Source organism: Nicotiana attenuata, chromosome 10, assembly GCF_001879085.1.
Source record: "Nicotiana attenuata strain UT chromosome 10, NIATTr2, whole genome shotgun sequence".
NCBI lineage: Eukaryota > Viridiplantae > Streptophyta > Magnoliopsida > Solanales > Solanaceae > Nicotiana > Nicotiana attenuata.
Window position 1 is genome coordinate 24590552 of NC_031998.1, and position 57525 is coordinate 24648076.

General features: G+C 39.4%; 2 protein-coding genes across 3 annotated transcripts; both read right to left on the reverse strand.

Annotated features, from left to right (window-relative positions):
* LOC109233880 (probable serine/threonine-protein kinase RLCKVII) lies at positions 29094-37217 on the reverse strand. Of its 2 annotated transcripts, none has more exons than XM_019399731.1 (8): positions 37105-37217; positions 32939-33036; positions 31948-32156; positions 31161-31820; positions 30870-31018; positions 30212-30433; positions 29838-29987; positions 29094-29536 (listed from the first exon to the last, which is right to left on the reverse strand). In XM_019399731.1, exons 1-8 carry the CDS (start codon positions 37165-37167, stop codon positions 29240-29242), a joined length of 1848 nt encoding a protein of 615 aa, XP_019255276.1. In that variant the 5' UTR covers positions 37168-37217; the 3' UTR covers positions 29094-29239. The 2 variants fall into 2 exon arrangements, with proteins under 2 accessions (XP_019255276.1, XP_019255277.1); XM_019399732.1 differs by lacking the exon at positions 37105-37217 and adding an exon at positions 33134-33259.
* Positions 39742-44100, reverse strand: LOC109233164 (dnaJ homolog subfamily C member 2). Its single transcript, XM_019398944.1, has 2 exons — positions 43939-44100; positions 39742-42053 (listed from the first exon to the last, which is right to left on the reverse strand). The coding sequence occupies exon 2, from the start codon at positions 41950-41952 to the stop codon at positions 40000-40002; it is 1953 nt and encodes a 650-aa protein (XP_019254489.1). The 5' UTR covers positions 41953-42053; positions 43939-44100; the 3' UTR covers positions 39742-39999.

Consider the following 57525-nt stretch of genomic DNA (forward strand, 5'->3'; position numbering starts at 1 on the left):
TATATATATATATATTGGTAATTATGCCAAAAAAGTTTACTAAGTTTGGCATTTTTACTAAAAAAAGAAACTTTTTGCTTAAGTATTGTGCAAAAAATATTCCTCTTTATTTAACTGTCAAAGCTTCAGGAATATTTTTGCATCCGATATATTTTGATTCCGGGCATAAACATTTCCAAAATCTACGCATTACTATGAGGGTTTCATAAGAGAGGGCCCTTATATTTACGGTGCTCTTAAAGTGGACGTCTCATGTTCATTCTGGAACAAGCATTTGAAGTTTTTGTTAACTTTCAAATGATAAAATAAATTAACATATCATTCGCACAATAAATAAGATAAGAATAAAAGAATTTTGATTTATTCCCTCTATATTTAAAAGTACATTTACATAAACATTTATTTTCTTAAGTAAATAAAGCTTCCAATACATGTAGCTAACTTGTACAACTTATTTCTACGGGGGTGATCATGCAGTGCCTGGTCCTGATAGGAATATAATCTCGTTCTAACATTCCCCGGTCTTCGTGGCACTTTTGGTGCCATATCATGTATTACTCCCCCCAGTGTTTGAATGCTAAGTGTTTCAAACACTAGAAGTCTTGCATTTATCGATGGATTTTCCATCGCGTTATACTTTACATTGCTGCTTCATCGGTGGAGACAACTTGTGGATTGTTAAATAATTTGTTTGAGTTTTGGGAGACGAGATTTTCCGTTGCGCAAAAGATTATTTAACCGTTCCCAATATGTTTTCCACATGAGCTTATGGTCGTTGATCAATCAGTAGAGTAACTTTAGTGCCTTGATATTGCAGGTCTTGCCTTTGCCGATGATCCTCCCTTCGTAGTATGTTTTACATTGCTGCCTCATTAAAAATCTTGCCAGAAAAATCTGACTGGGACAAATATTGGTCGAAGGGAAAAGGAGTACAGCACATACTTTCAGTACCATCAAGGATCTTCAGCAATAATACCTTTTGAGGTGAGTCACATTCCAATTGCTTGGCAACTTGACCCTATTTTGATTTTTCAATCCAAATGAACCTTTACCGGTTACAGCTGAAACTCGGTGAGGTCCTTCCCATGTTGGTCCCACCTTTCCAGCATTGACTTCCAGAGTTCTTTAAGTAACCTTCCTTAGAGACAAATCTCTAACTTTCAAATACCGGAGGTTTGCCCTGCGATTGTAATACCTCTCAATCCTTTGCTTTTGGGCCACATTCCTCACGTATGCTAGATCCCAGTGATCCTCAAGCAAATCTAACTTGACCAGTAATGCTTCATTTTTGTTTCCTCGTTTTCCCGAAAAAAACTTAAGTTCGGTTCCCCTACTTCCATCGATATCAAAGGCTCCGAACCGTATATGAGCAAAAAGGGTATTTCCCCCGTGCTCAACTTCGATGTGGTCACAATATTCCCATAGCACACCCTGAAGCTCATCTGGCCACTTGCCCTTGGCATCTTCTAAATTCTTTTTAAGGTTTTGAATAATTACCTTGTTGGTTGACTATGCCTGTCCATTAGCACTCGGGTGGTATGGTGAAGACGTAATTTGTTTGATCTTTAATCCTTCCAAAAACTTTGTGACTTTTGAACCTATGAATTGTGGCCCGTTTTCACAAGCAATCTCCTTTGGTATTCCAAATCGGTAGACGATGTGGTCCCATATAAAATCAACCACTTCTCGTTCTCTGTTTTTTTGGTAAGCACCTGCTTCAACCCATTGGTAAAATAGTTAGTTAAAACCAAAAGAAATCTTGTCTTACCGGGCCCTTATGGTAAAGGACCAACTATGTTCACTCCCCATTTAATGAATGGCCACGGAGACACCACCAAATGAAGAAGTTCCGCCGTCTGATGCACTAATTGTGCATGGCGTTGACATTTGTCGCACTTTCGTGCAAATGCCATAACGACTTATTCCATCTAGGACCAATTGTAACCAGCCCTGACTAACATGAGAACCAATGAGTATGCACCTGAATGATTCCCGCATGTACCTTCATAAACTTCCTTCATCACATAGACACACTCCGAGGCCCCAAGACACCGAGCCAATGGTCCTTGGAATGACCTCCTGTATAACTGCCCATCAACAAGACAGTAACATGCCGCCTTGGTCCGTAGTGCCCGGGATGCTTTTGGATCTTCAGGAAATTTTTGTGTCTAAGATATTCAATGAACTCGTTCCTCAAGTCCAACATTAAGTTGGTTGAATTAACTTCACAGTAGTCATCCATATCCAACACCGAATGCAACAATTGAACGACAGCATTGAAATCGGGTCCTTTTACTTCTGTGGATGAACCCAAATTAGCCAACGCATCTGCCTCCACATTTTCCTTCCTCGGAATGTGGATGATTGACCACTCCAGAATCATGCAAGTAATGCTTGAACCTTGATCAAGTGATGTTGCATACGGTCCTCCTTGGTGTCAAAAATTCTATACCCTTGATTTACCACCCAGCTAAGAGTCACATTTGATCTCGATGACCTCGAAACCTAGTCCCCGAGCTTGTTCAAGTCTTGTAACCAAAGCCTCGTACTCAGCTTCATTATTAGTTAATGGTACAGTTATAATGGCATGTCTTAGGGTTTCCCCGAAGGAGTGATTAAAACAACCCCGAGACCGAACCCTTTTACGTTGGAGGCTCCATCCATAACTAAGGTCCAAACTCCCGATACCGTTCTTGATACCAATGCTGTCTCTTTGCAGCTAAAGGCATTAATCCCGGACTGAAATCGGCCATGAAGTCGGCCAAAACTTGTGACTTAATTGCAGTCCTTGGTTTTTATTGTCGAATTTGCTAACTTCAACTACCCATTTAGCCAAATGGCCCGACAACTCAGGCTTATGAAGGAAATTCCTTAAGGGAAAGGTTTTCACAATGTCTATTAGGTGAGACTAAAAGTAAGGCCTAAGCTTTCGAGAGGAAACTACGAGAGCTAAGGAGAACTTTTCAAGGTGTGGATAACGTGTCTCTGCACCTGGTAATATTTTATTAACGTAATAAAATATAAACTGTGTACCTTCTTATTCCTAGACCAAAACAGCACTTACGGCTACTTTCGAGACCGCCAGTTAAATCAACAACTACTCACCTTCCCCCAATTTTGACAACAAAGGTGGGATAGATAGATATCATTTTAGGTCTTTCAGTGCCTGTTGGCATTCCGGAGTCCATACAAAGTCGTTCTTCTTTTTCAAAAGTGAAAAGAAAGAATGGCACTTTTCCGAAGACCTAGAGATGAACCTGCTTAGAGCCGCCAACCTACCGGTCAATCTCTGTACTTCTGTAACACTTGTCAGCTGGCCCAGGATATCCTCAATGGATTTGATTTTATCGGGGTTTACCTCGATTCATCTTTGAGAGACCAAAAATCCCGGGAACTTATCGGGACCCACCCCGAAGGCACACTTCTCTAGGTTAAGCTTCATGTTGCACTTTCTAAGAATGTCAGATGTCTCTTGGAGATGTTTCAGATGATCTACAGCATTCAAAGACTTAACTAACATGTCGTTTATATATACTTCCAATGTCTTACCTATCTGTTTTTCTAACAACTTATTAACGAACCTCTTATAAGTGGCTCCGGCATTTTTAAGCCCAAAAGGAATCATGTTATAGCAATACGTGCCAAAGTTAGTGATGAAAGAAGTATTCTCTTGATCTTCCGAGTTCGTCCTAATTTGATTATACCCGAAATAAGCATAAAAAAACTCATTAACTCGTTCCCGACTGTAGCATCAATCATTTGATCACTGTTTGGCAATGGGAAAGTGTCTTTCGGGAACGCCTTATTCAAATCCTTATAGTTACACACGTCCTAAATTTGTTATTCTTTTTAGGCACTACAACTATGTTAGCTAGCCAATCTGGGTACTTTATCTCTCGAATTGAACTGATGTTAAGTAATCGGGTTACCTCGTCCTTAACAAACATGTTTCTGACCTCTGCTATCGGTCATTTCTTCTACGTTACTGGAAGGAAATTTGGATCCACACTCAGTTTGTGGACCGCCACCTCCAATGGAATACCTGTCATATCTGAATGCGACCAAGTAAAAAAAATCAACGTTAGATTTAAGAAACTCTATAATTTTTAACTTGAGTTCGGGACTCCATCTCATTCCTAAAGGAAATTTTCATTCCAAAAACTTTTCGACAAAGCCACTTGTTCGAGCTCTTCTGTGGTTGACTTGGTTGCATTCGTCTCCTCTGCTACCTCAAAAAACTTCGGTACGTGATATATTTGATGACTCCTCGTCTTTATCATCTTGAATTACGAAGGGAGAAGGCACTGGTTCCTATAATTACTATTTGCCGATTTCTTTTCCCTTGCTGCTGGAAACGGTTATTGCGTTCATCTCCCTTGCAGCTGCTTGATCTCCCCTTATTTGATTGATCCCCTCTGGGTTGGAAACTTTAACAATTGATGGTAGGTTGACGGTATGACCTCCATTTCATGTGTCCACGGCCTTCTGAGGATTACATTATAGCCCATCTTGCCATCTACCACTTTGAACAAGGTAGTCTTCATTACACCTTCAGCATGGGTGGGCAGCAGAATTTCTCCTCGTGTTGTCACGCTTGTTAGATGGAAGCCAGCTGAAGCTTTGTCTTCAGAATGATGTTCCCGGTTGACTTCACTTACTCTAGAACTCTCCATTGTATGTTGTTGGCTGAATTTACAGGATCAATAAAAACACGCTTAATTTTGACATCTAAAACATTAAAAGAAATTACTTAAGCATCATTGTGTGGTAGAAGATGCCCATCAACATCTTCCTCCTTGAAGGTGATATCGTCTTCTAAAACATCTCAGATCCTCTTACCATGAGTCACAGCTATATTTGTCTTCTTTGCTGCCGAGAATGTCACCCCATTGACTTCATCTCCTCTGAATATCATGTTGATTGTCATCCTAGGTGACCCTGCTACTGATTCTGATGGCTCTACATTATCCCAGTTTCTCCCATAGTTGTTTTTGGTGCGGTTGCTTAAGAATTATCTAAGGTGACCATTCTTCAGAATGTTGCCATCTCTTCTTGAAGATGTCGGCAGTCCCCAGTCCTATGGCCGTGAGTCCCAGGGAATTCACACCATAGATTAGGATCCTTTGGCTAGGATTCGATCAAATCGATTTTGGGAACCTAGTTTCTTTAATATTTCTCATGGCCGACAACAACTCTATCAGGCAGATATTAAAATTATAATCAGATAACTGAGGATACGCTGAATCTTGGGATGCTGGCACCTATTTCTCCTACAACGATCTATTACTCGAGCCGCGATTCGTCCTTCTATCAGAAGTGAACCTATTTGATGACTAGATTCCATTATTACCACGCCTATCGGACCACTCGTAAGGTTGGAAACCATTTCTGGAGGGTTCGATCTGTATCAAAATCCTTTTTGAATCTATCTTGATTGCGGTTACGATTCCGTCATTTAGAAGACACCGAAGAACCAAGTTGGTCATCCTCCATTCTGATCTTCGACTCGTACTAAATGTAAACGTCTGCCCATGTGGTTGCCTCATAATTCAAGCAATCATTCCTTCAATTTTTGGGAGGCATTGAAACTCAGCAGATTGAGACACTTTATAAATTCCTCTACTGCCCACTCGTCCAGAACCGTTGCTAGCAGCATCCTTTCTTTCTGGAACTGGATCACGAATTCTCGCAACAGCTCGCATTCTCCTTGTAAAAATCTAAATATATCCGCCTTTCTCGCTCTAGCATGAGCTTTTATGAAAGAAGCTACAAGCATTTCAAAAGAATCAATAGAATGCTCAGGCAAGAGGGAGTACCAAGTTAAGGCACCCTTTGTGAGGGTCTATCCAAACTTCTTCAATTAAACCGATTCGATCTCATGTTAGGCCAGGCCGTTTCTCTTTACCGTCATAGTGTAGGTCATGATGTGCTCTTGTGGATCCGAAGTCCTATCATACTTTGGTATATCTGGCATCTTGAACCTCTTCGGGATCAACTCAGGTGCCGCATTTGGTTTAAACTGCAATTGCGTATACTTTTTTAAATCTGGACCCTTTATCACGGTGATGCGCCCGGGATCTGATCCTTTCATGCATGAAACTCTTTTGCTTTCTGATCCATTCATTCATTCATTCATATCTCTCATGAACCTCATGAGCTCGGTTTTGAAAGGGTCATTTAAATTGTTATTCCCTTATCCGCTATCGGTATCTCCGACTTCATCGAAACCGACCTCCTTCCTTGGAGTGTTGTTCCTGGTTCTTTAAGTCGTTCGATTAACGGGAACCTTGGGAGGAATCGAATCCCTTCCATTAGCATTATTGGAAGCACCCGATAACTCCTGCTTCAATTCCATTATTGGGATCCATAATTGCCATTTGTTGTTCTCTCAAATTTTGACTGTTTCAACAACATGCTCATCCTCCGCATCATCGGGAGTTTTTCCCCGCACATGCCGAGGATAATGACCTCCGCGAACTGGGTTTGTTTCATCCCGTTTGTTGCGAGTCTCGCTGATTAAATCATCACGCTGGAACACTTCTTCCCGTTCATCGTGCGTTCCAACATTGTAAACATTGTTGACACCATTGGCTGCCATACCTGATATTTCTTTTGCTAAGAAAGGAATCAAAATTCGTTAGTAACCGATGAATAAATCAAAGCAATTACACAATTGTGCCCCACGGTGGGCTCCAAACTGCTTACCCGAAAAGTGGTATAGTTGAATTTGTAACGTGTTTTATAGACAAGTGAATCGATTCAATCCAAAGGATATTAAGTAAGTAAGAACCAAAGGATTATGAAATGAAATTAAAACAAATACAAGCCTGGTTATGAGCTTAATATTTCTAGCAGCACAAGTACGAGCAATAATAAGAGCAGAAGAAAGAAATGACTTTATGATTTAGAGAGCCAAATATAGCTTTTGTGTACAGAGTGTTTCGTCCCTACAAAATGATGCTAATCTTCCTATTTATAGCCTTATTTAGGGAGACAAGATCCCTAAATCAAGCTTTTCTTGAATGTGAATAAAACCGTCATTGATGACTGCATAACGTTTGGTTATAAATGTTGATATTCTCTGTAACAGCTGCCTATTGAATGCTAACCGATATCAAATCTTTGACTCTTTACTGTCGACTACTCTGTCTTCGAGATTCACCCAGCACCAGTCACATACTTTCATCTAGTGCTAGTTATTCGCTGACTCACGTCTTACTTGCCTTCAGTTCCATGTGGCATCCCTTCATTCGTCCAACTGCCGCTATCCAATTTTATTGTATACAATATGTAAGTGTATATGCCAAAATTATATTATATGAGATGCAACCTCAGGTAGATAACATTAGATCGATTCGAATTAACTCCAAAGATATTAAAATTTATTGTGGTCTCCAATTAAGATTGTTACTACAGGTCAGGAATAAACTTTGTCACAAACCGATAGGGTCGCTAGCAAGATATTCTCGAGTTTCAACAAGCTAATTAGATACCACATAAGTAGATACAAAATTCTTTACATTGATAGACACTAATAACTTAAGATATTAATTTTGAAGAAATTAAAAAATTTGCGGACCCCAATTAAATTGATGCAAGTCAGGTATAGTCTTTACTGCAGATTTCATCACCGACAAAATCGCTAACAATGTATACCGGAGTTGTACCAAGCTAATTAGTGATGTCTTATACTTCAATACCACACAAGAGGAGGGTAATTTTTGTGGTGCCCAATTTTTGCGTGCACTAGATAATCGAAGGACCCAGTTGTTCTATGTGCTCCCTACACTACAGTTGTTGACTAAATAATGCAAAAAGTAAAGAACACAAGGATTTTTACGTGGAAAACACCCAGTTCAAAAGGTGAAAAAACCACGACCTGCTACCCAGTAGGATTTTTCTCAAACACTTCACTACAACTTTGAGCCAACAACAAAGTCTACAGACTCGTGCAAACCTAAGGATTACCTCTAACCTTTGTGCAATCAGCTATAGGCTGTTGCAACTGCTTCAAGTTAACTCTAACTTGAACAGTACCACTCAAGTTTACAACCTCTAAGGATTAACTCTAACCCTTGTAGCAACAGGCTACAGGCTGTTGCGACTACTTCAAGTTAACTCTTAGTTTAATAATACAACTCAAGTACCTAGTACAGTTTGCTACTCAGAAAGTTGAAAGGTACAACTCAAAATGCCTACTACACTTTGAACTAGAAATAAAGAAAGACACATAAAACTCTTCTTGGAACTAGTTTTTCAATCTGGTTCGTGTAGCTTCAGGATCACACTCTTGAATCTCACAGGAATTGCTCACAAAATGCCTTGCAATTTTGCTCTCAATTCATGCGCTCGGTTCTGTATATGTGTGTCCCTTGTAAAAGAGAACAAAATTGATATTTATAGAGTTAGCAGAATAAGGAATAACTAGAGTTATAATGCTATACTCTTCCTTGGTGAAAGAGTTATAGTTAACTTCAACTTCTAACTATTTCCTTATCTTGGATAGAGTTCTATTCAAGTAAGGAGTCTTGCTCCTTATCAAATATGCAACCTTTTCGTTAAGAAATTATCGGAAATAACCACTTACTTATCTCTTTCACGTGTATGCCTTTTGCTTGATTTTGCCCGTCATCTGTGTACACTGTCCATGGACCTGGTTCATGCATGTGTTCCTTTGTCAATCATCAAAACTAAAATCGCTCGGGTTAACAAATTTCCCCTTTTTGATGATCACAAACTCTGTACTTTTCAAAAGTATGGAACCTATTTCACCTCATCTCAACATCAAACACAATGTCAGAACACTTTCCATTTAAAGTCACGAATCATCAAGGACCAGGTTCATTAGGTTATAAATATCACAGTCCAAAGCAAAAGCAAACCTTATCTTCCCCCTTTTAGCATCATCGAAAAGTTGCAAAATTAAGTTATAACAAATATCACTCAGGGCTACTTCAATTGCAATCATGGATTCAATTTTCTCTTTTTCAATCTAAGGATGTTAACCATCGAAGAAATATCAACAAACAATTTGAGCAAAAGCAGTTAATTTCATTGATTAATAAGATCTTACCACAAGGCATAAAAAGAAATAAAAATGTTAAACCATGAGAAAAACAAGAGAAATCCGACTTGGGCACTGGTTACAACTGGGCTAGGAAGGATTAGGACTTGGAAGGACCAGGTTCTTGGTTCTTGGCTTCATGCAGCTTCAGTGTTTCTTGAAGAATACCATCATTTTTCTCCTTTTACTTATCAAGCTCACACTTGAGAGAGTCTTTCTCGGCCTCTACTTCAGCCAATCGTTTCTCCAGCCTCTCAATCTCAGCATCCTTAGCTATTTTCTTCCACTATTTGAGCCTTCTTGCTCCTTTTGGCAGACCTAGTTATTTTAGACCCAATTGAGCCCTCAGCCTCAGCCTTTGTTTCTCGAGAATTCTTTTGAGAAGTCTTTCTCTTTTCGGCACTAGGTGTGGATACTTCCACATCCTCATATTCATCTTTAAGAACCAGGTTCATCTCCTCAATCTGGACTAATCCACTTGGCTTACCAGCCTTTTTTTTTTTTCAAGCGACTTTCTTGGCATTCTCAGTTAAGGAACATCTTAGATTGGCCTCACTCTGCTTCTTCTGGCTCCTTGTAGTTCTTCCTCTTGTGGGATGAGTTGCTACAGGGATAGAAGGAGAACTCTTTCACTTAATGCCACCCATGTCCTTTCCTACAGTCTTTCCAACTTTGCTCTTCTTCTTTTAATTATAATTCTCCGATACCTTTTGCAGAAGATCGGCACTCTAGTCTATTTTAGCAAGATACGGAACTGGTTCATGAAATCATTTCCTTAACCTAATCAGCACATCTGTTGCACTTCTATCACCAGAACCATCACCTGTATCCCGTGATTCTTTCCCCCGTACTTTCATTCATAGTCTACTCATTATCACTAATCTGTTCACTTAATACAATCATCACTCCAGCTTTTTCAATCAAACCAATAAGAATGGGTGAAGGAGATCCAGCCACTCTTTCTTGTCCCTTTCCCCTCACATCTACTTCAACACCCTCTCTCCTTTTTTTATTTTTATTTTTCATTTTTACCACCAATGTCTTCAATAACAACATTTCCCTTTTCAATACCAGCCATAGACCCAACCAAAACAACCCGATTCTCAAGATTTTCTGCAATTTCAGAACCAAACTCAGAGGTGAGAAACTTAGAGGTTACTTGTTCAGTTTCTGAAGAAACTGGTTCTTCCCCCTCAGTCGCAGACCAGATCATCAGAATTTTGTGGTTCTTCTGCTTGACTGGCTTGTAGCTTCTCATTCAATTTCTTGGCTTGTTTTGCTTGCTACTATTTTTTGTTCAATCATTTTGATATGTCTTTTCTTGGGGTTTGGGTGGTTGGAAGTGTGGGTGAACGTTCTTTGGATGGTGAGGAAGGGTTTTGAGAGTTTTTGGATTTTCATGGGTGTTTGCCATTTGATTAGTTCAGAAACTTGAAAGAAATGGAGAGAGTTTTGATCTTTCAAAAAGATTTGAGATAAAAGGGTAAGGTCAGATCAATTTAAAGAGGGAGAAACTGAACGTATAACGGCACCTTTTGAAGTCTAGAAGGCTAATCACATTGAAAGTTTCAGTTTGAAAAGACATTGGACTCTTCCCTAAATATTTCGGCAATTATGGCGCGTGGGACTCTTGGTGAAACTGGTTCATTTGTAACTAATTAGTTCAAAAGTAGTTTGATATAAAGTGGGACTCTTTTCAGTTCATAATCTACATACAGTTATTTCAAATTATGTGGAGTGTAGAATAATTACTTTATAAGCTCGATGAATCGGGTTCTTCACTAAAAGTTCTCTTGTGTAAGAATGATTTTTTCCAAGAAAATAAGAGTAATATAATTAGACATCAGTGAGCATTTTAGCACATGGCGCAAGAGTATACTAATAAAAGTATGAGACTGAGCAATACCTAATCTAATTATTTATAAAATTCACAAATTATCTAACCAATCATTGAGTTAGAACCTGTTTCTTTTTTGTGGTCTTAATCATAGCCAATTCTAACCTCTTCCTTTTAAAGTGATCTCTGTCGCGCCCCCTTTTTCCCTTTCCTCGCGGAGGGAATCGGTTTTATGACATTTTTGGTATGGGACAAATCTTTCCAAGGGGTTTGCATTTTTGAAGAGTCGCCACCTAACAATTTAAGGTGTGTTAGGGCACCTATAAGGTTCATTTGGTAAACAGAGATAGGGTAAGGGCTTGAAATTATCCTAAGAGGAAGGTGTTAGGCACCCCTCAGGATCCACTAGTGTGGTTCTCGGCCAGACAGTTTTTGTGAATTTGTACAGTTAGCAAATAAGCAAGTGTGGCTCAAATAGTAGGGGATTTAAGTTTAAACACACAAGTGTAAGAAAACGACTGATGAAGAAGATAGGCTTTGAAAAAGATTACAAGTTAAGCATATTTGCGAGTATAAAGGGGTGTCCTACGTTTGTTTATAATATGGATCACATCAGTACAATGCCCAGTAATCACTCCTTAAAAAGGGGCTACGCATGGCATTAGCGCACCAGTCATCATATCCATATCTACCCTTTCCCGCCCCGTGAAGGTAAGTAAGGGAGGATTGGTCTCGACCCTTATTGCATGCTGTTACCCGTCCCTTCCTATCAGTCCCGGAGGAATTTAGGACTCCTATCCTATAAGAAGGAGGTTGTAGACAGACCCTCAGGTTTAAAGGCAAAATACTAAGGCGACATGCAAAACAAGTAGGACTGCAATTAAAAGGGAAAACACAGAAGCAAGTAGAAAGGCTCAAGTATACCTCCACAAATAATGCACATAGACAGCATGACTCATGCACAACTAAGGTCCACATTCAGATCTTAACAAAGATTTAAGTGATAACAGTGAATCAGATTTGCCACATAACTCAGAAAAGAAGTCTGAATCAGGTTTGCCTACTGATTTTAATAGTTTCTAATTAAACACTGATCGCAGAGACGGTTCTGGTTTTATTTAAAATTAGTTACCTAAGGCTTACCTAGGCGTAAAATAGCATGCAGCAGTTATTCAGAATTATTAAAAGACAGTTTGGAAATTATTTCACCCTAAGAGCATGCTTTTCTAGGTGTTATAAAATGCCAGGATTGCTACCAGTTATTTTAAACAGGATAATCAAGTGTGAAGCTGTGTTTACCTCTTTTATAACCAGCAGTTTACACTAAGTGTGAATGCGAGTACGGATGAAATCCTAAAACATGGTATCTAAGATACATGTATAAAACTCATGACGCAGAATTCCTAGAGCAGGATTTCTAAATGCATATGGCAGGATTGAACATAATAGTAATGTGCTAATTATTAGCATATTTTAACACATGATTTGGTAAGAGTGCACATGCTGAAACAATAAACATGAGACCTAAAGGCATGATTTCTAGTGCATGTATGAACCCTAAGCATAGTTTCTATTGCGCAATTAGGAACATAAACCTAATAACATGTTTTCTACCCTTAACAACTATAGCATGCATATTCAACCCATCCCTTTTCACTATCCAACCCCAATATTTGTTTACAGCAACTTATCACGGACCAACAATGAAATGAATTATATAAATAGCAATAAAAAACAAGAAGTTACACTATAGGAAGCCTGATTAGGACTTCCTCCCTGAGTTATGTAATAAATCACAACAAGTGCCAAGATTTGCTCCATAGTCTTTCTCATATCCGGGTGTGTCAGAGTTCCCTAAGGATCTCAAGGGATCCCGGGCAGTACTCACACCTAGACATCATAGCCAAGACAGAGTAAGTGCAGTGTGGAAAGGCCAGGTTTCATGTGTCCAAGTTCAGAGGGAGCTCAAGGGTCCCAAGGCAAGGCTCACACAAAAGGGGCAGAACCTAGTGGTCTAAGAGTATATGTGAAACTGCTTGACAAAGAGTTGAGTTGGAAACAGTTTTGAAAGGGGAAGAAGATGGGAGCAATATCAACAAGCACACCCACAGAACTAGTTTAAAGAATAGTACAGTTTCAGAAGTTACAAGTAGGGAAGTAGGGGTTGGGGACATAGAGGACCCAAAACACATAAACATGGATGAGAAGAGGGGCATATAGACCAGCAAGTGCAAAGAACAAGTAGGGACTGATTGATCTCCAGAACACAGACAATTACTTCAAGGAGTTAACAAGGGGCATCTAGAACGAAACCTTAAGAACGAATTAGAACAGGAAGCACAAGAGCATATAGAACACATATAAAGCCTAGAATGTTCATGATAGTCATGCAAACACATCGCAAACAAATTCAAACTACGAATCGAACCCAGAAGCATTAGTGTTTCTTGACAAAACTGAGCAAAAAGGAAAGACTCGGGTAATGTTTAAACATGCTAAAAATCAAAGTAATTACTAAAATCAGAAAGAAATCATTTTTGTAAAAAGGGTTCTGAAACCCTAGTCTGGGAATGAACAAATCGTTTGAAATCGGAGAAACATTTTGAGGAAAACAGGTGAAAACCTTAAGAAACCCATAGATCCATCACAGGTCTAAAAGGATCGGAGGATTTATAGCTAGGTTTTTTTTCCAGAAAAATAGTAGAGACGAAGAAAAAAATCAGTTAAAAACTCATGGATACACCTAGATATAAGACAGATCTAAAGGGAAGTGGAAAATCTCAAGAGTGAGGGTTTCAGAGAACCCAAAGAAGATGAGAAAACATTACATCGTTACCGGTCTTAGCCGGAAAAGCCATGGATCTGACTCGAACAGCCATGGATGGAAGTTGAGCAAGATCTTGACTAGATCTCTCCGAGATCTTTCCACGAAATCACAAAAACAGGCAACCAGGAGACGTAGGAGACGTGTATACGTCTCAAATAGCCATGGGAACCCATAGATTGAGTGAGGATCGAAGGGGATTAACGCTGGTTTGGGTGGCGACGGCTAGGGTTAGATTTTAGGTCTCAGAGAGAATTGGAGAGGAAAGGGGATTCTAGGGTGGCGGTTTGATAAAAAATGAATTAGGTTAGGGGGTCGTTCAGGTTTAAAAAAGGTAAGAGGGAATAGGGGCCGTTGATCTTGGAGATCAACGGCCAGGATGAGAAGGGTAGGTGGGGATCCGGGTATGGGTATGGGTTAAAAGGGTGTTGATCGGGTTTCAATTGAAATTGGGTTGGGAAATTGGGGTTTGATTTGGGCTACAATTGAAAGCCAATCTGGCTATATTTTAAATAGCCACTTTTCCCCTTTTTAATTTATAAAAAAAATAGTAAATAGTTTCTGAAAAAATAATTTAAAGTACTAAAAATGATTTTGAATAAATAATTAACAATTAAAAATACAGGATCCGATTTTATGCGTATAAAACATAATTGAATATAAAAAGGCTATTATTGCAATTATCTGCAATTTAGCTTAAAAAATACTAAATAAAATTATAAAAATATGTAAAAAATTAGTTTAGCCATATTTTGGCATAAGTATAGAAATACAATAGGTGAATTATCAAAATAATAATTTTGGAAATAATTATTGGGGATTTTACGGATAAAGAGGGAGAAAAATAAATCAATTTAAACCCTTAAAATTATGGGAAAATAGTAAAAACCGTGAGCATGCTTATATATGCATATTTAAAATATATAGGGAAAAATTGGGTATCAACAGCTGCCCCTCTTTACCCGGGAAGGATGAAAGAGTTTTCGGGTAAAGAAATGATGGCCAATTTTGACCGAGCGAAACGATTTGGGAAGATTTAGGCCGCACCCCGGCTTCCGAGCTGCCTACATATCCCTGGTTTTACAGGAATCTGGCCGTATGTAGTTCAGGATTCACCGGCGAAGTATACCGATGAGGCGATTTCAAGAACGGACGCAACATCTAGGGTTGTGTGAGTGGATGGTTTACGGGAATGGTTAGGTTTGATATGGCTGAGGGAACTGGAGCGGGATCGCTCCTACCGGGATAGCTGTTGTTCGCCAGTTCACCTGCAAATAAGCAATACAAGCATATATTGTGCGTAAATTTAAACATGATGCAAGTTCCCGTTGGACGATGAATGTTGTCTTTGGACGATGAGGATGATGTCCTTAGACCATGATGTCCCGGGCCATGGGTTGTATGATAAAGGATTTGCAGGCCATGAAATGATGTTCTCGGGCTATGAGGATGGTGCCTCCGAACCATGACGTCTTTGAATAATGATATACAAAAGAATGAAAGAGATCATCAGGCCATGACATGGTGTTCTCGGGCTATGAAGATGGTGCCTCCGAACGATGACGTCTTTGGATGAGTTGGCGATATTTTAGCCCATGAAGGATGCAGTATGTGGCAATCTTTCAGCCTATGAAATACAGCATAAGGCAATCTTTCAGCCATGCAGATGTAGTATGTGGCGATCTTTCAGCCATGCAGATGCAGTATGTGGCGATCTTTCAGCCATGCAGATGCAGTATGTGGCGATCTTTCAGCCATGCAGATGTAGTATGTGGCGATGTTTTAGCCGTGCAATGTGGCATATGGCGATCTTTCAGCCATGCAGGTGCAGTATGTGGCGTTCTTTCAGCCATGCAGATGCAGTATGAGGCGATCTTTCAGCCATGCAGATGCAAATGGAGACAGCGTTTAGTCTCGGGAGGCAGAATGGTAGCCTTATGCAGATTGGAAGGCAGAATAGTAGCCTTATGCAATGCAGATGCAGTTGGAGGTAGAGCTTAACCTCGGAAGGCAGAATAGTAGCCTTATGCAAATTGGAAGGCAGAATGGTAGCCTTATGCAATGCAGATGCAGTTGGAGGTAGAGCTTAACCTTGGAAGGCAAAATAGTAGCCTTATGCAAATTGGAAGGCAGAATGGTAGCCTTATGCAATGCAGATGCAGTTGGAGGTAGAGCTTAACCTCGGAAGGCAGAATAGTAGCCTTATGCAAGAAATAAAATAGCAAATGACAATAGAGTTTTCTTAGCTGATAGCAGATTGCGGCGTTGTGACTACTGGGAGCATTGTGACATACAGAGCATTACGGGTGCAAGCTGATAGCAAATGTTGGCAAGTGCAACGGTTCTGAGAATCATATTCTTGAACAATGTTTGTTCCATGGGCGTACAATATGTTTAATGATTTCGCAGTCCTAGTGCCTGCATCCAAAGAAAAATCATGAGTTTTGTAAAGGGGGAAGGTTAGTTCGCATCCCCGATGGCTTTGCTTGACTCGTTCGGCTTTGATCTGGCGATACTGTTTGTATCATTGGGGTAGCATTGCTAAACGAAGCAGTTTCATGCATGATTTTGTAAAAGTATGGCATAAATGTATAATAAAAATAAAATAGTTTTTAGATGAACCGATGACTGTGACGCGGTTCGGGACATTGCAACCTTTCTTGCTACGGAATTTTGAGGGTCCTCCTCAAAATTCTGCCCCAGTTTGATGGGTTGACACTTCTGACTGTTGCTCGTGCGGCGATCGGCTGAAATTACTTCGGAATTTTGAGGGTCCTCCTCAAAATTTTGCCCAATTTCCGATTTTGGGGGGAAATGAAAATTTTATTGAACTGTGACCGAACCCATAGGGCTGCATACGTATCCCCTCTTAAACGGGAATCAGGTCAGGCGTAGTTCAATTTACATCATATGAGGAAAGCATAAAGATTACACATAGTAACGCTTGACTGCATCTGAATTAATCGGCTTTGGCCGGACTTCTCCGTCCATTTATGCAAGTATGAGGGCTCCTCCTGTCAGAACCCAATGAACCATGTATGGGCCCTGCCAGTTGGGAGAGAACTTCCCTTTGGCTTCGTCTTGATGCGGAAAAATTTTCTTTAACACCAACTGCCCCGGTGTGAACTATCTTGGCTTGACTCTTTTATTGAAGGCTCTGGATATTCTGTTCTGATAGAGTTGACCATGGCAAACTGCATTCATTCTCTTTCCGTCTATAAGAGTTAGTTGCTCATAACGACTCTTCACCCACTTTGCGTCGTCGAGCTCAGCTTCCTGTATGATCCTTAGGGAAGGAATTTCTACTTTAGCGGGAATGACAACCTCTGTACCATAAACCAGCATATAGGGGGTTGCCCCGGTTGATGTGCGGACTGTGGTGCGATATCCCAATAGAGAAAATGATAACTTCTCATGCCACTGTTTATGCTTTTATATCATTTTCCTCAATATCTTCTTGATATTCTTGTTGGCAGCTTCTACGGCTCCATTCATTTGAGGCCTGTAGGCTGTGGAATTCTTATGTCTGATCTTGAAAGTTTCACACATAGCTTTCATCAAGTCGTTGTTGAGGTTGGAGCCGTTATCAGTAATGATTGACTCTGGAATTCCGAATCGACAAACAATGCGGTCGCGGACAATGTCTGCCACGACTTTCTTAGTTACTTTTCTGTAAGATGCTGCTTCGACCCTTTTGGTGAAATAGTCGATTTCTACTAGGATAAACCTGTGTCTGTTGGAAGCGGCAGGCTTGATTGGTCCAATAACGTCCATTCCCCAGGCGGCGAACGGCCACGGTGAGCTTGTTGTATTGAGCTTGCTTGGAGGTACCTTTATCATGTCTGCATGTATCTGACAGCGGTGGCATTTCCGGTACCTTTATCATGTCTGCATGTATCTGACAGCGGTGGCATTTCCGGACATACTGGATGCAGTCCGTTTCTATAGTCATCCAAAAGTAACCAGCCCGGAGTATCTTCTTTGCTAAGACAAAACCGTTTATATGTGGACCACAGGTCCCATCATGAATTTCCTCTAATATCCGGGATGCTTTCTTTGCGCTGACACATCTTAGTAATCCTAAATCGGGAGGTCCTAGGTTTGTTTGTAATATGGATCACATCAATGCAATACCTCGTATGACACTCCTCAAAAGAGGGGATACACGTGGTATTAGCGCACCGGTCATCATATCCATATCTACCCTTTCCCGCCCTGTAAAGGTAATTAAGCGAAGATTAGTCTCGACTCTTATTGCATGCTGTTGCCCGTCCCTTCCTATCAGTCCCGGAGGAATTTTAGGACTCCTATCCTATACGGAGGTTCTAGGCAGACCCTCAGGTTTAAAGGCAAAATACTAAGGCGACATACAAAAAAAGTAGGACTGCATTTGGGGGGGGGGGATGCAGAGAACTGGCAGAAGGCTCAGTTATACCTCCACAAGTAATGCACATAGACAGCATGACTTATACACAGTTAAGGTCTGAATTTAAAATGCTAAGCAGGGTGTTTAAGTGATAACATCAGAACCAGATTTATCACATGACTCAGAAAAGAAGTCCGAATCAGGTTTGCCCGCTGATTTTAACAGTTGATAATTAAACAAAGGCAATTCCAATTTTTATTTAAGTTATTACCTAAGGCTTGCCTAGGCGCAAAGCGAGATGCGGCAGTTGTTCCAAGTCATTAAGACAGTTGGAGATTATTCTTATTACCTATAACACGTTGTTCTAGTTGTAGAGATTGGCGCCGATTTTATTCAGAAAAAAACATCATAATGTGAAAATTATTACTTTACTACCCTTTTCATGAATAAGTGGGTAACTAGGCATTTTAAAGCAAAATGCAAACAAGATCCTAGAACATGGTATCTAATATGCAAATTGCAAGGTTGTTGAAAACAGAATCCCTAAAGCATGATTTCTAAATGTACACAAGAGTTGCAGGATTTTTGAAATAACAGCTTTTTATACCAGTGTTGTTATTGCCCTAGGAGCAGGATTTCTAAGTGATAGACATAAAGCATGGACTAATGAACGAAGTGTTGAAGCAAGAAACAAGGGTCCTAAGAGCATGATTTCTAATGCATAATGAATCCTAAACATGGTTTCTATTGCACAATTAGGAATATAAACCTAGTAACATGCTTTCTACCCTTTAACAACTATAGCATGCATATTTTCCCATCCCTTTTCACTAGCGACCCCAATACTTGTTTACAAATTATTACAGGGCATGTGATTGAATTACATAAGTAGAAAAAAAGAAGAAGTTACAACTATAGGAAGACTGATTCTGACTTCCTCTCTGAGTTATGTAATAAACCACCTCGAATGCCAATAGTGTTCCAAAGCCTTTCTCATACCTGGGTGTGTCAGAGTTCCCCAAGGACCTCAAGGGATCCCGGGCAAATCTCACACCATTATTGCATAACCAAGAGTAAGTGCAGTGTGGAAGGGCCAGCTCTTATATGTCCGGGTTCAGAGGGAGCTCAAGGGTCCCAAAGCAAGACTCACATAAGAGGGGAAGACCTAGTATTCTAAGAGTACATGTGAGAGTGTTTTAAATAGTTTTAAAAACAACATGTTTGAAATAAGTTTGTAGAACAGCAAAAGAGTTTTGAAAGGGAGCAAGGGATAGGAGCAATAAAACCACAGAACAAGTTCAGAGAGGAGTACATGATTCAGCAGTTACAAATAGGGGAGTAGGGGTTGGGGACATAGAGGACCCAAAACAGAAACACATAATTAGTCATGAATCAAGTACATTAGAAGACATGCTAGTTGAGGGACATAAGCAGGAACAAGTAAATATACTAATTACATTTGAACAAAAGAGGGCAGAATTTTAAGCATGCTGAGTAAAGCAGTAAACAAAAGGTGCAGCAACATGAGCCATTAAGTCAGTGCAGAAAGAGACAGTGATTGACAACAAGGGAACACATAGGTTTGAGTTTCAGAATTTAAACTAGGGACATACCAGTTGAAGAAGCAAAGTGCAGGAAAAGAAAAGTAAAGCAATTAGAATTCCACAGTCTAGCCTTGGCTTTCAGCCGACTAGACAAGGCACTAGCACAAGTTCTAGAGAAAGAAAGAGAGTTTGAATGTGTAAGTGTGTGTTTTGAACTCAGTTGTTCGTCTGTTTAGAGAAGAGAGGGTAGAATATTTATGGCTTTGAAAACGAGTAGAAAATAAGGTAACAAGTAAAGTTTTAACACAAATATGGAAATAATCACAATCAGAATCCCCCATTAATACAAGTACTTCCCTTTAATCAAGGAATTACTGCTCAACGGATACTAACAGGGATAATTAAGGAAAAAAATCAATTTGAGGAAGATTGATTTCTGACCATATAAGGGATAGTAAGAATACAGAGTATACAATTGAGTCTAAGTACATAATATACTTAATTTGGGGAAAGGATTCAGCAGGGGTGAAACATCACAGCAAATAAAGGAATGGGAATCAATCAACTTAATCAAACAGGTAAAATTAGGGGTTTATTGGAAAACCTTTGCAATAAATTGTAACTTGAGGAAATCAAGATCAATCAAGAAGGAATCATGATTCTGCAATTCAACATATAAATAGAAAAGAATGAACAGGCGTATCAGACATGCAGGGTCAAACATATTGATAAAAAAGGAGCAAACTAGATGAACATAAACGTAAAGAAGTGACATGAATAGGCTAAGGACTACTCAAAGCATGGTAATCAACAAGGTCAAGCAGTCATGGCTCACACATAGAACCAAAATGAAGAAACCAGTCTAACACATAGCAACAGGTAAAGGAGATTTGACCAACACATAGAAATAAGTAAATGAAGTCTTTAAAAACTCACAGTAACAAGTGAGAAAAGTTTTAGGAAATTAGGGTTTTAACAAAAACGGTAAGAACTCATACTCAGTCAAGACAAACAAAGGATAGGATTTAAACATGAAGAACTCAATCGAAACAGGCATATATACAAAAAGACAGTTTCAGAACCCCGGATAAAACCAAAGATGCTTAGTGTTTTAACACGATGATGGAGGTAGAAGAAAAACAATTTGTTTAAACATAGTAAAATCATAAAACAACACTGAAAATCGGAGAAGAGATCTTTTAAAAGAGGTTAAGAAAACCCTAATCGTTGAAGACGAAGAGTCGCTTTGAAAAATCGGAAAACCTTTAAGGAAAACACTTAAGAGGTTCATAACATACACAGATCTAAGACGGATCTGAAAGAAAATCGGAAAACCTTTAAAGTTAGGGTTTCGGAGAACCCAGAAAAAATGAGAAAGACTTCGAAAAGTTACCGATCTAGCCGAAAAAGCCATGGATGGCCGGGAAAAGACCATAGATAGAAGTTGAGCAAAGACTGGACTAGATCACTTTGAGATCTTTCCATGAAATCACAAAAACAGGCAACCAGGAGACATAGGAGATCGGTACACGTCTCAAACAGCCATGGGAGTCCATGGATTGAGTGAGAATCGAAGGGGATTAGGGTCGGCTTGGGTGCGGTGGTTAGGGTTTGGGTGAGGTTGCAAAGGGAATTGGAGAGGAAGGGGATTCAAGGGCGGCGGGTTGGTGGAAATGAATTAGGTTAAGGGGGGTCGTTTGGGTTTATTTTAGGCAGGTGGAATGGTGGCCGTAGATCTGAATGATCAATGGTCCAGATTAAATTGGGTAGGTGGGGATCCGGGTTTGGGTAGGGTTTAAAAGGGTTAGGGTCGGGTTTAATTAGAAATTGGGCCGGGGAATTGGGGGTTTGATTTGGGCTAGATTTGAAATACAAAAGGGGCTGTTATTTAAATGGTTAGAAAAATAAATTGAAAGTAACAAAGTGATTTGTAGCATATAATTAACAATTTAAAAATACAGGATCTAATTTTATGCGTCTAAAATATAATTAAACTTTAAAATGGCTAATATTGCAATTATGTGCAATTTAGCTTTAAAAATACTGAATAAAATTGTAAAAAATTTGTAAAAATTACTTTGGCCATATTTGGCAATTAGCATAAATATAGAAATACAATAGATGAATTATCAAAAATAATAATTTTGGAAATAATTATTGGGATTTTATGGATAAAAAAAGGGGAAATAAATCAATTAAAAACCTTTAAAAATATGGATAAATAATAAAACCCTTGGACATTCTCATATATGTTATTTTGAAGGTGTTTTGCATATTAAATATATATAGGAAAAAATTGGGTATCAACAGCTGCGTATCGATAAGTTTTGACATTTACCGAAGGTACTCCTTCCTTCAAAGTTATCTTGTGATCATGGCTTTTATGGGGTGGCAGCTCAGTAGGAGTAGCAAACAATGTCGAGTATTGGTCCAACAGGCCCTGCAAATCACAAGGTATCTCTACTTGTTGTAAGTTGAGGAAGGCACTTGATGTGTCCATTGATTGCACGTGTGCTATAACCATCATACTAAGTCCTGCTGATTTGTGCAATAACCTTTCCATTCTACTGTTATCAATCATTCTTAACCCCGCAGGTTGATTGCCCCTTAATGATACCTTCCTGCCTCCTATCTGGAATTCCATTTTAAGAAGTTTGAAATTCCATCTTATGTCTCCTAATGTAATAATCATTTAATCCCTAAAACTACATCTGCCCCTCCCAAGGCATCACTAACATATCTGCCTTGAACTCTACACCTTGAATTTTCCATGAAACTCCCCTACTCATGTAAGAACTATGCACTCTGGTACCATTTTTCAACAGCCACTAAAAAGGTGGGGATAGTTTCCAACCCACACCTAACTTCTTGGCTATGGCTAAGTCCATGAAGTTGTGTGTTGACCCCGAATCAATAAAGACATGCACCATTTTACCTTTAACCCCTCCTCTTACCCTCATAGTTCTATAATCTACTATACCATCCAAAGCATGGACAAACATTTGAGGTTGTAAGGCAGATTCTTCAAAATTCTCTTCCTCCACATTATCCTCCAGTTGCCACTCTTCGACTTCCTCCTCTACTTCTAAGAGGTGCAATTGCTTTCTCTTCTTGCATACATGGTTATGAGAGTATTTCTCATCACACCAGTAACATAAGCCCTGTGCTCTCCTCTCATCAATCAATGCAGTTGACAGTTTCGTAGAGTATTTGACTGCAGGTTGATTAGGAACCATGCTTCCCCCTCCTCATTTATGGCTATCATTATTCGAGTTATGAGAATAGTTCCTCGATTGCCATGAAGAATTGGAGCTAGGAAGCAATGATCTGGAACTCCTAATGGCCACTTGGTTCTGTTACCTTTGCAACTTCAAGGATTGTTTTGCTAATCTGGCCAAGTTGTAAGCCCTCATAAGAGTTCTTGGTGTTAGCATACGTATTTGTACTTCAATGTCTAGCCTCAACCCATTCAAGAAGCAACTGATCGAGTATTCCTCAGTCAATTCCACTTTATTTATCATCCCATCAAATTTGTCCAAGAATTCCTCCAATGTTCCTGTCTTTTTCAATGCCACTAGCTCCGCCATCGGATCAACATACAAATTGTCACCAAACCTTAGTTGTAGACCTCGCACATAGTCATTCCAGTTGGGCATCCTGCCAATCCTTTCATTCATCAATGCTTTGTGCCACTGTAACGCCCGACCTTCCAAATTAATGGTGGCTAAGCGTACCCTAAATTCCTCCATTGTTCCGTCAGCCTCAAAGAATTGTTCACACCTGTAAATCCATCCATCCAAATCATCACCCCCAAACTTAGGAAATTCCACCATAGAATATCTCATTCCAAATGGATTATTGTTACCATGAGATTTCCCTCATTTTCTACCGGAGCTCCGGCAACCACCCTAGGGTTGGCTGTCATCGCTGCAATCAATTGACGAATTTCCCCCAACGCATCCTCCTGCTTTTCCCCCTTCGCCCGAACCTGCTCATCATGTTTCTCCGCCATGGGATGAATTTGCTCACGGAGCTCATCCAATTCACGTCGGACTTTGCCGTTTCTGGTCATCATCTCCGGAATAGTTTCGCCCAAGACCGTCGCTCTGATACCAATATTATGTACTTAATCGAATTAAGTATAACTGTAAACCTAAAGAGCCAATTGAGAAAATAGCTCTTGAACAATCTACAGTTTAAACTATTCATGGAAGAGAACTAAGAATACAAAGATTAGAGAGAGAGAGAGAGAGAGAGAGAGAGAGAGAGAGAGAGAGAGAGAGAGAGAGAGAGAGAGAGAGANATGCCCTTATTCTATTAACAGACTCGTAACATCTTCCTATCAAGGGTCATGTCTTCGGTCAACTGAAGATGCGTCATGTCTTGCCTAATCACATCTCCCTCATTCATCTTCGGCCTACCTCTACCTCTCCTTAATCCCTCCAATGTCAACCTCTCACACCTCTTGACCGGAGCGTCAATGCTCCGCCTCCTCACATGTCCAAACCATCTAAGTCTTGCTTCATGATCTTGTCCTCAATAGGAGCCATATCGACCTTGTCCCGAATAACTTCATCCTAATCCTATCTAACCTTGTGTGTCCGCACATCCATCTCAACATCTTCATGTTTGCTACCTTTATCTTCTAGACATGGGAGCTCTTAACTGGTCAACATTCAACCCCATACAACATAGTCGACCTAGCTACCACTCGGTAGAACTTACCTTTAAGTATCGTTGGCACCTTCTATCACACAAAACTATGGGTGTCCAACGGGACGGGACGGCCCGTCCCGTACCGCGTCCCGTCTCGGTCCCGTCCCGTCCCATCCAGCTTCAAGTTAAACGGGATGGGGCCAATGTTAAACGGAACACGGGATGGGACGGGACGACCATTTCGTCCCGTTTGTCCCGTCCCGTTTTGTCCCATCTCGTCCCGTCCCGTCCTGCGTCCCGCCAGATTTTTTAAAAAAAAAACTAGCCAGTGGGCAACGACTTAAATTGCAAAAATAGCCGTTGCCAACGGTCCAAACAGCCCCTACCCCCCAGGGGTGGGCATCGGTCGGTTCGGTTCGGTTATGAATATTATCGGGTTTGCCTATCGGTTATCGATTTACAAATATCATAACCCGATAACAAAACCGATAAGATATTATTTATCGGTTATCGATTAATCGGTTATCGATCATTATCTGTTCGGTTATCGGTTTACCCGATAAGATAAAACAACTAAAACAGTTTCGCAATGTATAAAACAGTTTCGGTAAAATAGTTCTATAAGATTTTAAGAACTGTTTTGCTAAAACTCTTTTCAGAATTGTTCTATTTCACAAGAATTTAAATTTACTGCAACATCCAATAAAATAAACACTAACCAAAGTTTCTATCTTTCATTCTTCAACCCAAAAAATATAAACAAAAATCCCAAACTAAGAAAAATCCAGAGGCAGAATGCTTATAAACAAACTAAGAAAACGATGAAGATGAAGCAACTAAAAACTTACACGAAGAATCAAGATGAAGCTGAAGAATGCGGCTGAGAAATGCGACTGAAGAGTGAAGAAGATGCGACTGAAGAATCTGATGGATCTAAGAAATGAAGTGAAGATGTGACTGAAGAGTGAAAGAAAGAAGCTGAGAAATGCGACTGACGCCGGCCTGAGTCTTGACGGGATGACTGGTGAGGGCGTGATGCAAGTGACGCCGGCCTGAGTCTTGACGGGCTGACTGGTGAGGGCGTGAGGTGGAGAAACTGAGAAAGAATAGGGAAATCAAAGAGTGAACTATGAAGTATGAATTATGAAACCCTAGTATGTACATACTTAAGGGTAAACTAGTAAATTAGTTAATCCTTATTGGGTTATTGATTTTACCCAATAATAGAATTGCCAAACCGATAACCCAATAAAAATATTTTTTTAACCCGTTACCGAACCGTTAACCCAATAACCCAATACCGATAATCCAATAAATAATTAACGGTTCAGGTTATCGGTTTTACCCGATATATGCCCACCCCTACTACCTCCCCCCCCTCCCCCCGAAAACACCCCTTACCCCCCAAACTTTTAATATAACCCCTAAGTTTATTAATCTCAGTCTGGAGCTTTACCCCCTGTACCCCCTATAAAGGGTAAGCCTAAGGTTGAACGTCCCAAAACATCACTTGTATGGAAATTTTTTAAACATGATAAAGTCAATCATCGTGCTATCTGTGAAAAATGTAAGCAACAATTTGCACACTCAATAAGTGGTGGGACGGAGGGTTTAACTAGACACTTAAGAAGTGCTCACAAATCTTATGGATACAAGCTAACATAGAAGCCGGAAAATTATAGATCCTACCATCAGTACTGGCACTCCTAGTGGATCTTGTTCTAATCAAATTCAACAACAACTTGACCCTGCTTCTGGTCATGTTTTACGCCCCTATAACAAAGATAGAGATCGTGAGAACTTAGCAAAAATGGTGGCTGTCTGTGGCTTACCTTTTACTTTTCATTCTCACCCTGCTTTTGTGCATTATATACAAGAAACTTATAACCCTGCTTTTCAAGTACCTAAGACCACGGTTAGAAATGATGTTTTTAAATTTCAAACCGAATATCTTCAATATATTCGTTATTATTTTTTCACTTAGATTGTAAAGTGTCTATCACATCTGATATAGGTCGTAGTCCTAATGGTTGTGATTATTAACTGTTACATGTCATTAGGTTGATCATCACCGGAACTTGCAACAACGTATTATTGGTTATAAATTTGTTGATTCAAAACACACTGGAGCATATATTGCAACTATTGTTCTACAAATACTTGATTTTTATGGACTCATTAATAAAGTTTTAACTATCACCTTAGATAATGCTTCTGCTAACACAACCGTAGCAAATAGCTTAAAATCTAGACTTTGTCCAATTAATCCAAAAATTTTTCATGTTAGATGTGCATGCCATATTTTTAACTTGGTTGTAAAAGATGGTCTTAATTTATTTTCTAATGCTTGTAGTAAAATACAACATGCTTGTGACTATATTTTTCGTGCTCATAAACAAAGTAGAATTCGTGAATTTGCTCAACAATGTGCTAGTGCTAACCTTCCATTTAGAAAAGTTCCAAAAGATGTTTGTACTAGGTGGAATTCTACTTATGAAATGCTTAAAGTTGCTTATGATTAACGGGTGCCTATCCAAAAGGTATTTAATATGCATAATGCTCACCCTGTTGATCAAATTGTTGATTCTGATTGGGATGAGATCAAAGAGCTTACTAAATTTTTAGAAAAAATTTATTATGCTACAAAACAATATTCTGGTATAATTTATCCTACTGTTTCACAAATATTATGGTATATTTGTGGAATTTCTATTGTATTTGGTAAGTATAAAACAAATCCAACTTATGCACCGGCCATTACAGAAATGATTTTAAACATTAAAAAGTATTTTTTCCCTATTCCCGAAGTTTATTTAATTTCTACTCTACTTAACCCATCTTTAAAACTAAGAGGTGCAAAGGGACTTGTTCGTAAAATTTATGAGAATTTAGAAATTCAAGAAAATGAACAACCATCTCTCGAAAACTGCCAAGCTAGCATATATTCTTATGCTAGATCAATGTTTGATAAATATAAATCTATGGATACAACTGGTTGTGAAACTGCTCCTTCTACTTCTATGTCTAGAGCAACAGTTTTATGGGAAAATATGAATGATATAACAGGTTTTGATTCCTCTATTGATGATGAACTTGATTCTTATCTTAATCAAGGATTGGAAAATATTAAAGACGAAGAAGGCAAGTAACAACTTTTGTCATGGTGGAGGGAGCGTGGCAAGGCTTTTCCAACACTTTCAATAATGGCCCGAGATATCTTGGCTATTCAAGCATCATCAGTAGCATCAGAGAGTGCTTTTAGCGCGGCAAGATTTCAAATTGGAGATCATAGACATGCATTAGTGGAGGACACTCTAGAGATTTTCGTATTATTCAGAGATTGGATTAATTCAGAAAGAAGAAATCTTGGTTTTGAAAAATTAACCACTACGGAAGAAGAAGAATACAATGAGATACTTACCACTGGGAGCGATGACGGCATGGAGCTCATGCAACATCAATCAACATTGCCAATTCCAGTAGAATGTCCGAGAGATATTATTGATAAGTTACAAAGAAGATATATAGGAGCTTACAGATATTAGTATGATAATTTGAAATTGGCTACTAAGAGGCCTAGTTCAAACAGAACCCTTCCTAGAAGGTGACTGCCTAAATTAGGTGATCTTCAAAAGAATTATATTTGTATTTGAGATTTGAAAGTTCTATTAATAAAACAAAAGGCTCTAAGCGTTGAAGTTTTTTTATGAATTGTCTTAGTTACTTAATAGTTAATACTTTGAAATTATATTAAATAAATTATAATTGTATTACAAGTTTATAATTAGTAGAATATTTCATTACAAGTCTTTTGTTTTAATATTTTATAATTCTTTACTTAGTTTTCTAATTTTCATTTTAACATAGTAACATTTAAGTTTATTAAATAAGTCAAAAATCTAGCCGTTACAAACTTTAAAAACATAGTAATTTTCAAAAAACTAGACGTTTTTTTAATAAATAAAAAATACACTTAAGGCCCACGAACCCGTCCCGTTCTGTTCCGTCCCATCCCGTTTGTTAGCGGGACGGGATGGGACGAACGTTTCGTCCCGTTTGTCCCGTCCCGCCACCGTCCCGCTTAAATGTCGTCCCGTCCCGTCCCGTCCCTTTAATTTCGTCCCGTCCCGTTGGACAGCCCTACACAAAACATCGGAACCAAGTTTCCATTTAATCCATCCTCCCCCCAATACGATGCGTGACATCTTCGTCGATCTCCCCATCCCTGTATAGCAAACCCAAGGTACTTAAAACTTCCTCTCCTACGGATGACTTGTGAATCCAGCCTAACCTCCCCTTCCACTCCCTGAGTCGTTCCATTGAACTTACATTTTAAGTATTCTGTCTTATTCTGACTCATCTTGAAACATTTGGTCTCCAGAGTCTGCCCCCACATCTCTAACCTCGCATTAACGCCGCTTAGCGTCTCGTTAATCAATACAATATCATTTGCAAATAATATACACCACGACACTTCCCTTGGATGTGTCACGTCAATACGTCCATCACCAGGGTAAACAAAAAAGGGCTGAGTGCCGACGCTTGGTGCAACCCTATCATGACCGGGAAGTGATCCAAGTCCCCTCTTACTGTCCTCGCCCGGGTCTTAGCTCCATCATGCATGTCCTTAATCGCCCTAATGTAAGCAACATGTATGCCTCTAGCCTCCAAACATCTCCACAGGACCTCCCTCAGGACATTTCGCAACATCAGTAAAATCCTTATTTCGTTTCTTCCTCACTGTTGTACTAACTATGCAATAAAAGGAAATCATTGTCGACTTTTCTTTATTCCTCCTTAAATGTAAAAAAAAAGAAGGTGTAGTATGTATCAACCATTCAGCCAGACAACAGATATAGAACTGGTGTCACGGGAGCCAATAACTAATCAGAAAATAATAGTAAAAGTAAACAACTTTACACATGTAATAAAACACATCAAAACAAATTTAATGAATCATCTCTTCATAAAGTAGTTTCCCTTTGCTTCGAGATGGTCCTTTATGTTTGAGATGAATCTTCCTTCTTTCATATCTTTTTGATGAACATTTTCTGTAAGTTGAACATAAAGATGCTGCTTCTGTTTCAAGGGTTTTATCATCTTCCTTGCCTTTGACATCCCCTTGTTTACTACTATTGTTAATATTATTATCACCTCTGTGAACATATGGACTAGATTCTATCGGGTTGAAGTCTATAGAATTATCAGTACTTCCTTCCATTATATGGTTCAAAGTTTTAGCCACCTGCATTAATAAACTGATGAGTCAACAGTGTGGGAAAATCCATAAAGAGTGTCATATATGATGGACGAAGGGAGTACCTTGCAACAACAACATACCAAGTATAACCCGCAAGCGGGGTCTGGGGAGGGTTGTGTGTCATTATGATACTCAAATCAAATGTTGGGATTTTAAGATCATGTTGATGAAGATTATAATAGTTTAAGGGGAAAAAAAATGGATTCTACTAATCATATCTCATAGAATCAGAAAATTCAAGAGAAAAATAAGTCTCATTTAGTCTGACGTTACAAGCAAAACTTACCCATTCCATTGTATGCCTTTTATTAGGATCCTTTTTGAGACATTTTTCTGCTATTTCAACCATCCAAAATAGCTGATGGAAATCATGGGAATCCACAATTCTCTTGTCGACTAGACGAGGATAATTCCTTTGCTCCAACAGAGGCATTGCCTGCACTTAAAAGGGATGTCCTATTATGTAATACATTTTACATCTTAGTAGGTAATATGACCTTTGGGATTCTCTTTTCACACACCTAGCTACTTTATATATTCCTCGTAATTTTGCTTAATAGAAAAGGAATGAGAGAAGAGAAAGCTATATAGTATCATTATTCAGAACGAAACAAGCATGCGTTATATGGTGAAATGTAAGAAACGGTCTATTTAATTTACCCATTCAACAAGACTTTTATCTTCAGGATAATTGTCTGTGGTCTTCAGCCCAGTGATCAGCTGCAGCAGGACAACCCCAAAAGCATAAACATCTGTTTTAGTTGAGAACTTTCCACTTGCTGCATATTCTGGTGCCATATATCCAAGAGTGCCAACCACATTGTTACCAGAAGAATTTTGTGATTCATCATACCCAGCTTTTGCAAGTCCAAAATCTCCTAGCTAAGTGGTCGATGTTACATAGTTAGACAAAAATAAATGTCTCAGTCTAACTAACACCTAAGTTAAATGGATGTCAATTATCTATGCATTTTATGATCACGTCCATTTTAATCTCTCTGCATTTCACCTTAGTTTGCTTGGACCAACCTAAGGTTATAACTAAACTTACTAATTAGAGCATCCTACAAAACCACGATAGCAGTGTATGTTAAGATTGTGAGGTAACATTTTATTTCTTTTTCCCTCCCTTTCCTGGCAAATTTTTTGTTAATGTATTATGGATATAATTAATCATGGACAACATATCAGTGATTCATGATCAAGAATAGCAGTGTATGTTAAGATTCTGAGGTAATATTTTATTTCTTTTTCCCTCCCTTTTTGGTAAATTTTTTGTTAATATACTATGGATATAACTAATCCATGGACAACATACCAGTGACTCATGATCATGTGTGATGAGGATGTTGTTAGGTCTGATATCTCTGTGGATGATGTTATGTTTATGAAGATATTCTAATCCTCTGGCAGCACCCAAAGCTATTTTCATCCTTCTCTCCCAATCGCGAGGCATTCTTATATCTCCTGCAAAGTATAAAACAATTATGCGTCGGCATAAATAGATGTTCCAACGTGGACGGATTAGGTTGGATATATATGTGTGTATTGGCGGGTCATTCGACCCTCCGAGTTTTACGATTCTGAAACTAATGCATTGCCATTTTACCTGACAAGAATTGGTCTAGTGAACCATTGCAAACATACTCATAGACAAGCAACCTTTGGTTTCGCTCAGAGCAAGACCCTAACAACATAACCAAATTTGGATGCCGATCCTTGCTAAGAACCTCAACTTCACACTTGAATTCTTTATCCCCTTGAAGGCTCATATCATTGCGCTGCTTCACAGCAACTCTTAGCCCATTCTTTAAAACCCCTCTATAAACAGAACCAAATCCACCTTCCGATAGAAAATTCTCATTGGAAAACCATTCTGTTGCTTCTTCAAGCTCCTTATAGCTGAAGGCTTTATGCCATCCCATCTTTGGCCTTTTGTTCCCACAAATTGAACATTCAGGTTTTTTGAATATTGCACCAGAAAAATATTGATCAATAATCATCTCCACTTTTTCTTTGTCTTTAACAGTTTGATGCTCTTCGGTTTGGTCATTGGAGACGTGGGAAGGTGACTTTTCAGTTGTTTTTGCTTTCTGTTGAGAAGAACTTGAGGAACTACTAGGATTTTCCAAGCTCGAAGTTGAATTTACTAGGTCACTTGCTGAAGAATTTTTTACCAGGTTTTCACAAAACTCTGAGGAAAGCTTTCCCAGAATACTGCTTGCTTGTTCTTTGCTTGAGGTTGTCACATGAGAAATAACTTCCGAGTCTACAATTCATCAACAAAGAAATGGCATTAGAGCACTGTCAAACATAAGCAAAAATGTATTGACAGAAGAATATATTACTTTGATAGAAATTTCAGTTATGTAGAGGTAATTGTACATATTCCTTACCTTGCTGAGGAGAAGTAAGTTCATCTGATGAATCATCGTCGCCTGGAATCATTTCATCATAAGAAAATTTATTTCTGGTAAGGGAGACATTGGTGTTCTCCATTAATGTTAGTGACCCTCTTACATCTTCTATGGAGTTGTCACTTTTCAGTTTTGATATTCCACATGATAGCTTCTCCATAAAGTACCTCTTCTCCTTTTTCATTTCCCTACAAACATAAAATACCAAGTTATGAGATCTAAAGTTAGTTAACAAAGAAAGAAAGCCTCAAAGCACTATTGTTTTATACTACGAACTTCGCGTAGGTTCAAGCAGTGGTGAAAACAAGAATTTCGTCAAAGGGATTCAAACAAATGGGCTTTTGTGTCTACAGGATTCAACAATTTATACATATACAAACATTAAAAAAAACTACCTATATGCATAGAACAATTTTTCGATGAAGATGATTTAGTTGAACCACTTTGGCAAGCGTGGCTCCGCCACTAGGTTCAAGCTGACGATACCTTAGCCATTAACCCAACAATACGTATAGTAATACTCCTTCCGCCATTTACACAACCCTTTTTTCTATTTTCGGACGTTTTAAAATATTTGACTCATTTTGACAGATACTATTAGTTTGTACAACTTTCAGTAAATTCAATAATTCAAGATTATTTAACTATTCAAATTCTACTTTGCAGTTGTTTCTCATCAAACTAACTTTTCAATTATTACTTTACATTCCATTCTACTCCCACTAACGCTTGCGTTAGGGTAGACTGGCGCAGCTCTTTTCCGGACCTTGCGTGGACGCGAGATGCTTTGTGCTCCTGGCTGCTCATTAAATTTCAGGTCCAGTCAAACACAGTTATATAAAACGGGATATAGTACTAATAAATATCAAATTCTGTAAAACTCTAAATGGTAGTACTTATTAGAATCGTGTATTTCAGCTACCTAATTTGAGTTTCGGAATTTTGTAAACTTTCTGATGTTATCACTAACCTATCTAGAATGATCCAAGTTGCGTCCAACCTCTTGATTGCAATCACAGCTACCACCTTTCGTGAATTTCCAGCTTGAACTTCTATGTGAAACTTCACCTGCAACACCAAATATTGAAAGAATTAACACTTGAAATTATTACGAGACTATCAATTCCAGATTTAAGATTCTGTATGTGAAACTTTCTTAGTTTACTTATTCTTAGATACAGTTTCCTGTGCAGAAATTCTGGCTTCGATTGATCGGAGAGAAGAGGAATTTTGACCGATTGCTGATGATTCACAGTGCAAAAACCTAGTGAAATCCCACAAACAAAATGCATTCTCCTCTTTTCCCGCCATAAAAACAGATTGGGTTTGTCAAAAAGACGTATAGCATTCCATTTGACTCGATAGTATGTGTAGGGAATTCTCTAATTGGGTGAGAGTGAAGCAATGTTTTAAAAGGCGCGTGAGGCGAGGCTTTTTACCTCTGACGAGGCGAGGCGTAAGCCGTGAGACATGGGGCGTAAGTCCCATGGATCTTTAAATTTTACTAATTTCAAGAATTTTAAGATAGTGTAAAATATAAAATAATTATAAAAATTACATTAAAATCACAAAATTATAACAAATAATCTATTTAAAATATTTATAAATTATAATTCAACTATGAATAATAAGAAAAGTACGACAAATATCATAATATGCAAATTAGTTGCAACGTCGTTACTACTCAAACATCAAAAGTAATGTATTCGATACGAAATCTTATATGTATCTCTTAAGGAGTAATGAATCTTGAAAGAATTTCGATATTAAAATTTGATATTTTTCTTAAAATACTCCTTTTATTTAATATGCTTTCTATTTGTAAGAGAATTTATATAAAAACATAATTCACAATTTAAATATGATTCTCTAGCATCATTTATTTTTAAGTTTCAACAAGTTAATAAAGTGACACATAATTCACCATACAATATCATGATAACTAATTATTTGTAAATAGTTACTAGCTAATACTGCACTATTAAATTAATAAGTATTGTATCTCATAAACATGAAAAAAGAATATTTAGAAAAATAATTATAAAAAAATTATGGACTATTATATAGTAAAGACATGACAAAAGTTAATAATAAATAATTTTTTAGATGAAAGATTTATTTAAAATTAACTATCATATCAGTCTTAGTGGATAAAGTGCAATAATTTTATTTTAATTATGACATAAATTTAATGATTTATGATTAAGAAAAAAGTAATTTTGAATAGTAAACGATTTATTAATAAAATTTGAGGATTTACAAGGTTAGTTACATGCAATTGCATAAAGTTCTATTAGGCGAGCCTAGTACGCTGGGCGTTAGGCGTGTTCGGGGCGTAAGCCCCGATGGCCGAGGCGTAAGTCTCACGGTAAGCCCCACACATAAGCCCAGGAGCATTTTACGAGTGATCCGTCCCGGGGCGAGCCCCGGGCGAGTCCCAATTCTGCCTTTTAAAACAGAGGAGTGAAGAGGCTCTACTCTATCATTGAACCTCATCTTCGATATCTATGGATCAAATTTACAGCTTTTTTGTATAGTATTGTATCACAATTCTCACATACTATATCACAGGGGAAAAGGTTTAAATACGTGGATGTATTATCCCGCAATTGCTCCATTTTGTGCTTTCTTACATTTTTTTTTTTTTTTTTTGAACAAATTGATCCAAATTCACCCATCAATTTTATTATAGTTTATTGGTATTCCGTCAGGTATTGATTATATAGCCGTCTGTAAAAAGGCCATAACTTCTACGGATATTCATATGACAAACGGTTTAAATCGTTCAAAACTAAACTTGTAAACATTCATCTGATAGGTAGTACACGACATAACCAGTCATATCTTTAGAGATATTATTGTTGTTGTATTGAGATTCCTTTAGGTGCCATTTTTTTTTAACGGCAGAAATAATTTTGGATCATAAGTTTAACAAAAGACAAAAATTATTTAATTTCAATAATAAAAGAGCAAAACTATGATTATGGTTAGGTTGATCTCTGCATTCATATTTTCATTTAGAAATCATAATTAATGAAAGAGTGAATAATGGAAAATGGACACTGAAAAAGTATGGACTATTCTTGCCATAGTGATTATTTGCCGTATGACCTTTTTGAGGGATTTTGACACAGTTACCCACAAAAACAAAACTATTTATCCTTGTCTACCCATTTGTTTTCCTACCCATAAACTAATTACATTTCCGACCTATAGTAGGTTTTGTGGGGAATTTTTTCTTTATTCTCCAACTCTTTTTTATTTCTATGCTTATTTTCTCCTTTTCTTTTTTCTTTTTTTTTTTCTTTTCTCCTTTTCTTTTTTCTCGTTTTCTTCTTTTTTTTCTTTTTTCCTTTTCTAATTTCATTTAACTTCTTTTTTTTTATATTCTTTTTCTCTTCATAATCTAATTTCATTTACTGTTTTTACTATTTTTTTATTATTCTTTTTTTATATTATTACTAAAGAAAAATCAAATTGTGTACCAATTAAATGTAGCTAATACAACCATAAAAAATATTAACTAACATATGATACCAGTATAGTATATAGCTATACCAACAGAGTATACAATTGTACGCAATGAGTTAAAAAAAATAATTTAATTATTAAACTAAAATAATATCAGTTGTCAATAAAAAATTTAAAAAATTCTAAAAGGATCTAATTGTAAGAGTATACCGTTACATCATATAGCATACTATAATTTTTTTTTTTGCATTTTCAATTTGCCCCTCACGCTGGGTAAAAGCTTAAAACAAATTAAAAGGGAAAAGGCAAGTGAATTTACAGGTAATAAGTATACTATTATTGTATATTGTTACATTATCTTGCATATTGTTACAGTATACCATAACAATATATTGTATACTATAATAGTATACTGTTGCAGTATAACTATATACTCCTATAGTATATTAGTATACTGTAGCGGTATACTGTTTTGTAAATTATAATAGTGTACTGTTGCAGTATAGCTATATACTCCTACAGCATATTGTATACCATAGTGGTATACTGTAGCTGTTTCTTCTTTCGATTTTCAACTGAAAATTTCGATCTCAATCACCTCAAATCAGGTCCAAATGCTATCAAATTTCAGTATGAACTTCTAGAAGGTACTATAAGCAATATTTAACAACACCCACTTTGAATCAAACAAAAAATCTTCAAAAATAAAATTGAGCTTCAAGACCAACAATGGTGGATATTCAAATACACACAAAAATTTAGATTTGAGATGTAATCTGCTCTTGTACTTAATGAAGTATCCAAACCATGGCTTTGTAAGTTTTGTCCACATGTAATTCTGAATGCATGGTTCATGGAAACAACTCAATTAGAGAAAGGAGGAAGGGGCCAGAGCCTAGTTCAATTTTTTCAAATAACCTCGATTGCGGTTATCAGTTGGTCACCTTCGTATGCTAAAATTCTCTTGTACATAACAGTGATTATTCAGAGAGAATCTGTATCCAATCTTTATTTTAGTAAAGCTAAGCTTTTTGTGATTGAAGCCTTGACTCTGGGAACAACTAGCGGGTAAATAGTTTGGGGAGTATAGGTAGGAGTAGTAAATAGTTTGAGTCTGGGCATTAAAGGATAAATAGTTTGGAATTAATAGGTATAAAGTGAGATTTTCTCACCTTTTAAGCCACTCTTTAAGTAACATATCCATGTTACTTTAGTGGGCTAAATTCTGCTTTTAAAAGTAGTTGGACGAATCCTTTTTTTCTTTTTGCAAACAAAAATTGAGCTCATTGAGCTAATGGGATCGGAATTTAGATAATGGCTTAAAAAGGACCATTCGTGCAAATGCCCCCTTACAAGAGTGACTAAAATATGAAGTGCGTGATTGCCTATCCTATATCAGTAAGGTAATATCTTGTTCTCCTTATTTGAATATTAATACACGTGTAGAGCTCCATGCTAAATTCCGTACCGGAGGTGAAAGCTTGGATGGATGGATACAACAACAAGCCTCAGTAAAATCCCACAAAGTGGGGTTTGGGAAGGGTAGTGTGTACGCAGACCTTACTTCCACCTCGATGGAGCAGAGAGATTGTTTTCGATAGACCCTCGGCTCAGAAAGACGGAAAGAAAACATGAAGAAACTAATGAAAGTTTTTAGAGGCTAACCTTTTGAACTTCACATTGTTTCAACAGCATTAGCATCTCCAAACTCTTATTATACTCCTCCATCCTTTTAACTAATTCTTCTTCCACCAGTTTATGGTCTACTCTACTCCGTTGCCCCACTAGAATAATAAACAAGTTGAAGAAATAATGAGATATATTATTCTATCATTTTTTGTATAAAGAAAATATGAACCCTTTAAATATTACTACTAACTATTTTTATTGCTATAAAACGTACTTATGAATTAATTTGGTATATAATTAGTTCTAATCAGGGGGCAGAGGGAGAGTAGAATCTATGGGTTCAGCCGAACACAGTAGCTTTGATTCAAATTATATATTTGTATTAAAAAATTCATTAAACATGTATAAACTATTAATTTAGAACCTAGTAACTTAAAATTTTAGAATCTCGAACCCATAAATTTCAAATCCTGGCTCCGCCTCTGTACTTCTAATAGAAAGTATAGAAGACTTACGAAGTTTTACAGTGCCCAGGAAAGCTGATGTAGTAGTTGAGTTATTAAATTGGTGAACAACTCCAAGTAATATGAGCTCATCTCCAGCCTTCAGACATAAATTATGAAGTACCCCTCTAATGGCAGCCCAGTTTACCTCTTTTGATGTATCATGGACCACCACCACTCTCTTGCTTCCCATGAAAAAAAAAAATCCTTTCTTTTTACGTTTTTAAGGGAATTTGGATAGATTATAGGGTGAATGGTTGCAATGTGGGTGGTTTATTCGGGGATGATATCTCCAAAAAAGAAAGTACGATCTAAGGTAAAATTCTGCTCGTAAGCTTAACGGTATAAATAGAGACAAAAGTCAGCCCTAAAGAAAAAGGAAAGTATATTGCTGGTATAAGAAGGTTGTAGATTGGTAATTCCAATGCTAAGATGTACGAAAGAAAACACAAGAGCTGATGTAGTAATTCTGATCATTACAAGGTATCTAATTTGTTGCAAATGAATTGTTTATTTTTAGGGAAAGATTCATTTCCATGCGGTGATAAAGACCTGGGCTATTATAATTTATTATGCTACTTATAGGGGTTGTACTATTTCTACTTTGGTAATATAAAAGTATGTTTTATATCTTCTTTTGTAAAATCAAAGTTCATTAGCTTCTCGCTTGTATATTATGGCGTATTTTATTTTTTAAAAACGAATACTGTATTCAGAATTATTTGTTCTTTATTATACTTAAATATTCTTCTTGAGAAACGCAATTTTCATATATGAAACCGAGTTCATCTTGCATTTAACCGAGGGTCTATAAGAAATAGTCTTTCTGCCTTCCGGGGTAGAGGTAAGGTTTGCGTACACACTACCCTCTCCAGACCCCCTTGTGGGCCTCATTGGGGTTTTTTGTTGTTGAATGTATAACTTCCAGCAGTACTACTCTCTATTCCAGTCGGGACATTGACAGATTTCTAATTTTCTATAAAATAAGGAGCCGATGAATTCCATACCTTATAACATTTCAAGATATAGAATCTCTAACGTAGGCAGATTCCTGTTATTGTCGTTTATTTTTAGAGTTTGGACAAGTTATGCTTCATATCAATTGACTTTCCACATTCTCTCCTTGGGGCGCATCGCAGACATGCCGAATACAAATACAATTAGAGTAATGAAAATTCAATGTAATGAAAAGAAATACATCATCGAGATTGTTTTCTTTAGAAGTTCACTGTTCTTTCAGATCATCTATTTCTGCGGAAAGTATCGTATCTCGTAGCTGAGGTGCGTGGTCATAAATTAGATGAAAGAAATAGATCTTTGGAATGAAGAGGACTAGAGGGTGACCGATCCCAGTGGATAATTTGGGAGCAAAAATGAAAATAGAAGCTATGTAGGAGAAGATCGATCACATAAAAAGTGCTTAACAAGATCAAAGAGGGCTTATTGTCCTGAAATCAAGTGGTGATCCAAAATTAGTTGGCCAAGTCTTCTCTGCTTCAGAGACTAGGAAAGACCCTTTATTGGCCAAGTCTCGTGTTGTTCTTTTGAAGAGAATTAAAAGAATAAGGAAGAGCAGCAGTATCTGCTAGAAGTGGAAAACTTACCAGAAAACTTAGGGATGTTCTCTGTTAAGTGAAATATTAGGAGGATGTAATTAAAGTTCAGGAGCGGGGTGATTTGGCAAAAACTCAATTAATATACAAGGACACAGGCATCAATGAAGTACATATTAACCTGATACAATGAAAAAGAGGGGAACAGCGTGAATCTTAACATCAAGGTTTTTGTCCTTAAAAGAGGCCATTTCCACCCAATGGAGTCCCCTTCTGTAGAAAGAGATGTTCCATTTCTATATCTACTCAACAAGTTCCATGGGACTCGTTCTTACTCATTTTCATCACATTTTATAGTTAATTCTATTTCTAGAAGAAATTTTTTACATATGAATCAACATATTCGCTAACAATTACTGGATAACTCATAATCCATCTTGTATGATGCGGGAAGAGTAAATCCACAAGGGTCAGTTCCAAAGCAATTACTAAACACGCCCAGATATATAAAAGCCCCCAATGCAAGGTCAAAGAAACTCGACCCAAACAGGAGGGGGAATGAAAACAAGCAATTTTTTTAATGAAGGAAAGAGGAATCTAAATTACGAGGCCAACCATCAAAATAAATAGAAAGATGCATAACTTTAGGTATCATCGGTATTTCCCATCAAAGATTAATGTATTCCAGTATAGTAACTTCACAATGCCGTACTGATAGTAAGATAAGTAAATGCTACTGCTTAATGACAAAAATGGCCGCGAAAGTGGATGGTATGTTGTCACATTTCACGTGTGAGCTTGTTGCGGCTGCTCCTGAACAATAAAATGATAGAAATCGGAAAAACTAGACTCAGAAGTTTCAACCACCACTAACCTCACACTGCACCTTTCTTGTTCCTGAAGTTCTCTTTGAGTAATGCAAACTTCTTTTTACACTGGTTCATGGTCTTTCCAGGGACTGCAGTTGCAACTCGTTCCCACCGCTGGCTGGTTTCCTTGGGGAAGGTTTTCAGAGCTTGAACTAAAGCTTTTTCTTGAACAGCAGACCATATGTCTGAATCGGAACTTGAGGAGACCCCGTTTGCAGTAGGTGCATCCTCAGTGTTCTGGCTGTTTGTGTTTTGACTGGGGGACTCCTGAGAATCAGCTAACTTAGCACTTTCACTTTCAGGCTTGCTACTGTTTTCTACCCCCTCTACTTCTGCTCTTGTGGAAAGAGGAGATGCAATAGTCGGTGCGGGTTTTCTCTTCTCGAGGAAGGAGTCAAAGGCTTTAGCAGAGTCAGGCTTCTGGAGCAGAACTGTTTTTGTAGCCTTCAAGATCTCTTCAACTGTCCTTCCGGTACCAATATACTCGGAAATAACTTCCCATCTTCGAGATGTTCCTTTAGGATATTTCAGCATTCCCTTTCTCAGAAGATCAATTTCTTCCTTGCTCCAAGGTTTCTCCCTTTTCTCACTGCTCATCAGAGGAACTTGTCTTTTACCCTCCAGAGAACCATTTTGATGTGACTTACTTTTTTCGCCCTTATTCTCATATTTCAAGTTGTGGTCATGTCCAAGTGCCTCCCTGAGAAGTTCAGCTATCATAAGCTCATCCTTTCCATCGGCTTTATCACACAAGTTCCTCAGTTGCTCAATGTCAAGTGACATGCATAAACCTTCTATATCATCATCAGCTAGCCCAAGCAAATGTTGGGACAAAACAGGAGCTGCAAGGGCTCTTAAACGGCTCCGCTCTTTTCGCAACAATTTCTTTTCTTTCTCCTTCAACTTCTTCTGCTGCAAAGCCACTTCGGCAGCTCTTTTTCCCTCCTCCTCCTTCTTACGCTTTTCCTCCTCAGCAATCCTAGCTGCTTCTTCCTCCTGTAATTTCTTTGCCAGTAGTTTAGCTTCCTTCTTTTTCTGCTTCTCTGCTTTCTCTGCTTCTTTTCTTCCCAGGATTCTAGGGTCTCTCTTATAGGCATTGTCAACAAGTGTGCGTATCCTAGCTATTTCTTCTTTTCTAGCCTTCTCTGACAGTTTCGCATTCTGCCTCTCCATCCACCTCTTATGATCACGAGATTCAGCTTGTTCAAGGTCAAACTCATCAGCATGTGGGAACTCTCTCCAGCTTTTGAAGCTGTACCAGAAATTATAAAAGCTATCCACTTCTTTAATTGGAGTATTCTCATCACCCAATGAAGGGACAGGTTGGGTGACAGACCAACGTCCATTCCTCAAAAATGCAGGTCCAAAGACCTTAAAAAAATCTTGTGGAGCACATTCAGTTGGGATTTCATCATCAAATTCATCTGTGGAATCATAAATCCTTCTTCTAACAGGGTCAATAAGAACCTCATATGCTTCCTGAATAGCTTTGAAGTGGTTTTCTATTTCCTCCTTCTTAGCTTGTTTTGCAGCTTCAGTTTCCTCAGCTAGAAGAAGAGAAGCCAGCTTGTCAGGATGATGCCTCAATGCAGCATCACGATAGCTCTTCCTTATCTGATCCTCAGAAGCAAGATATCTTAAATGGCTCAACCCTAACAATGCATAATGATCTTGTACCTTTTCCCCAGTTGAAGATTTCTTTTTACCCTTAGAGCTGTATGATTCTGATGAATATGTAAATGACTGTTCCTTTTCAGTAGGAACATCTTCTTTACTGTCTTTGGAGACTTCTTTCTCAACATGCCCACTCAGTCTAAGAGCAGCAGAGTGAAAAGAAAGCCCAGCAGGCTCATATTTGAGAGCTTTAATAGGAAAGCAGTTTGAGGAAATATAGATGGGTTCACCATTTATAAGCTCTTCTGAGTATGAAATAAGACGGATGCTACTCCTGGAAGCCATAGAGAAAGTTTAGCCCTCAAGTTTAGAAGATGAATATGAACACATCTACCAACTACTACACTTGGGGCAGGAGATGAGAGCAGCCTTTTACAGTCTCCAGCCTGCATTAATGAGGAAAAATAATTACAACACATCAAATAATAAGTCAAAGACAGTGTGGAGACTGGGAAATAATAGTTACCGATCATCACAAAAGAAGTGCATGTCTTACTGCATGCAGCAGCTTGAAAAAATCACTAAGAAAAGAATACTTTATGGCTATACCAGGTATTTGGCATTCAGGCTTAGTTGGGTTGTTACATACATTTTTTTTTGATAAGGTAAATTGTATTAATCAAAAGGGAGAAAACTCCCATATACAAGAGGTTGTTACATACATTAGATGCATGAGTCTTTTTATTCTTCTGGTTAAAACTTGCATGGGCCAGCAGTTGTCACATCTACGGTCAACCTCCAATTTTTTACTTACTGGCCTCTATTTACACAACATTATATGCTTGTGTGGATAGCTACCGAAAGGTTGTTGGCTGTCCATGTAGGCATAAGTCTGAGATTTAAAGAACCTCCAGTTGTAAAAAGCTCCTAATTTGCCTAGTAGTATTGAATTGAAATGACCATAAATAGAACAAAAAGACACAGGATGGGATTCAGGCGTAGTTGATTGATATATTTCATGAAAGTGTTAAGGCACAAAAACAAAGTGGAGTCAGATTACTACAACAGCTTCAGAGGCAAAAAGTTGGAATACGAAAATAGAGGGTATGTTGGCATCAGGGTAGGCTGCCTACATCACAACCCTAGGGGCAAGGTCCTAGCCCAGACCCTGCGTGAATATGGGATGCATGAGATGTGCCCTTTTTTAAGAAAACAGAGGGGGGACCATGTTGCTTTGATATCTTGATATACTTTATCACAGTTTGAAAGCAGCAAGAAAATAAAATGATTACAACGACCAACACTTTCCATCAACAAACAATCTGGGCAATCAAAAACTTATCACATGTCAAATGATTCAAGACTGCCAAACTCACACAGCTTTGCTTAAATAAATAAGCTTCAAAACCTGAGTTGAATAGGTTCCAAAATTTGGTCTGGGACCAAATTGCATGCATTGAAACTGAAGCTTATAATTAACTCCAAGGAAAATATGAAAACGCCAATCTTTCTCCACGGAAAAATGCAGCTGATAAAGCTATTGAAACTTTAGAGCATCAATAAATCATTTTGCCAAGCTACAATCAAAAGAATTCATCATAATACTTATTCCATGACCTTGATCATATCCTCAGATACATGCAAGGCCACTGTGTACATTCAGTACCAATGAAATCAGTTTTACTTATATAAACACACAAAATTACTTCGTCCAAACAGTATCACTTTCCATTCAACTTTATTAAAACATATACAAGATTACTCCCACCCCAAAATTAGACTCTTTTTGCTTTTCAATGATCAATTTAACCAATATATGGTATAAAAGAGGACATGTACTATTCCGCTTGGAAATAAAATTTAGAAATTCAGAAACTTCCCGAGCAGTACTGAGTAACCTTTTCTCCAAAATCTTAGTCAAAATTTTCTTCATCTTAATAAAATGAGAATAACACATAAACGTACATAGACACAGATATAAGTTTCAGAATAAGCTAACAAATAGAACCAAAAAAAGCAGCATTAAACATTTATTAAACATTTGATTCCCTTTCCATAACAACGCGACCAAATAGGGAGAAAAACACCGACACAGACGCAAATAGAAGAAATTACAAGTATCTATTAAACAGGAACAAAAATCAGCAGTATTAAAAAGGTAAAAATAAAAATAAAAATAACGTTGTATAGATTCGAGAGAAGCTATATTGAGCACATCGCATTACATCGTTTCTTCTTTGTTCAAATAAGCGCATAACTTTAGAAATGATAAAAAGCAAAAGCAAAAGCAAAAGCAAAAAAAATAAAATAAAACAGAGGGACAGATATTACCTTTTCTGATAACCTAATTTTGATGCTGATCTTAAAAATGGATTAAGTTGTGGTGTTAATGGAGAGAGAAGAGAAAGTGGAAGAAGGAGGAGGGCAGAGGAGCTAGGGTTTAGTTTGCGGAGCTCAGCTGCCTCAACCAGCTGAAGAGAAAAAGGAAGATGCATGTGATGGATTGTTGAGATTTATACCTAATTGTGTCTGCGGAAACAGTCTATGGGCTGGGTTAGTAAGAACCTACACATTTATACCGTGGGCCTGGACCAGTAAAAAGTAGAGAAATGGGCTCTATCAATTCCTACAAGTGATTTGAATACCGTCATCTTTTTGTCATCGAATAACTAAGCTTTGGTCATGCATTTCAAAAAATAAAATTAAAAACCATTAAGGGTCTGATTTGCCCTTTTACTATCATAAATAAGCCTTATGCGTTTGAGTTTCTTATCAAAAATATCCCCACCGTTATATATTAGTTGCACATTTATCCCTTACCCGTGAAAAGCACCCTCCCAGATTTTTAAGGAGCATGTGGCATCCTCTTATTGGACCAACTAACCCGCCCCACTTTTAATTAAAACCCGCCCGACCCAACCAATAAACTTAGACCCATCGGTAAAATTTAGTCCATTTTTCCATCGAGCTTTTCATCTCCCTCAGAAAGAAAATACCTAGGGTTCATTCCCATCGCTATTTTCAGCTCCATTGTAAAGTCTTTCTCTCCCATTTGCTTTTTTCTTAACTTCATAGAAGGGGTTGTGAAGGTTTTCCACCATAGCAAGTTTTCTCATGTCAGAAAGTAGTTATTCATCAAAGATGAGCTGCCATTGTGGGAAAATTGCCAACCACTTCACTTCAATGACTCCATATAATCCCGGAAGGAGATTCTTTAAGTGCCCCAAACCTGATGTATGTATTATTTCTTTTATTCTGGTTCCATTTGATTTTTTCGATAATTTAATTTCTCCCCTTGTATTAGTGGTTCCTAATTACAAGTTGTATCCTTTGTGTTGGTAGATAAGCTCGTGCGGTTATTGAGAATGGCAAGATGATGTGTTACCAGATCGAGCGCTCATTACAATTAACAATATGAATTACAAATTGGATGCTGCTAATGTTAAACTCAACAATATGAAGTCGACATTGGATGCGATTATTTTTGAAAGGGACAGATTAAAGGAAAGAGTGGACGGCTTGAAGGCTTTAAAGAATTCGGAAGCGAACAAAGCCCATAAATTGAAAGAGAAAGTCCTAAATATGAAGATTGTCATTATGATTTCATGGGCAATATTTATAGGATTTGTTGCTGCAATGCTAATGAAGTGAAGTTGATATATGAAGTGTAACTTTTTAAGTTTTTGTATTGGTACTTAAGCTGTAAACAATGAAGCATTTTAGTTATGTTTTTACTTGGTATTGGTACCAAGTCCTAAATATGAAGTCTTAACTTGGTGCCTTATTTCTGGGATATTATGAAGTGTTTCCATGTTCTTTAGTTCTGTTTTCAAATAGTGAATTTGGTGTATTAACTACTTTGGCACTTGGTAAATGTGAACTTAGTTCTGCTTGGTAAATATGTACTTGGTAAATATAAACTTGGTGTTTCCAGGTTCTTTAGTCTAGAATTGTTATCTTCTTATTGAAATGAGACATTGTCTATTTCATCCTTACTCATAAGAGTAGCAGCAAATCGGACTGCTTATTAGTACACTGAAATAAGACACTAAAATGAGACAAATCTGCATCTGCATAACATCTAAAATGAGACGAATCTGCATATTGCTTAACAGCAGCACTAAAATCTGCATTTCGCTTAACAATAACTAAACAAATCTGCCTGCATATTGCTTAACAGTAACTAAACAAATCTGCCCAGCAGCACTAAACAAATACTAAAATCAATTGCATAATGCTTAACTTAGCAAATTTCAGTTTGATGGACTGTTGGATGCAAAATTATGACCCACAAAAACTTACAGACCCTTGGTCATAATACGACCTCCAATTTACCATCAAATTAAACAAAAAAATAGCAGTTGATTATACTGTCAGAATGCAGTAACTACAAGCCCAAAAGACTTCAACTACCACACATCATTTGTTTCTCTTCCTTGGCACCAACTTCTCAATTCTTGCCTACTTTGCATTTCCAATTGTCTTCCAGTAATAGCAGCTTTTCCTTCCATGTGAGGCTGCCTGGTGAGTAAGGAAGATTTGATGGAACACTTAAACCATTATGATCACCTTTGAATGCAATTATCCTTGATCCTAAAGGTTGTGATGGTTGTTGTCTCTGTTGAAGCCTTGTTTTTTCTTCTGACACAACCATAGGCCTTATAGCTGGTTCATTTTCTAGTTCTGGATGCTCAAAAGCAGGAAATGAACTGCTTGAAGTCTCACCATAGACACCTGGTGTAGGCATGAAAACAAACTCTAGGCCTTGACTTGCTTGACTACATTGGGGTACAGTAAGATTGATTTCTTCTTGTGGATATTGCCCCACTTCTTCATCTTCATCAAGCATTCTTTGCCTTTTCTCCTTGTTGGGTGGCTATTAAACAAGTTAGAGATGTTAGATAAATCCATTAATGAGTGAATGAAATAACTGAATTAATTCTTACCTTGTCACATCCCCTACCATTATGCTTTGTCTCTCCACAATTGCTGCATGTCATAACTCTTCCCTTCCTAGAAACTCCCCACTCACCTTGCCTCTTGATTGCTTCATCTTTCTGCCTTGATCTCTTGATTTTAGGCCTCCTAGCCAACTTGACTAACTCGGGTGGTTTCATTGCTTGATATTCTTCAACTTTCCAAAATTTTTTACCCCTGACTGGCTGCAATTTGTGTTTATAAGTAAGCATGTATGCTTCTTTGCTATACCACCAATTTATTTCCTCCAAAGGATCCATCTTCTTGTACTGAATTGCTTTAATGGCATAGGGGCATGCAATTCCAGTGAGATCCCATCCCCTACATGTGCATCTCTTCATAGCCATATTGACAGAGGCGGATCCACATACAGTGGAGTGGGTGCTCGAGCACCCATTGGTCCCAGCTAGACAAGCATATGCTTATACAGAAACTCTAAGAATTTTGACATGTAACTGTGAAAGCACCCATTGAGCGAAAGCTACGGTGGGTGCGTTGGCAAAAGAAGTGGAAATCAGAGCTGCCGCTAGCTTTGAGGTCTTTAGTTCGATTCTCGCTTACAACGTTGGTTTTATGAACTTTTGCTGATTTTTCTTTTACGTTTTATTCCCTTCTTGTTTCTTCTTCTACTCGCTGGCTTTGTTTCTTTAATTTCTTCAATGCAGATCTTTTTTTTCTTTATTTTTTTAACAGACTTCCCCTTTTATTTTCCCATTGCTTACTTTGCCTTTTTTTCCTTGACTTTTTTTTTCTCATTAATCTAATTCATCGTGGAAGTAGAATTAAAATAAAATATTTGCATTAACACTTTAACCCTTAGCCTCCTCTTTAGTTCCATAATCAAAACGAGAAAAATCTCTTTCTCTCTGATTTGTCTTTTTATTTTATTTTTTATGGCCGTAGCATGTGCAATGGAGCGAGCACCCATTACTTTAAAATCCTAGATCCGCCACTGCATATTGACAGTGTGCATATCTCCCTCTTCTCTGACTTCATATCCAAATTCACCATTGGAGTTAACAACACATCTATTAGCTATCTTCAGGTACTCATTGTATAACTTCATGCTATGTGGACTGAAAGATGTAGCTCATAGACTAGCAGATTCTTCTCTCTCCCTCAACTGGTTCATAAGCTTAATCCTTATATCCTCAAGCATGTCAATGATTGGCTTCTACCTAGCTTCTAAAATCCATGCATTTATGAATTCTGTGAAATTATTGTCAACTCTTTGGTTCTTACACACTGTGTCAAAATAGGCTCTACACCAAGCTTGTGGAGGATATTTGAGTAAGGCTTCTGCAGCTTCCTTATCCAGTTTACCAATGCTCTTCAACTGGTCCTTGAAGTCTTCCTCATGTGAGCACCATGAACACCACCATAACAACTTCTTGAACTCATCTATTCTCCGTTTTTTGCACCAGTTTGCCTCAATATGTTTAACACAATATCTATGATTTGACTCTGGAAGCACAATATGGACTGCCTGAATCAATCCCTACATAAAATAAATTCAAATAAAAATAGTTAAAGGACACAAATAAGATAGACTTAACAGTAAGGAAATAAATAACTAGAATGGAAAGACTACCTTCTGCATGTCTGACATGAAGGTAATCCCTTCACCCTCTTTGAGATCCAATGACCTTTGAAGCAATTCCAAGAACCAATTCCATGTTTTCTTAGTTTCTTTATCTACAATTGCCCAAGCTAGAGGATAGGTTTGGTTATTACAGTCCAAACCAACAGCAATTAACAATTAACCTTTGGATTTCCCTTTAAGAAAGGTCCCATCCAAGCCAATGAAAGGTCTCAAACCTTCCTTAAACCCATCTTAAGAGCATGGAAGCAAATATACATTCTCAAGAATCTTCTAACACCTTAAGCAAGTGCATCATTTGACAAGTTAATGATCACATCACTCACTGGATTACTTTCTCTAAGTTCATTGGCATATGCCTCAATGTTATTGTAGCCATCTGTAAAATTGCCTTCTAGTTTCTCTAAAATCTCTCTTTTAGCCCTCTTACACTTTCCATAACTGACATTTGTATTAAACACATTTTTGATATCTGCTCTCATCTCTTTAATCTTATACATAGGATTATCTTGCAGCTTTTTCTTGAAGTAATGTGCAAGTGTATGTGTCACGACCCTAAACCCGGACCCGGTCGTGATGGCGCCTCTCGTGAAGACAAGGCCAGCCGACACACTCCCAATTCACTATAAGCAATTAAATTAATAAATACTAAGTCTTTTACATAAATAAAATCCAAAAACAAAGGTTAACAGTATAATTTGCGGAATTTAAAACCAACACAACCCAACATCGGGGTGTCACCAGTCATGAGCATCTAAAACAATACTACAAGTCTGAAAGTCTACTCCACTACTACATAACTGAATCAGAAAGGAAATAAAATAGAGGGAGAATGCACTGGGCTGCGAATCGCCAAACAGCTACATAGTAACTCTCCGAAGATCTGCTGGAAACTATCAACCCTCAGTAGCAGGACCTGTAGCGACCGAATCTGTACACAGGGGTGCAGGGAGTAAAGTGAGTACTCCAACTCAGTGAATAATAACAATAAATGAAGATTGAGCGATATAGAATCACATTAAACACAACAATAAGCTATAAGAGGCAGATCAAAATCAATAGACACAATTAAATAGTGAAATCTCATGAAACACCTTTCAAACAGTTAAATAATAAAGGAAAATCAGCAAGAAAGGTAAACACACAAGAACCGCCCCTCAGGCTCAGTAACAACAACAGAATCAGCCCCGCGGACTACATCATAGAACAATACCAGCCCCTCGGGCTATATCTCATATCACAATGGGTAGCCGCACTCACTAGGGGTGTACAGACTCTGGGAGGGGCCCCTTACGGCCCAAGCGCAATATCAAGCCATCTCGTGGCATCATAAACAGGCTCTCGGCCTCATACGAATCACTATATCTCTGTTGCGGCGTGCAACCCGACCCAAAAGTATCCTCAGAACACAGGCCCTCGGCCTTACTCAGTCAGAATCTCATAAGCCCCTCGGGCAATAGTAAAATATGAAGCTCAGCTCAAAAATATCTTTAAAAATATCATTTAAGATGTTTAAAAACGAAATAACATAGTTGAGTTTGAAACAGTAAAATATGGCATGACTGAGCACAAGTATGAAGTCAAACGGTGAGGAAAATATCAGTAAAACTCCCCTGAGGGTCCAAATAGTTGGCACGAAGCCCAAATATGGCATGTAGCCCAAAACATACTAGTATCAAATAATTAGCTATCAAATACGCAATAAAATAGTTATTCGGGATGGACTAAGTCACAATCCCCAACGGTGCACGACCCCACGCTCGTCACCTAGTGTGTGCGTCACCTCAATATAGCCGAACCTTGTGTAATCCGGGGTTTCATACCCTCAGGACAACATTTAAAATCATTATTCACCTCAATCCGGCCCGAAGTCTAGCCCGCAATGCCTTTGCCCCTCGAATCGGTCTCCGGATGCTCCGAATCTACCAAAATCAGAACGTAATCATCAAAATATGCTAAAGGGACAAAGCCCACTCAAAAAAATCAAAAAGCAATGCAAATCCCGAAATTACCAAAATCCGACCCTCGGTCCCACGTCTCGGAATTCGATAAATTGTACGTTATTAGATTCCTTATCTCCCCACGAGTTCATACATATCAAAAGTTCCAAAATCCGTCCACAAATGGTCTTTCAAATCCTCAATCAAAGGCCTAAGTTTCTAGCCCTAGTTCCTTCAATTTTGGCTTAATTTCCATTAATTTCAGCCCTATTCCATGAATTAATACAATAAGAACGAGTTTTAGGTCTAAATTCCTTACCTCAATGAAGCTCCCTTGAAATCCTTCTTCAAAAATTGCTCAAAACTCCCGAACTCGCTTTTAACAAAATGGTGAAACCCTCTGAAAATCGCGAAGGAAATAACTTATATGTTCTGGTCCAGGGATTTCGCATCTGCGGCCCAATTCCCGCTTCTGCGGTCAAGACCACCGCATCCGCGGTCCTCACTTAAGTCCCTACTTTCCGCATCTGCGATGAACGTTCCGCACATGCGCCTTCGCAGATGCGGTCCCACAACCGCTTCTGCGGTTTCTGCCTTCCCAGGCCTTCTCCGCTTCTGCGACCCTTATCCGCATCTGCGGTGGTCGCACCTGCGATCCTTCCACCGCAGATGCGGTTATGACAGCAATCAAAAGACTTCAGCTCTCAAACTCAATCCCAAACCTTCCGCCAACCATCCGAAATCACCCCGAGGCCCCCGGGACCTCAACCAACAGTACAAACACATCATATACTACTATTCAAACTTATACCAACCTTCAAAACACCTTAAACAACATCAAAACCACCAGAACACATCGAATTCAAGCCTAAGGTTCTAAAATCTTCCGCATTCCGCTTTTGATCAAATAGTATACCAAACCACGTCCGAATGGCCTGAAATTTTGCACACACATCCCAAATGACATAACGAAGCTACTGCAACTTCCCTAATTCCATTCCGACCCCTATATCAAAATCTCACCTATCAACCGGAAAACGCCAAAAACTCAATTCGCCAATTCAAGCCTAAACCTACTCCGGACCTCCAAAATATATTTCGATCACGCTCCTAAGTCCCAAATCATCTCCCGAAGCTATCCGAACCATCGGAACTCACATCCAAGCCCTCTAACACATAAGTCAACATCCGGTTGACTTTTCCAACTTAAGCTTTCTTAAAAGAGACTAAGTGTCTCAAACCTTCTCAAAACCTTTCCGAACCCGAACCAACCAACCCGATCACATATAAAACCGATAATTAAAGTAAATAGAAGCAGAAATGGGAGAAACGGAGTGGTAACTCATGAGATGACCGGCCGGGTCGTTACATCCTCCCCCTCTTAAACAACTGTTCGTCCTCAAACGAGTCAAGAAATATACCTGAAGCCTCAAATAGGTGAGGATATCTGCTCCGCATCTCCCGCTCGGTCTCCCAGGTAGCCTCCTCCACGGGCCGACCTCTCCATTGGACTTTCATTGAAGCTATATCCTTTGATCTCAACTTTCGTACCTGACGCTCCAAAATAGCTGCTGGCTCCACATTGTAAGTCATATCACCCTCCAACTGAACCGTGCTGAAATCCAGAACATGAGACGGATCCCCAATATACTTCCGGAGCATAGAAACGTGCACACTCGACAAGCTGGGTGGCAAAGCAAGCTCATAATCCACCTCCCCAATCCTAGGAAGTACCTCAAAAGGTCCAATGAACCGCGGACTCAATTTACCCTTCTTTCCAAATCTCATAACACACTTCATGGGTGAAACCTTCAACAGAACCTTCTCACCGGCCATGTAGGACACATCACGAACCTTCCTGTCCGCATAGCTCTTTTGCCTCGACTACGCTGTACGAAGCCTCTCCTGAATCACCTTCACCTTGTCTAAAGCATCCTGTACCAAATCTGTACCCAATAGCCTGGCCTCGCCCGGCTCAAACCAACCAACTAGAGATCTACACCGCCTCCCATACAAAGCCTCATATGGAGCCATCTGAATACTCGACTGGTAACTATTGTTATAAGAAAACTCTGCGAGCAGTAGAAACTGATCCCATGACCCTCCGAAATTAATGACACAAGCGCGTAACATGTCCTCCAATATCTGAATAGTGCGCTCGGACTTCCCGTCCGTCTGAGGGTGAAAAACGGTGTTCAACTCAACCTGAGTACCCAACTCTCGTTGTACAGACTTCCAATACGGTGAAGTAAACTGAGTGCCTCGATCTGAAATGATGGAAACTGGGACACCATGCAAACGAACAATCTCCCGGATATATATCTCTGCCAACCACTCTGAAGAGTAAGTAGTACATATAGGAATGAAGTGCGCGGACTAGGTCAGCCAATCCATAATTACCCAAATAGCATCGAACTTCTTCAAAGTCCGTGGGAGCCCAACTACAAAGTCCATGGTGATCCGCTCCCACTTCCACTCTAGAATATCCATCCGCTGAAGCAAGCCACCCGATCTCTGATGCTCATATTTCACCTGCTGACATTTGAGACACCGAGCTACAAATCCCACAATGTCTTTCTTCATTCTTCTCCACCAATAATGCTATCTCATATCCTGATACATCTTTGCGGCACCCGGATGAATGGAATACCGCGAGTTATGGGCCTCCTCCAGAATCAACTCCCGAAGCCTATCCACATTGGGCACACAAATCCGGCCCTGCATCCTCAACACCCCATCATCACCGATAGTCACATCTTTGGCATCATCATGCTGAACTCTGTCCTTAAGGACAAGCAAATGAGGATCATCATATTGGCGCTCTCTAATGCGCTCATATAAGGAAGACCGAGACATCACACAAGCCAATACCCTAGTGGGATCCGAAATATCCAACCTCACGAACCGATTGGCGAAAGCCTGAACGTCAACTGCAAGAGGTCTCTCCCCAACTGGAATATACGCCAAACTCCCCATACTCACTGCCTTTCGGCTCAAAGCATCGGCCACCACATTGGCCTTCCCCGGGTGATACAAGATAGTAATGTCGTAATCCTTAAGCAACTCCAACCACCTCCTCTGCCTCAGATTGAGATCCTTCTGCTTGAAAAAGTGCGGGAGGCTACAATGATCGGTATACACCTTACAAGACACACCATACGAATAATGCCTCCAAATCTTCAACGCGTGAACAATGGCAGCCAACTCCAAATCATGAACATGGTAGTTCTTCTCATGAGGCTTCAACTGACGAGAAGCATAAGCAATAACTCTACCCTCCTGCATCAAAACACACCCAATACCAACTCTCGAAGCATCACAATACACGGTATAAGAACCTGAAGCTGATGGCAATACTAACACCGGAGCTATGGTCAAAGCAGTCTTGAGCTTCTTAAAGCTCTCCTCATACTCATCAGACCACTGAAATGAAACACCATTCTAAGTCAACTTGGTCAAGGGCGATGCAATAGACGAAAATCCCTGAACAAACCGGCGATAATAACCCGCCAAACCAAGAAAGCTGCGAATTTCCGTAGCTAAGGACGGTCTGGGCCAACTATGAACCACCTCTATCTTCTTCGGGTCCACCTAAATACCCTCGCTGGACACCACGTGCCCCACGAAACCCACTGAACTGAGCCAGAACTCACATTTGGAGAACTTTGCATAAAGCTTCTCCTCTCTTAATCTCTGCAATACCACTCTCAAATGCTCCGCATGCTCCTCCTGACTACGCGAGTACACCAGAATATCATCAATGAAAACTATGACAAATGAGTCGAGATACGGCCGAAACACACTGTTCATCAAATGCATGAACGCTGCTGGGGCATTGGTTAGCCCGAAAGACATCACCAAGAACTCATAATGACCATATCGGGTCCTGAAAGCTGTCTTAAGTATATCTGAGTCCCTGATCTTCAACTGGTGATAACCGAACATAGATCAATCTTGGAGTCTCGCTCCCTGAAGCTGGTCGAACAAGTCATTGATACGAGGCAAAGGATACTTGTTCTTAATTGTTACCTTGTTCAACTGCCTGTAATCAATGCACATTCTCATCGTGCTATCCTTCTTCTTCACAAAAAGAACTGGCGCACCCCACGGTGACACACTAGGATGAATGAACCCCTTATCCAGGAGTTCCTGAAGCTGTTCCTTTAACTCCTTCAACTCCGCTGGTGCCATACGATATGGTGGAACAGAAATGGGCTGAGTGCCCGGCACCAGGTCAATACCAAAATCTATATCCCTGTCCGGTGGCATGCCCGGCAGGTCTGCAGGAAATATATCGGGAAAATCCCTCACAACTGGAACAGAATCGATATTGGGAGTCTCTGCACTGACATCCCTCACAAAGGCTAGATATGAAAGACAACCTTTCCCAACCATACACTGGGCCTTCAAGAAAGAAATCACCCTGCTGGGGACATAATCGGTCGAACCTCGCCACTCAATCTGTGGCACACCAGGCATAGCCAAAGTCAATGTCTTGGCATGACAGTCCAGAATAGCCCAGCACGGAGATAACCGGTCTATGCCCAAAATAACATCGAAGTCCACCATACATAACAACAACAGATCCACTCGGGTCTCCAGACCCCCAATAGTCATAACACACGACCGGTACACACGGTCTACCACAACTGTATCGCCCACCGGCGTAGAGACATGAACAGAAGAAACAAGGGACTCGCAGGGCATATCCAGATAATGGGCAAAATAAGACGGCACATAAGAGAAAGTAGAACCAGGGTCAAATAACACAGAAGCATCCCTGCGGCAGACTGAGATAATACCTAATCACCGCATCTGAAGCAATCGCATCAGGCCTAGCTGGAAGTGCATAGAAGCGGGCCTGACCACCATCGGATCGACGGCCCCCTCTGGGGCGACCTCTAGATGACTGTCCTCCACCCCTAGCTGACTAGGTGGGTGGTGAAGTGGCTGGGGCTGAGGCTGATGACTGACCCCTCTGCTGAGATGAACCCCCAAGACGACGAGGACACTACCTCCACATGTGATCCATCTCTCCACACTCATAAAAACTCCCGGGTGCTGGAGACGGGAACTAATGGGAACCCCTAGCACCGGAATAACTAGCAGACGCACCTGGCGTAGAAGAATCCTGAACTGATGGAGCACGGGACGAACCCTGGGCTGGTGTGCACTGAGTGAGGAATGACCCTGCTGAGAGTCGTGAGAACCATGACCTGATGATGCCCCACGATAACCTGGGCGAGCTGACTGAGCATGCCTGAACTGACGGCCTCTGCTGTGCTGAAACTGGCCCCTCGAAGGAGCACCCCCATAACTACCATGACCACGAGGCCTCTTGGCCTCCCTCTCCTCGCGCTCCTGGCGACGAACTGACTCAATCTCACGAGCAATATCCACAACCTCCTCGAACGTAGCACCTGACAATCTCTCCCTAGTCATGAGGACCCGAAGCTGGTAGGTGAGGCCATCAACAAACCTCCTGATCCTCTCTCTCTCCGTAGCAACCAGCCAAATAGCATGTCGAGCTAACTCTGAGAACCTCATCTCGTACTGAGTAACAGTCATATCCCCCCGTCTCAACTGCTCAAACTGCCTACGCAACTCCTCCCTACGGGACTATGGAACATACTTCTCCAAAAATAGAGCGGAGAACTGCTGCCAAGTCAGAGGTGCCGAACCAACAGGCCTACGCCTCTCATATGCCTCCCACCAAGTGAAGGCAACTCTGGTAAACTGAAAGGTCGTGAATGCAACCCCGCTGGTCTCCAGAATACCCGCGGTGCGAAGAATCCTCTGACATCTGTCTAAGAAACCTTGGGCATCTCGCTCTCTGCACCACTGAAAGTAGGAGGCTGGAGTCTGCCAAACCTCTCCAATCTACGCTGCTCGTCCTCTGGCATAACTGGAGCTACATAACCCTGAGCAGCTGCCACCGGCTGGGCTAGTGATGCCTTCGGTGTCTGTGAACCCTGAACCACCTGATTTGGCTGCGGCAGTAGAGACCGTGACCGCCTGAGCAAGACTCGTACATACTGTCAAAATCTGGGCCAAAGTCTCCTGAAGACCCAAAATCACAATGGGCACAGCTGGTGCCTGAGCTGGTGCTGCTGGAGTGTCCACAACTGGGACCTGCTCCTGAAGTGGGGCGACTGGTGTATCAGCAGGTGCTGCCCCAGCTGCTGTGTGGGGTGCACCTCTACCCCTACCACGGCCTCGACCACGTCCTCGGCCTCTAGTGGCTCCAGCTGGTGGTACTGGTGGTCGTCCATCCTGACCGGTAGTGCGTGTACTCACCATCTGTGAGAGAATGGAATAACAGAAGTTTAGTTCTCGGATCAACAAATTCGCACGAAAGAATTTCAAGAATATGGTACTTTCCTAAAGGTTCTGCAGCCTCTCGAGGATAAATACAGACGTCTCCGTACCGATCCGCGAGACTCTACTAAACCTGCTCATGACTCGTGAGACCTATGTAACCTAGGCTCTAATACCAACTTGTCATGACCCTAAACCCGGACGCGATCGTGATGGCGCCTCTCGTGAAGACAAGGCCAGCCGACACACTCCCAATTCACTTTAAGCAATTAAATTAATAAATACTAAGTCTTTAATAGAAATAAAATCCCAAAATAAAGGTTAACAGTATAATTTGCAGAATTTAAAACCAACACATCCCGACAACGGGGTGTCACCAGTCATGAGCATCTAAAATAATACTACAAGTCTGAAAAATCTACTCCACTACTACATAACTGAATCAGAAAGGAAATAAAATAGAGGGAGAATGCACTGGGCTGCGAATCACCAAGCAGCTACCTAGTAACTCTCCGAAGATCTGCTGGAAACTATCAACCCTCCGTAGCAGGACCTGTAGCGACCGAATCTGCACACAGGGGTGCAGGGAGTAAAGTGAGTACTCCAACTCAGTGCGTAATAACAATAAATGAAGACTGAGCGATATAAAATCACGTTAAACACAACAATAAGCTATAGGAGGCAGATCAAAATCAATAAACACAATTAAACAGTGAAATCTCATGAAACACCTTTTAAACAGTTAAACAATAACGAAAAAATAGCTAGAAAGGTAAACACACAAGAACCGTCCCTCGGGCTCAGTAAAAACAACAGATCAGCCCCTCGGGCTATATCTCATATCACAATGGGTACCCACGCTCACTGGGGGTGTACAGAGTCCGGGAGGGGCCCCTTACGGCCCAAGCGCAATATCAAGCCATCTCGTGGCATCATAAACAAGGGCTCTCGGCGTCGAATATCAATCACTATATCTCTGCTGCGGCGTGGCAGCCCGACCCCGAAACGTAACGTACCTCTACCAACAACCAAGGCCCCGTCGGCCCGTTACCTCCTACGTCCTAGATACTCACTAAGTACCCC

Excerpts from the sequence above, each read along its gene's own strand:
- LOC109233164 (XM_019398944.1), bottom strand. The coding sequence starts at position 41,952 with ATGGCTTCCAGGAGTAGCATCCGTCTTATTTCATACTCAGAAGAGCTT.
- LOC109233880 (XM_019399731.1), bottom strand. The coding sequence starts at position 37,167 with ATGGAGGAGTATAATAAGAGTTTGGAGATGCTAATGCTGTTGAAACAA. Across the intron at positions 33,037-37,104 it reads AACAATGTGAAGTTCAAAAG|GTGAAGTTTCACATAGAAGT; the intron begins GTTAGCCTCTAA and ends TTGGTGTTGCAG. Across the intron at positions 29,537-29,837 it reads AAAGGCATACAATGGAATGG|GTGGCTAAAACTTTGAACCA; the intron begins GTAAGTTTTGCT and ends TTATTAATGCAG.